The sequence below is a fragment of the Rhipicephalus microplus genome, chromosome X (genome assembly GCF_043290135.1).
Source record: "Rhipicephalus microplus isolate Deutch F79 chromosome X, USDA_Rmic, whole genome shotgun sequence".
NCBI classification, from domain to species: Eukaryota; Metazoa; Arthropoda; class Arachnida; order Ixodida; family Ixodidae; genus Rhipicephalus; species Rhipicephalus microplus.
Genome location: NC_134710.1, coordinates 229,083,629 through 229,144,576, shown reverse-complemented (window position 1 = coordinate 229,144,576; position 60,948 = coordinate 229,083,629). Strand labels below are relative to the sequence as shown.

At 44.8% G+C, this 60,948-nt stretch overlaps 1 protein-coding gene across 2 annotated transcripts; it reads right to left on the bottom strand.

The window, feature by feature from the left end:
* Positions 1 to 1,001: 1,001 nt before the first annotated feature.
* On the bottom strand, positions 1,002 to 50,054 carry LOC119187861 (histidine ammonia-lyase). Of its 2 annotated transcripts, XM_075878747.1 has the most exons (18): positions 49,903 to 50,054; positions 39,911 to 40,214; positions 37,832 to 37,898; positions 32,883 to 32,910; positions 32,584 to 32,658; positions 32,388 to 32,460; positions 31,744 to 31,810; positions 31,613 to 31,650; positions 28,443 to 28,568; positions 17,345 to 17,484; positions 14,197 to 14,244; positions 14,040 to 14,091; positions 13,270 to 13,365; positions 12,883 to 12,978; positions 12,053 to 12,192; positions 10,889 to 11,364; positions 3,794 to 4,007; positions 1,002 to 2,992 (listed from the first exon to the last, which is right to left on the bottom strand). In XM_075878747.1, the coding sequence occupies exons 2-17, from the start codon at positions 40,149 to 40,151 to the stop codon at positions 3,797 to 3,799; spliced, it is 1,974 nt and encodes a 657-aa protein (XP_075734862.1). In that variant the 5' UTR covers positions 40,152 to 40,214; positions 49,903 to 50,054; the 3' UTR covers positions 1,002 to 2,992; positions 3,794 to 3,796. The 2 variants fall into 2 exon arrangements, with proteins under 2 accessions (XP_075734862.1, XP_037291857.1); XM_037435960.2 differs by lacking the exon at positions 1,002 to 2,992 and having other exon boundaries at positions 3,690 to 4,007.
* Positions 50,055 to 60,948: the final 10,894 nt, after the last annotated feature.

Below are 60,948 nucleotides of genomic sequence, written 5' to 3'. Positions count from 1 at the left end.
TCCTACGACAGTTAGGAACGCAGGCTGTAGCACAAGTCAATACAATATATACTGTACGGACATATTCTACTGAATAGTCACGAAAATAAAAGAACATGTGTACCAATACGTGGAAAAGCGAAAATAAACACGTTATATCTGCAAAGAAACAACAAAAAAATTTACATAATACACTGATAGGTCATTTTGGCCGATTCAACAACTAAAATTTGCAATTAAGACACGGATATTAAAAAGACGTACACACAGCAGCTGTGTCAGACAAACTCAATATTGTATGAAATGAGCAATGTTTTAAATTATTCACTCGACGATTCCATAACTTCGTCGTGAAATTCATTTATTCTGTTGAGTAGTGAAGGTGCTTGGTAGCTTAAACTGCTTGTCATAATTTTTCTTATTTTTGGTGCTTTCATTTTAGCATTATACTTGAGACTTGAACAGTGCTTGTTCAGAACATCAGCCATGGTTTCAGGAATCACGCTGCATATGCATCTCTTTTTGTTTGTTTTTCGTACCACCACGGTTTCATTGCTTTAAGCTCTCAAATAGTGGAATCATCTGGCATATTTCTTATTTTCTGGCAGTTGCTTTCTCGCCGTGAAAACACATGTAATACTCAAAAGCTTTACGAAGGCAACGGATGATCACGGATATACCTAAAAGCAGTCAAGTGGCCGTACTGTTTAGCGCATGAACTCCAGATTTGCGTATAATGTGCTACACCAGTAGACAGTAGCAATGATCAAGGAACATTAAGCACCCAAGCTCTCAGTATATTAGCTCCTGGCCAATGCTGCTTTCAAACATCTTTCAGTCAGAAGAAATTCAACTCTCAGTCAAGTGAACATAACAGTGACAAAACGATCTTCCGTAGATCCCTCTCATGCACTATCTCGTATCAGCCTAGTAGACGACGCACGCACGCCTCGATCAAGTAGCCGCGAATGACACATGCTTTTGAAATGGGCTGGGTGCCTAGAACGACAAGTGCTTCACGATCTCGTTTACAACTTTTTTTTATTATACCTTAAATAGTGTGAATACAGCCGAAAAGGAAACCGTAAAGCAGTTTCAAGTGCAGCCGTGGCATTGGTTTGAGCGAGAGACGACGTGACGGTGTGTCTTGAAGCGGCGCCTTGTGGCTAAAAGCCGCACTAACACCCTTAGTCCGTGGCCTCCGCGATCGGCTGCCGGCGGCGCGCCGTTGCTCCGGCCGTCCCAATCGCCCGGAGTGAGCGTAAGTTGAAAAGGGGGCGTGGCCGCGTTTTTCGCCGCACCGCGGCGCGCGTAGCCTAAGGTCGCTAAGAAGAAAGTGAAGGAAACGGAGACTGACATGTAGAGAATGGGCATGATTAAGAAGTCCGCACTAGAGATCTACCGAACTTTTAAGCAGGAAATTGCCAAGGAAAGGATCTATGACAATACTCGGGGTAGTTCTCTACTGTTTAAGGCCAGGACGGGAGTACTGCGAACCAAGACATATCGGACCAAATATGAAGGGGTAGACACAGTATGCGTATGCAGTGCGTGTGGAGAGGAAGAAGAAACTGCCGAACACTTGATAATGTTCTGTAAATGGCTTCACCCTATAGTTCAGGATGGTGGCGCAGAGTTTTTCAAAGCACTGGGGTTTAGGGACAGGGAGGGCAAAATAGACTTCAAGCGGGTAGACCTAACTAGAAGGAGGTTATCTGATTGGTGGCTAAAGTAAAGGCACGAGTTAAAATTAAACCCTTCACTGCGAAGTACGAATCCTCAGCTTCATTATTTAAAGAAAAAAAAGATAAATGTAATGGTTAGTTCACTAAGTATTACGGCTAGGTGGCGTTAGCCGCCGCCCGATCTAAAGGGTACAGCCACATCCATCCATCCATTCATCCATCCATCCATCCATCCATCCATCCATCCATCCATCCATCCAGTTTTCTCTGGCTTTCCCTGGCGCGGGCGGGCGCAGAGGACGAAAACTCAGCCTTCGCAGCCTGTGTGAGACGTTTAATAAAAAAATTACAACCGCTCATCAATGCAGTAGATAGAAGTAGTTACGGGTGCCATTTAGCCGTTTAATTTTTGACGTAGACTAGGGCCGCTGTGAAGCGTAAGTGAATTCATTGCACATCAGTAGTTTTCATTTTTGTGGTGGTGGTGGTGGTAAAAACATTTTATTGAGCAGCCAAGGGGGCTGGAAAGGGACGTGGTCAGCCTCCTACGTCCAGGAGGCCGCGATCCTGCGCCGAATGCAGGGCTCGTTGCATCAGGGCGATTTGATGCTTTGCCGCCGAGCTGGTCAGCGCAGACTCTCACTGCTCAAGGTCACGCATTTTTAACGAAAGATAAGCCGTCTTGTTTTATTTCTGGAAAGCTTGTATTTGTTATTTTAGTACGTGAAAGAGCGCGTGATACAAAGAAAGAGCGCAGTGCCACTTTTTTTTGTGTACCAAAGATATCAATTTTTTTTGTTCGCATTCATTTAAGAGAAAAATTGTTAAGTGAAGTGTAATCTTTCACGGCGCGCAGGTGTTTTACAAAGCGTTGTCACAATCTAGTGTTGGGTAAGACAAACTTCCTGCAATGCTTACCGTTGAAGTTGCCTGGCTGGAACTGGGTCAATTTTTATTTTGAGGTTTAACGCGTCGACGCTGCATAGGCGATGAGGCACAGCGTAGTAGAGGGCTCCGGATTAATTGTGACCACCTGGTTATGGGCGCCGGCAGGATTTTACCTTGAGAGGGCAAATCTATTGTTGCGCGAAGGAAAAGGGAGAGGGCATGGGGGTAAAGTGTTAAAATGGTTTGGTGGGGGGAGGGGGGGAGCAAGTGCCTTTTTTTGCTCCCCCTCCCCTCGGCGCCCGGCAGCCGATCGTGGAGGCCACGCTTGGTCGCTTCCCATTGAATTCCGCTCCTTCGCCCAGGCACTGAAAAAATGACGCCTGCTGGTACAGCTCTTTTCCTCCGTGTGACCCCTCCCTGCGTAGCTTCCATCTCGCTCGCTGAGACAAAAGAAAAGAATAAGTACTTAAAGCGTGCAACAAATGCTTGTAACGGCGCTCGCACTTGCAGGATTCGAACATTTTTCACGACGATCTATTTGTGAGGCAGTAAACTCCAATACATTGTTCTATTATTGCTCAGGAAAGTGTTGCATGGCCCCTTTTATGCAGCCTAACAAAAATATTGAGTGGAGATCAACTACTACAATTTTATGGATGCTGCTATGCAATCAAACGACGTTTTATTCTGCGTTTGTATTGTCAAATACGGGCTTCGCTCATATCTTCTTTGAAGCTAGGCGCACAGTAAAGTATCAGGAAGCCAAAATCCTGAGTGCAGTACTAATTCGATGCGCTGCATGCGTAGCTCAGTGCGATCCCAGCCTTTTGCCCTCTAACATGTTAGCAGTTAGGGCCGTTCCACGCGCTTCCCGCACAGCCGCAACGCACGTGCCGGGACCCCTGCCGCACGCAAGCGGGGGACAAATAAGCCAATTGGCGGCGCTCTTTCACCCTCCGCAGCGTCGCCAATTGGCTTATTTGTCATCCGCTTGCGTGCGGTAGGGGTCCCGGCACGTGCGTTGCACCTGTGCGGGAAGCGCGTGGAACGGCCCTTAACGAATGACCATTCATAGTGGTGTATTGTGTCGGTAACCCTGTTGCTGTGCTCATATTTCTCTTCATAACCACTTCCGCATAAGATCACTCCCTCATTTTAATACGCACACAACCATATTTTGCGACTGTAACTGAAAGCAACATGGTTTTCTAATTAGCATTTCATGAGCCAGAATAGCCTGCCATTCAGTAGTCGTTGTTGTCCACCCTGCGTTTCTTGCTCGAGCTTGCCACACTGATTTCAGATGTCGTCGGGGAAGGCATTCGTGTCTCCTCCTCCTGCACTGTGAAGTAGTGGTCCATGTGTGGCTTGACAATGTCCCAAACACGCGACTGTTTCAGCAGGTCCGTGGCCGCGTCTATGTCGGGCGCCATCACTCGGTCCTTGTCCCAGGGTCTTGAAACAGAGAAGCCCAACTATGTAACCATTCTGGAACAAGTACTACAACTGTCTAAGGCAAACAATGATGACTGCCACATTAGAAAAGCATTTATATAGTTGTCCGAGTTCGCATTCCAGAAATACTACATCGTATAGGACACTCACACTGAATTGGGCACTCACTTGTATAGGTAGGTAAGTAAAAACTTCATTTTTTCTTTGTAAAGGAAAGGGGCATTGGGACAGAGATGAGGAGAGGTTGCTACGCTCGGTAGTCCTCCGCAACTCTCACTGCCCAAACCAGGATGGCCTCCTGGACGTCGGGTGCCAAGCTGCGCAAGGCAGCCTCCCACTGCTCCGCATTACTAGCTATTTTTCGTAGGGACGGTGGAGGGGGGTGCTTAGGGCACCCCCACATGATATGATTAAGATTTGCTTTCCGTGCGGAGCAATATTTACAAGAGGAGAACGGCAGGGGCGTAGCCGAAAATTTTTTTCCGGGGGGATTCATGCAGACACGACGGGGGGGGGGGGGGGGGGCAGACATCAGCTTTTCTCTGTGACGTCACTATCGGTAAAAGTAAAAGTCCTCTAAGAATGATTGATTGCTATGTGGGGTCTAACGTCCCAAAACCACCATATGATTATGAAAGATGCCGTAGTGGAGGGATCCAAAAATTTAGACCACCTGGGGTTCTTTAACGTGCACCAAAATTTTATCACACGGTTCTACAGCATTTTCGCCTCCATCGAAAATGCAGCCGCTGCAGCCGGCATTCGATCCCGAGATCTGCGGGTTATAGCAGCCGAGTACCTCAGCCACTAGACTATACAGCGGCGGGGCAGTGGTTTAAGAAGTACAGTAAATACAGTAATACAGTAAACGACAGGTACAGTGACCGTTTGTAGCAACGGCCTCTTGTTGCACCATTGAATGGACTAGTCTTCGAAAACGCATCATTGCGATGACCCACTCGATCGAAGAAGACATCGTTAATCATTAATCTCTCTTAAGCGTAGATCGCATAGTGCTCATCGGGCCGAAGTGCGTTTCACAAGTCAAGGAGGGTTCCACTTACAACGAGGAATGAGAGGTATACGCAGCATGTTTTTGTAATTAATAATTACATTTTGGTTTTGCTTACTTTGCTGAGTGAATTTCTTACTGTCGATGTATGTGTCTTCATGCCTATGAGAATGGTTATTATATTATTCTCTATATATGTCAAGCCACCCTGACGCAGTGGTAGCTTTTAGTCAACAAGCATGCTTGCGATACGCAATAAGTAATTTTCTTTGTAAGATATGCTGCACGTTGGCAACATTATTTTGCACACGTTATTTCTGGGGCGGACTTTCAGTTGCACTGTGACTATTGATAGCAATGAAGTACTCCAATCGTAGAGGTTTTATCGTGCAATTTGTGAGGGCAAGGTAATTATTGATGAGAAATGTTCACCTGGCCTCAATCAAAAGTCCACGTGCGACCGGACTATACCTACTCACATAAAACTTTGGCGCTGCGCATATGCGCTAAATTACATACATACGCGCAAAAAACGCGGTATGTTCTCGTTTTTTCTTTTGTAGCTCTCTTCACTCGGCTCCCTGAAACGATAGTGTTGCGGCAAGATGACTTCCGTTGTTTCCAAGCGTGCAGCCGACTTTTCTCTTTACCAGAACAGATTCAGAACTGTACAGAATATTTCACCACGCAGCATATGTGCATTCATGTTTCCAGCACTTACACCAGCGTGAACAGGAGCAACCCCGAAGCACTCATAATCTTCAGTGATCGGTTCACCAGTGATGAAGGAATGAACTCTGGAGTTGCTGAGCATAATGCACCATAATCCATTTCTCAGAACGTGTGAATTCCGACTAGAACTGCCAGCACATGCAACACGAGTTTACTTACGCTCTACTGTGCACCGTCCATGCCTGTTGGTTGTCTGTTTCGGGCACTCTGATGCAAGTCGCTGGAATTTCACTACTGCCATCACCTCCTTCGCGTTCATTCCCGTTTGTGGTATTTCATCACGTGACAGAAACCACCAGCCTTCCGTATGCGCGCAATCACAAACGTGAGTCATCTCGCGCACAGAGTAAGATACTGGGTGAGTGCGACCTTACCAGCACCTGAAGGAAAGCGGAGGAAATGTATACTCGCCAATCTTTCCACCAGGCGAGAAACGTGCGCTAGTGTTTAAACCGGAACGTCACTAGTGAAGTCACCCCCTTGAAATACGCTGCCGACACGTATTGCTTGGTAGTTCGTGTCCTAGGTTGATCAGCGCCCTTCTATGAGACTCGATGGTCATGCCGAAACACCGTACGGTATAATGCTTGATGGTTATTACCCGAAAAGCAAAGCTGCTCCCAGTGCGCACTTGACCCCTGGCGAAAATGAGAATGCCGCTTGTCACAGGCAAGCAGCTTCATCGAAGTAACGTGCCAGTCGCCGGCGTGGAAGAACACTTTAGGCTTTCAATACTTCTGGACTTTTCTAGATTATTTAATAGATCACTTCAACGAGTGCTTTAAAATGCATTGGCACACCTTGAAGATGCTTTCTTCAATTTCGCCACAGAACATTCCCGAATCTGCCACTCTTCCCACTACCGAGAAGTGTACTGACGTGTATACTCGAACATTATCTCAACTTCAGCATTGCAAGGGGAGTTAGCAGTATAGGCTGCGAAATAGAAGCGAAAGAAGCGAGAAATGCTGAGCATGTCTGCGATGCAAGCGGTTGCCAATTGCCCAGAGGTATTCTTTCCAAACGTGCACCACCTTCTAAATACTCCGGCAACTTTGCCGGTGAGCACAGCTGAAGCATAATGCTTTTTCTCATCTCTGAGACGCCAAAAGTTGCACCTGAAAGCTACAACATACGAAAGATTGTTTGGCATCGCTCTCTGAACATCCACCGTGAAATACAAGTCCGTCCAAAAGACATTCTCTCTGTGCTTTGACGGGAACGTAGTCGGCTTCATCTGAATGTGTGTTTAATATCAACCATAAGCGCCTGCTCAAACAAGTACGAGAGTTAGCTAAAGTTATTTTTAGATTGAAATGTTCTGAACTACAATAAAAACATACTTAATAATCATCACTTGATAGGGTTTAACATCTGATGGGTGACTTCAATGCCAAGGTACGGAAGGAGCAGGCTGGAGACCAGGCAGTTGAAGATTATGGGATCGGTACTAAAAACGCCAGAGAGAGCTATTAGTATAATTGGCAGAACGCAATAATTCACAAATCATGAATACCTTCTACAGAAAACGAGGGAACCGTAAGTGTACATGGAGAAGCCTCAATGGCGAAAGCGAGAACGAAATAAACTTTATACTGAGTGCACACCCAGGCATCGTGCAGGATGTGGAAGTGCTTGGCAAGGTACGATGCAGTGACCAGAAAATGATGGTATGGTCTTGAATTCGCCTAGACGTGGAGAAGGAACGACAGAAACTGATACGCAAGAAGCCAATAGATGAGCTAGCACTGAGGGGGAAAGTACAGGAATTCAGTCTCACTTCAGAACAGGTACTCGGCTCTTAGCGAGAAAATCAGCCTCAGCGTTGACGCAATGAATGATAATCTGACTAGTATCATTACGGAGTGGGCAGTGGAAGTTGGAGGTACGGTACGACAGGACACTGGCAAGCTGTCTCAGGAGACGAAGAACCTCATTAAAAAGCGTCAAAGCATGAAGCCTCAAATACAACACACAAAATAGAATTAGCAGAACTTTCGAAGTTGATTAATAGGCGTAAGGCTCCCTATGTATAACATGGTATACATATAGTAGGTATAACATCAAGAAAATTGAACACGCTCTGAAGAACGGAGGAAGCGTCAAAGCAGTAAAGAGTAAACTTGGGATAAGCAAAAACCAGATGTTATGCACTAAGAAGCGAGGAAGGCAAAGTAACTGCCAATATGGATAGGATAGTTAAAATAACGGAGGAGTGTTACAGAGATCTGTATAGTAGCCGGGACAACCGTGACCTTGTTATAAGAACTAGCATGCGCAGATGGCATCCCACCAGTAATGATAGAAGAAGTCAGAAAAGCCTTGGAGGGAATGCAAAGAGGCAAAGATGCTGGTGAGGATTAGATAACATCAGATCTGCTAAAATACGGAGTACAGATTGTGTTAGAAGAACTAGCCACCCTGTTTACGAAGTGTCTCCTGAGGGGAAGAGTACCAGAATCTTGCAAGAATGCTAACATCATCTTGATACATAAGACGGGAGATGACAAGGACTTGAAGAATTACAGGCCGATCAGCTTGCTCTCCGTCGTATACAAGCTACTTAGAAAGGTAATTGCTCATAGAATTAAGACAACATTCGAATTCAATCAAACAATGGAACAAGAAGAATTTCGGGCAGTCTATACTCAACAATAGAGCTCATTCATACTATGGATCAGGTAATATACAAATGCTCAGAACACAGCCACCCACTATACATAGCTTTCATAGATTACGAGAAGGCGTTTGATTTAGGGGAAATATCAGCAGTCATGCGACCACTGCTGAATCGGGGCGTCGACTAAGCATATATAAACATCCTGAAAGAAATATACAGGGGATCAACTGCCACCATAGTGCTTCATAAAGAACGCGACAAAATATTAATCAAGAAGGGTGTAAGGCAGGGCGATACAATCTCCCCACTGCTATTTACCGTGTGCTTACAGGAGGTTTTCAGAGGCCTAGAATGAGAAGAATTAGTGAAGAAAGTTAATGGAGAGTACCTTAGTAACCTGCGCTTCGCCGATGAAATTGCATTTCTGGAAACTCAGGGGACGAAATACAACTCAGTATCACGGAGTTAGGCAAGAATAGCAGAAAGGTAGGTCTTAAAATTAATCTGCATAAAGCGAAAGTAATGTACAACAACCTCGGAAGAGAACAGCGCTTCGAAATAGGTAATATAGTGCACTTGAATTTGTAAAAGACTATGTCTACTTAGGACAGGTAATAACCGCGGAACCAAGCCACGAGACTGAAGTAACTAGAAGAATAAGAATAGGGGGGAGCACATTCGGCAAGCACTCTCAAATTATGACAGGTAGATTGCCACTATCCCTCAAGAGGAAGGTATATAACAGCTGTATCTTGCCGGTACTTACCGACGGAGCAGAAACCAGGAAACTTACAAAGAGGGTTCAGCTTAAATTGAGGACGACGCAGCGAGCAATGGAAAGAAAAATGGTAGGTGTAACCTTAAGAGACAAGAAGAGAGCAGAGTGGATTAGGGGAAAAACGGAGGTTAAGGATATCATAGTTGAAATAAAGAAGAGGAAATGGACATGGGCCGGGCATGTAGCGCGTAGACAGGATAACCGCTGGTCATTAAGGGTAACTAACTGGATTCCCAGAGAAGGGAAGCGGGTTAGGGGGAGACAGAAGGTTAGGTGGGCAGATGAGATTAAGAAGTTTGCGGGTATAAATTGGCAGCAGCAAGCACGGAACCAAGCTGACTGGCGGAACATGGGAGAGGCCTTTGTCCTGCAGTAGATGGAGTCAGGCTGCTGCTGCTGCTGCTGCTGCTGCTGCTGCTCCTGCTGCTGCTGATGATGATGATGATGATGATGATGATGTTTTGTGGCGCAAGGGCCATTTGATGGCCAAAGAGCGCCAGTTCGCGTTTCGATGGCGGTGAAACTCTAGTGGTCCATGTACTGTACGACATCAGTGCACGTTAATAACACCAGAAAATTTCCGGAGACCTTCTCTACGGCGTGCCTCATAATTGTATCCTGGCTTGGGTATGTAAGCCCAGAGAAATTTATTATTATTATTATTATTATTATTATTATTATTATTATTATTATTATTATTATTATTATTATTATTATTATTATTATTATTATTATTATTATTATTATTATTATTATTATTATTATTATACTCCTACTACGACTACTACTTTGCGTTAGTACAAACTGTGGAAGAGTATTGTTCATCACTCTCCACGGTAGTCCAGAGCTTATAGCAACCGACACTACTGATCCGGAGGTTACGGGATCGAATCCTCGCCGCGGCCGACCGAATTTCCACGGAGACCCTGTGCTAGAGGTCCGTGTATTAGATTTAGGTGCATACAACGAACCTTTAACTACAAATACACGTATTGTTTACAATATCCGACAAAAAAAGCACGTAGAATTTGAGCGGAAATCGCGACTGTTTTTCACTGGGGATTGGCAGGCGCGCTGCGGTTTTGTGGGCGGAGGCAAAATGTTTTCCTTAGGTTGCAGCTGAGTATAGCGGAGGTTTGGAGACAAGATCCATCAAACATCTAAAATACACCTTGTTCTATTTATCTTCTTACGGGTTGCAGTGAGACTAAAAAATTATTTTGGCAGTGCACATCGAAAAAATTAGCTCCCATCCTTAATACGCTCCAAGTAAACATGCTTTTCAAATTCGCCAGTTACAATATATGGACTAGTACGTGCAGTAAATTAACTTGCGGGAAGTTAATTACTGATGCGTTGGTATCAGTAGCAATGTCCAGATTTTTTGGGCAAATTCTTTTTTTTTTCCGTGACCTTTGGACATTTGTGGTGTACAAAAGAAGGGCAGTTACAATGCTTGTACGCTTCCCCCCCCCCCCCGCCGCGCCTTTTTTAAATTCCTGCAACCGCTGAAAAATGGGACGCATTGTTCTTTTGTGAATCAAAATCCCCCTAACTGAAATGAAAATGTCTTTGATTTTCCGGATCTCTCAATGCCGGAAGGGCACTCTTTAGGACGTATCTTCGCTGTAGAGTTGTTAGTGTACAGCAAGATCCTCTCTACGTAATTCAAGTTAAGGTGGCAAATATTCTTTTTGCAACAGTATTTGTAGCAATTCACGCTTTGAGCAGCTACTCACTTAACAAACATACGGACTAGCTTGTAGACGGCCTCCAGGGGGGCAGTGGTCTTAAGTGGCCGCAGGAACTCGATGGCCTGGCACGCGCACAGCAGCTCGATGGCGATGATGCGTTCCACGTTCTGTACCACCTGGAGTGCCTTGCGCGCCGCAAAACCGCCCATGGACACATGGTCTTCGGTGCCAGCACTCGTAGGCACAGAGTCCACTGAGGCAGGGTGGCTAAGCGCCTTGTTCTCAGAGACTAGCGCGGCCGCCGTGCAGTGAGCGATCATGAAGCCCGAGTTGAGGCCACCGTCCGCGACCAGGAAGGCCGGCAGCTCGCTGTAGGCTGGGTTGATGAGCCTCTCGGTGCGCCGCTCGCTCATGCTACCCAACTCGTGCACGCCGATGGCCAGATAGTCCAGCGCCTTGGCCGGGTACTCGCCGTGAAAGTTGCCGCCAGAGATGATCTCTCCTCGTTCGCAGAACACCAGCTGACAGCGGCAGTTCAGGGTCGATCTTCCGCGATTGCTTTGTCGTAACCGCCCCAGCCAAGATTTTACTGCTCATTCGCAGTACTGTACTCTATGCACACGTGCAGTTGACCATTCACTGTGCTAGTGCCAGCAAAGCAGGCCGCATGCAGTCGCCTGCTGAGCATTTTTGTGCGTCGCGCATGGCCTTCATCAACTTTGCCCCACAACACCTTCGCATACGGTTGGATAAGCATGTCTCGGTATTGTGTACATCTGATACGGTACGAGTGCATGAGGCCCTTGCTCTTGAGGAGTCAGTAGTAGAGGTTGGACCTTTCGGCATAATGCTTCCCCGAGAATGCTCTCCTCTCCGCTCTCCTTCTCTCCACCATTCCGATGTCGTCGTCGACGGGAGAAGGGCGAGGGGAGCGGAGACCTTTCTTCGAGCCAGATATTTTAGCTGCCCTGAATAGCCGCTGCATTTTGTTCTAGACATGTAGTACAATTCTGGAGTAAATCTTGCGCTCTCTCCCCAACTTCGATCACAACAATGACATTTATGCTTCACTCTCAATGCACAGTTTACCCGTCTTGACTCTCCTTACCTGCCCATTTGCCCGGAGGCAAACGGAAAGGCTACGCCACGGATCTAGACCCAGTTTACCCGCTGTCATGTAAACATATCTTCGCGGCCTCAAAAGGATACGGGGTTGTCCGTGGCGCTGTTCATTTCAGTAGTGATGATGCCGCGGACAAAGTCGATAGTGTCATGGACAATGCCATGTACCTGCGGGCAACAACGCAGCGTGTAGGCATCCTGCACACGATGACAGAACCGGTGGCTTTCTGCAAAGCAAACACAGGCCAGTGTTCTAAACCCGTCCAGGCGTATGATGCAATCTATACAACGTGTCGTGTCAATAAGTCGGAGTTGTGGGAAAGAGGTGGTGGGAAAGAGAAGAAAGAACAAAATGCACTAATGAAAAGTAGAAAGGGGACAAGATAGGCGTGCCAAGACGGCAAAAACTTTTAAAGCGATATATTGTGCTCCTCTATAACCCATGTACTCTCTGTATTGCCTCCTTGCGGTTGCTGTTTCCCCTTGTTGACAACTGGGGTCACTGGGTATGTGCTTAATCTTGGCCAGATGGTTGGTGTGTACCACTGCTTGTGTACGAAGTGTAATAAAATATAAGACCACATTTTTATTACGGCGTAACGGTAATGTGACTTATCGGGAAGTGGAGTGCTAGCCAGTTGTGCAGCTCTCTCGAGTGCCCTTATAGGTAAAAGATAACACTATTTATGTATGTGCAGAAAATAACGAAGAGGAGAGGAAGGTGCTACTGCTTACTCCCTAGTTATCTTGCCCCATTATCCCTTGATTAGTGTTGCATGGGTATATGGCAAGACGATTGGCATCGAAGGAGTATTTAGCACTTTTTTAGCAAAAACTATCACACATCAACGGCTTTCGATAGCATGCTGAAATGTTCAAGCAAAGTGTTTTGGCCAATATTATTGTGATATTCTCACCAGCAATTTCAGAGGGAAATGTGTCGGAGTGGAGAAGGGCGCGCAGCCTCTTGGCGACGAGGCCTTGGCCCCAGTGTGGCCGAATCTTCTGAATGTCTGCAATGAAAAGAACGCAGTAAAAGTAGACCTGAATTGACAGTATACAATCTGAAGATATAATTTGAGTGCACAGAGGGTAAATTTGGCGCCTTAGCGTTATTAGCAAACAGTGTGGCCTCATAGCTTTTTGACGGTATACTTAGCGTCAGCGATTGCTAGATGCAATATTAAATATTCGTATAATATTCATTCCGTTACGAACCACATCACTACTCGCAGGTGTACTTTCTTGCAGATTAGTGAGCATGATGGGCTGATGCAGTTATTTCGAGTCAATGCAAAACTTACCGCTTTCAAACGCGCGGGTTGTTCCTTTGAGGACTTCCAATGTCAACGCCGCCACCACATCCGCTTGCTGGCTCAGTATGGTGGCGCGCTGCACGGCTGAAACCACAAAAGCGTCAGAATTATGCATTCGCATTACGCGCGCTTATGACTGCGATATATTGTAGACCAAGCACAGTTTTTATGCTCGCAGGCAGAAACTTTGAGCGTAGTTGTATCCCTGCATATTGTATTGTGATAAGATGAATACGTGCCACTGGAAATACTGCAAGATGCGCGGAAGAGGCAGCTGCAGGCATGCAGGAGCGCAGGCAGGATTTTACATCGGGGGGGGGGGGGGTAATTTTGGTAGCGGTTTGAAATGAAAAAGATTATAGACGCTAGAGCGCTGTATATGCTTGCGGGCAACTTTTTTTTCACAATGAAGGGGAAGCTATGGGGCCGGAGCTACCCCTAATGTACTCTTATGCAAAGTAGTCCCCTTTGGCGCTCGTTTCGTTCCGCTCTCGCTTGTGGGTGGTAATTCGCGAAATGACAACGTGCAATTTAAAGAAAAAAGGTAAAATAAAAGATCTAACTGGTCTGTGTTGCGGCCTGTCTCAAAGAGCTCGCCGTCCGAAATTGAGCTTTTTTTCTGCCCCGTAGAAAACACCGACGCGATTATGGGACTACATTCATCAGTGGTAGCACTCGCACAATCCAGCTGTGTCGTCTTTGCTTCATTGCCAACGAAAGTTGTCCTCGAGTATTGCTATAAACATCTGTGGTCTTACCTTCAGCACCAATAGATGTGATTAGTTGAGTGCCATTCAGAAGACAAAGACCCTGCGCAACAATGTTCATGTATTTAGCTCCTATAACGTTCACACCGTGTTGTTGTTATCACCACCACTACGCAATTCTAAGCACCATAAATATAGTCATACGTACTTCCTTCGGCTTGAGTGTAATCGGCTTCAGCTTGTGCGATTCTAGCACCTGCAAAAAGAACGGTGTTATCGATTAATACTTATACTACAGACAATACAAAACCTTAAAGCTCTCGTATTTCATCAAAGAACATTGTCCTATTACTGCATCTCGTATTACTACTGTGACTGGGAAGCAAGATTGGCCGCAACAACACTTCAGGTCAATTTCATCTAGTGAAGCAACTGATAATTGACGAAACCTGTGGTGTATTTATACTTCGAAGTATTTTTGTTGTGGTCTTTTTTTGGATATGCCGTACACGATGAGAATTCGTCTATTAACATTGCACTCCTCTGTCTTTCATCATTTCTGTATGTTGCATAGCATTACAGCTGTTCTTTTTACTCAGTCAAATAAGTTCCGAGTTGGATAAAGGGACAGTGGCCCCCGTTGTGCCCTGCCTATGTAGCTGTCAAAAGTGGGGAGCAATATACGCACCACTTTCGCCCACCTGCCCTTATCACTGCGGATGAGTCTACTGGTTAGCACACCTATGAATAAATTTAATACACGTTGAGAGGTAAATATAAATAAGATGTAAAAGTGAGAGATTCATATGGAGTTTGCTCCCTCGTAGATTTCATTGACTCAAAGCTATGAATAAACGCTGAGTTAAAATAATCTAGTTTATGGAGGAATTAAGTAATGTAGATATCGAAGTATCTTCATATACGAATGGCATATATTGTATTGGATACATTTATTCCGTTAGTATCTTGTCTGTATTTTTCATGTTAATCGTGCTGGAATTTTTTATCGTATATTGATAAAATCGCAAAGTATTTTTGCCCTGACCTGGTGACTATCAGGAGTTGGAATAGGAATGTGCCTTGAAGACCAAGCGTGTGTGTGGCATGCCCGTAACCAGAATTTTTTCCGGTGGGGAAGAGGGAAAGGGGGAGCGCTTGTTGAATACCTTGAAAAAACACCTACTTTCATCATATGTTCTCGGTAATACACCCCCTCTATACGAATATGGGGGGTTGAGCCCCCCCCCCCCCCTCGGCAATGGGCCTGGTGCGTGAGAAACAGTGGTCTGAAACTGTGCATCTGCACATGTTACCCTCCAACTCTTGCCTCAACATGTCAACACCTATTTTAATGTACACAACTGACTTCACTAGCTCTTATGATTCATACATTTATATCTCTTATTGCTCATACATTTATATGTTATGCAAAATACTTTTGGTTTATGTATGGGCATCTACGCCAACGCATCGCATTTTATTGCGAGGTTATTCTGACTGTATGCGTGTCGCCCTTTCGCCAAAAGTAGTTTTTGCGCTAACGAAACCTGTTGACCATCACTATCATCCCTAATATAATGCAACGTCAGTTTACGCAAAAAAACACCGTATGTTCGAAATTCTCGGAGCCCTTCACTACGGCGTACCTCGTAATCGTATCGTGGTTTTGGTACGTAAAATGCTGATATTGTTGTGATAGCAATTATATGGGCACACTCTGCTGGATTTTGCCGCTGGTGTCGATGTCATACACCGTATATGTATATGTATCTATATATATGAAAACGCAACAAAGAAAAAAATTCAGAAAAAAGACTCCAATGCACGGAATCGAACGTGGGACTTCTGCGTCTTGAATGCGAGGCGTTAACCACGGAGCCACCGAACGGTGCTTGTTCAACGTTGAAATGGCAAGCTATTTATATCTACCACTTACTGCTGTTGGCGGTCATCTCAGGGGAAAACTATCGTGTTTTCAGCCTTATCAGCAAGATGGCGCAATGAGCGCGCGGCGGCTCTCATATCTCTCTCTCTCTCTCTCTCTCTCCCTGAAGCTTACTTTGGCCCGTGGAGACGAGGCGAGTGAACGATCTGTCGAGCGCCCTTATCTCCCAGTGGAGAGGATCATACGCTTGGCTGGCGTTGGTCTTGACTGGAACGATTCTGTTGTAGTTACGGGGCGCACAAAGGTCACTGCAATCGTTGCGCAGCCTCCGTTTGCGAAAAGAGCCACTCTTTTCAGACACAGCGAAGTGACAACTGAGACGCTTATTCGCGTTCATCGGTGTACCTGTGAGTACGTTTCGTGCTTAATTTGTGCGTGAGAAACGCGGGGCACGTTTTGATGCCGCCATTCTGCGCGTGACCTTCCAATTTGTTGCTGTCGCGTTCATTGCTTCGCCTTTGCGGCAAAGCTGTAACTTTTTTTTATTTTTATCAATATATTCTCACGCACGCTTCTCTTTGTAAAATCATGGGAACGGGGGGGGGGGGGGGGTCCACCACTCGGCGTAGACCATGCCGGAATGTCCGGGAACTTTCCCGGTCGTTTTGGACCTTTAATAAGAGAACGCGCTCAACACCACTGATCAAGCTTATACTGAAACTAACGCGGGTACCAACGATAACGTTAGTAAATTCGATTCTGTGAGTATTAAAGTTGACGTGATTCACCAACGATCAGATTACTCGACGACCGACGATTGTGCTCGGTACTGTCGTTGCGTTGTGAACGTTACTTCTTTTTTCCGGGCACAGGATTGCTCAGTAGCGTGTTTCTACTGTACCTGCCCGAGTTGTCGTTCTGCGCCGTCACAACCGCGTGACATCGAATTCGCAATGCCAAATTAGCTGCAGTATATATATATATATATATATATATATATATATATATATATATATATATATATATATATATATATATATATATATATATATATATATATATATATATATATATATATATATATATATATATATATATATATATATTTATATATATATATATATATATATATATATATATATATATAGGGAGAGAGAGAGAGAGAGAGAGAGAGAGATGCATCATCAGTGGTGTAATAGGCGGTAAACTTTCCGTTCATTTTTTCGTTTTTAATTTTGGGCTCAAAAAAGCAAATAAAGATCTACAAATAGCTGCCCCAGCCTCCCAAGTGCACGCGCGTGCCTGTGTGTGCGTGTGTGGGTGAGAGAGAGAGAGAGAAAACAATAGAACCAAGGCACTTGCCGCCCTCTCAAGAACATATTTCCGCCACTGCTCAGTCGACGCTTGGAGTGCTGTAAGAACGGACATCGAAAGCGCGCATAATCGAAGAGCGTGAGGATTTCCTACTCACGTATTGTGCGTCGCCCCAGCCTGTCTCGGGGCTCCACATCTTTCCCTCGCCGATCAAGCCGAGTGCCAGGTGAGCCAAGGGCGCTAGGTCACCGCTGGCGCCAACAGTGCCTTGCTCAGGCACCCACGAAAGACAGGAGGCTGCATCGCAGGTGAACACAACAAATACATTCGCTTCATGCATGCGCGCATCATCGGAGTTTCATTATAAACACGCTGCGGTATAATGCAACCTCATTGTAGCATATACCTTGGTAAGTCGGTGTGACAGACCATGTGCTTTACGAAAAAGCGCTCGCAAAACAAGAATTGGCCCTGAACCATTATTAATATGGCTGCAGTATTCTAAGTCTACGCATAATGCATACGACAGCATTTATACGACCTGTATATAGGTTGCCGTATAGTACTTGCTAGCGCATAAGATTTTTTTTTCTGCGCCATACAGAAGTAATGTAAAAAGCTGCGTAGTCATTCCTGTAAGTCGTTGAATGCATTACTCACGTTGCTGTTCTGGTGTTGTGGTGCTCATGTTACGTATGACTTGCCAGCAAGAAAACCAGACCGACTGGTACAGCTGCTTGCCGAGGTATCCCGCGCTTCTCTCTTAATGTAGGCTAACCACCTTACTAAGGGCCAAATAATGCTCAATTTTTCCCAATGCAAGTTAAACTACGAAGATATGGCTGAGATTGTATTGATGGGGGTACCACGTTACTTCACATTTGCCTGAAAAGTGTGTCAAGTGGGAATTTTCGGCTCATTGGGCAAATAAAATTGACTGACGAGGTACCACGTAATACACGGCGGGAGGGGGCAGTTAAAAATGGTGCATGAAATTGTTACCTGAGGTATACGCTTAGGGTATGGCGCCGAAAAAAAAATAGACTATTTTGGGTTTCAATGCCACCATGTTGGGCTACAAACCTTTGTGTTTCGCATCTTCAATAAATAAACGACCTGTATGATGGTAGACGCAAATTCATGAAAATGGTTGGGCTGATGCATACGACGTTTCACGGCCTTATTAATTCACGTCTCAATATACAGAAACAAAAAAAAACACTGACTTATAGCCAAAAATAGCGGCACTCATAAATCGTAAGTAAAATAGTCTGTATCGCGTGACTCGATACTTGACTATATATATATATATATATTAATATATATTATATATTATATATATATATATATATATATATATATATATATATATATATATATATATATATATATATATATATATATATATATATATATATATATATATATATATATATATATTATTGATAATTCACAACATTTTTTAGCTGTCATAGTGGTAACGTGACAGCGCATTTTTGCTGCACAAAAGTTATCAAAAGCATGCAGGTTGTCTTGAGGTGCGTCCAGGGGCTTTGAAACACTTTTTCAAGTAACCATGGAATAAATTCATTGGGAGAGCTTGTCGCCTCACGAATTCAACGCCGCAAAACTTTTAAGAATCCGTCCCGTGCGAGTGGAGTTACAAAGGTGTGTCGCATGCTGCAATTGCATTCTCTCTTCTCTCAGCCCGACGAAAGCGCTGGAAGCTAAGCAGGGAGGCATGGCAGGGCCACAGAAAAACGTCATGTGCGTCTTGCGACCTTGATCACTGTTTTATATTTTTTTTCTCCGAATGAGCGGCTTTCTCAGTGTGACTGCGCGCCACGGATGGATGGATGGATATGGCTGCACCCTTTAGATCGGGCGGTGGCTAGCGCCACCAAGCCGTAATACTTAATGAACCCAAAACTATATCTATTTTTTTTCTTAAAAAGTGAGTTTGAGGATTCGAACTTTGCTGTGAAGAGTTTAATTTTCACTCGTGCCTTGACTTTAGCCACCAATCAGATAACCTCCTTCTAGTTAAGTCTACTTGCTTAAAGTCTATTTTGCCCTCCCGGTCCCTAAACCCCAGTGCTTTCAAAAACTCTGCGCCATCATCCTGAACTATAGGGTGAAGCCCTTTACAGAACATTATCAAGTGTTCGGCAGTTTCTTCTTCCTTTCCCCACGCACTGCATACTGTGTCTACCCCTTCGTATTTGGCCCGATATGTCTTGGTTCGCAGTACTCCCGTCCTTGCCTCAAACAGTAGAGAACTACCCCGAGTATTATCATAGATCCTTTCCTTGGCAATTTCCTGCTTAAAAGTTTGATAGATCTCTAGTGCGGACTTCTTAATCATGCCCATTTTCCACATGTCAGTCTCCGTTTCCTTCACTTTCTTCTTAACCGATAGTTCTTTTCGGTTTGGCCACCTGCTGTTTTCTAAGTATTTACCAGTCAACTTTCTGGTTCGCTTCCTCCATATTGTATCGACATTCTTCAAGTACAAGTAGCTGAAAACCTTCCTAGCCCAACGCTCTTCCCCCATTTCTCTCAATCGCTTCTCAAATTTTATCTTGCTGCTAGCTTCCCTGCCCTCAAATGATGTCCATCTCATATCACCTTGTGCTCTCTGATTTGGTGTATTCCCGTGAGCTCCTAAAGCAAGCCTACCTATTCCATGTTGCTTAATTTCTAATCTTGCTTGAACTTCTGATCTCATGCACAAGACCGCATTGCCGAACGCGTGGAAGTGTATAGCGGCCTCCTGCGGCGATCTCTGTAACGAGCGAGCGCGCCATGTTCAAAACAGCCAATGGCTGATAGATGGGTTATTGACGTGTAATTTTTGGACATATAACGTGATTTGTCGAAAGAAGAGAAAGCAGCTTTTAGCTTACTTTGATACTTTATTGTGAATTCCAGCCCGCGTGCTGTGATATATTATTCGGTTCGCGTGTTGTCGGGAGCCTCTACTACCGATCAGCAGCGTTGTCTGACCATGTTAAAAAAGTGTTGCAGGGCCTTTTTAAACTCATAGGAGCGTCTTGACAATATCTGGCTGGACTGAACTCGTGATCGCCAATGGTTTTGTAGCCACTATTCTATGGGACAAGCAGATAAGTTTCTTACTGTCGGTTTCAGCGTGAGAACAAAAGTAAGCTGTGCCCACAGTGGTCACTGTCCCACCCAGGCAGAATTTGCATACCTGTTTCGTGTTTAGAAAAAAAAATATTTTATCATGGGGCGCTACTGACCCATGGAACCAGTGTCTATGCAACAAGCACAATTACAAACAAATGACTAAGCACAACACACATTACACCTTTAAAAAAAATATCCAAGTCTATAAGGTGCCCCTAACACATGTTACAGATGACTAACACAAATACATAAACCACGAAGTGCACAATGTACATGGTGTACAGAATTCACAAGATTTGGTGAAAATATTAGCAAATATGTACAAATGGCATCAAGATGCATGTAATTTACATAATTTACAGTGTTAGAATGGAGTGCACATGTACAAGAACCCACACGCATACAGGGCATACACAAACATTTAGAAATAATAAACACATACAGATTGCATGCACTAATCAGACACTGACAGATGTACTGGCTATAGGAACCAGGCCAGGTGGAAAACTAACCGAACACGTCCCTGCATCAACTACCGACAGCAAGTGGCATGACCATTTTCATAGAAGTTCTTCCTCCCCAAGGAAGAAGAATTTCTTCGACAGAACCAATAGAAGTTTGTAGTATAAGAGCTCCAGAATCAAAAAGAGATCACGAGGACGATGACCTCCTGCAACAACTTCGCACCTATTATGCCACAAACAAAAAGCTCCCGCAACTATTAGAAGGCGGGCAAAGCGACAACGTGAGGAGCGGCCAGGTGTTCCAAAGCGATTAACACCTACGTCAAGTAAACCTGTGTTACCGGCTTTCCACAACACCTTTGCAATGACACATTGCTGTGGTACGTGCTGGTTAGACTGATGTGACGGACAGTTAGGACAAGTGGAAGATGGAACTATGCTCCACTTCTCCAGTCTGTCCTGTGTTGGGAGTACTCTCCATCCGAGTTGCTACATAAAGTCACAGAGGTGACCAGGCAAAAAAGATGCCGTTATTGCGCTCCACGAGACATGTCTCGATCGTGCTGGAGGGAGTGGAAGAACCAGAGGGAACAGAAGAGCCGCAGTTGTATCTAAAATACGCCTTTCTACAAATTCCACATCGGGATCAACCTGTTGCGCGTAGCGATAAAATGCTACTGCCGTGGAGTAAAATGCAGGCACGGTAACTGCTTGCGGTGCAGAATTAAGCCGTGGATCCGGTATAGTGAATAGCATACCTTGGTGCCTAAAAAATAGCAGGCAAGATCATCCGCGGGACACTGATCACCGTGTAACAAGCGAAGTAAGAATCGCAGGGCAAGCAGCCGGCAGCGAGCAGGGGATGGGAATGCGAATCCACCACAGTTGCGTGGTTGCCTAAGTGCTGCTCGGCAAACCAGCTATTTACCACCTGTCAAGAAAAATGAGCCGAGGAGTGACTGCTACTACCTAGTTATTCGTAACGGTGGCTGTGCGGCATGAGATATGTACCATGCACGGCCGCAAAACGCAGCCTGTGCTAAATACCTTCTTTCCGGCATTGGTAAGTCGTACTCTTGTGCTTCCCGGACGCGTCGTTTTACGTCCTGGAACACCGAAACCCACATGGAGGCTGATATGCCGTAGCAAGTATAATCAAGCCCCCGAATGCGAATGGAGTCGTTTTTTTAAGACTGAAAAGAGGAAGTTGGGCAGGCGTCTGGAGAACCAATGAATAAATATTGACATTTTCAAAATTTTAACGCAGCAAGGCACTGGTAAGCCTCGAACGTATGGATCAGCAAGCAGCGAACGTAGGAAAGGCTCGAGGCTGAGTAACAAAAAATACAGGGAATAGGGGACAACCCCGACGAACACCACGAGTAACAGGAAATGGAGCAACCTCTAAACGTTCTAGAAACAACGTGCTGGGTATATTTCCGTGTGCGTGTCTCAGAAGCTCAATGAAGTTTTGCGAGAAGCGAAATGGTTCCTCGTAGCTTCATATCTGGCGTAATGGCCATTACGCCAAATATGAATGTACGAAGCGATCGAATGCCTTTTCTTGATCAAGTGAAACCAAGAGTCTCCGAGCTCATCTCGCAAACGAGTACCCAATTATATGACGCGTAACAAGGGAGAGACTGTGAATTTCTCTTCCAGAAATAGAGCACACCTGATGATGACCTATAGGCATCAGACTTCTCAAACGCCGAGTGATAACTGCTGCGAAAGTTTTGTAATCGACGTTGAGGAGCGTAACTGGTCTCCACTACTCCGATAACAATTTGACTATCGCGAATGCTATCAGGGAATTCAAAGTTTTCAAAGCAGCGGTAAATAACAGAGGTGAAAATGGCACCATTGTCATCCCAAACGGTCAACCCGTCCGGCTTCATAGAAGATAGTGCCTCTTTCACTTCGTTAGTTGACAAACTTGCGCAAAGTTATGCAGCTACCTCTGGTGAAACTTCAGGCAGCTCACTCAACATTGTGAATGTCTCGGTGGTACCACGATACGATAATATTGTCGTACGAGCCATGTTGGCAAAGTGAGCTATGAAAACTGATTGATCACGCGCAGGTGGCGACGCAGTTGGAAGGGCTCTGGCGGCCTGAACTCCTGATGGACTCGACTGGTTGATAATCGAGCTTTTTGCAAAGTGAAAAACCTCAGGGTGAGCACATGGATTACGCCTGCAACGCCCAGTAGTTGCCGACAACGACGACGCTGCAATAAGGCGTTGAAAACGATCCCACTCTCGCTGCCATGCGCGCATCAAGGGAGTTAGTCGATCAACGCGGAGAGCAATGCGTAGCTTTGTAGCAGTATGTTATGAAGAACTTCATTATTATGAAGAACTTTATATTCCGGTAGTTATTTGGACCTATATACGGTGTCTAAGAGTACGCCCTGCTACTGAGCAGTGTAACCGCCACTGTGTCTTGAGCGTGCCCCACGCCTCCAGACCGGATACGAAGACGAAGGCGCGCAAGATTATAGATAAACTGGAGCGCGAACGCACGTCGTGCAGAATGCAGCTGTCAAAACGCCAAGGTCTCACTGGCGATGAAAAGAAAAAAAAGTAAAGCCCCTTGATCAAGAACTTTATGAAAAACAAGTCTCGAGCGCCACTGGTCGATGGTCAGATATATAAATAGGGGATGATGGTAACGTTACTACATCGGAACGCGACACGTAGGAAGCTAGCACGCATGATACATAAAGACAATCCAACCGACTTGACGATGAGCTACGCCGCCAAGTCCAGGCATATTGCGATCCATGCACTAATCTTTACGCATCTATCAAAGAGAAATGTTGGATTAGATGACACAGCTCCCGTGCGTTCCAGTCAGACCGACCCCATCCTGGATCTTGCACGTCAGCTCACGTGCATAGTACACGTACAATTAAAATCTTCAGCGAGTATGACATGCCAACCACCAAGAAAATACACGTCCAGGTCACGGTTAAAGTTGTTAGACAATTCTTCTTGAGCTGGACCATAGATACACTAAACGCGGAGTTTGACGGACAATGGGACGCAGTAAAAAGCCCATACCCGTCCTATCCGGTTATAGAAAACGTGATGACTGCGCAAAAGAGCACGGTTAAATTTATTAATTCCAACTCCACTGAAGCGAAACGTCACGAAAGAAAAGTAACAGTCTAAATTAAATGCACGTTTGAATGCACCAACGTGGCCAATGGTAAAAAAAAAGTTTGTTTTTTGTAAACACGGAATATCACAATGTTCCGCGCGTGCTATGCTGCTAACTTCGTCTTGCTTTACTGAGTTACGGAAACATTGATCATTTCAAGAAGTGATTTTCAAGGTGTCAGCCATGTTGATATGTTTGTGAGTGACTGACGTGGTCGTGTGTTCATTCGGCACTCCGGGGATCTGTCCGGAGGACATGTAGTGCACACATTACACAACACGTTTCGATCCTTTAGAAGAGGGTCAGGGTTTTTTAGGCTGCTGGGACTCGGAGAGGCTATCCTGGGTGCCGTCCGAGCAGGTGCCAGCCTTGTGAGCATGCTTGACATCTCGCGGGATTTGCATTTTCACATCACACGCGTCTAGTCCAAGAGAGAGCCAGATGCTACTGTCGACTCCGAGGCTGAACCTGCTCTCTGATGAATCAGATAGTAGTAAGGTTGCAGAGTCAATGTTGAAGCCGCCTCTAACGACCTTGATCACATATTTATTGTCGAGACGCATCAGTAAAGAGCTCCCATGGCGTCTTCTTACTTGTTCAAAGAAGTCAAGAGCCTGGCTTTCGGAAAGAACCAATGGTCTTTCCTCATTCGGCTTCGATTCTGCTCCTCACGAAACACCTGCGCCCATACACCTCGTAACGTCGGAGTGTATGGAGCACTCAGCCGCTGAAATTAGGGATGTGTCTGGCGCGTCGGTGCCTACAAGCGTTTCTTTCTCGGATTGGGGTGACGTCAAACATGGCTAGGCATGTTTACCTCCAATAGACACGAGGTCAACCGTGCATGGTGTTTTCTTATCGGCGAGACTGGCAAACATTGCGTGCTCAGATTGGCCAAGCTGCACATTTATTCTTCCTTTCTTCGTTTAAAGTAGCTGTAGGAATCAAATTCTGATGTACTTCTTGTACAGCTCCGGGTTCTCGTTCATCTGTTGCCATAGATGACACGGACGACAAAGTAGAAAAGGTCCCCGAAGCAGCATCTGAATAAGAATGACGCACAGAAAAGATGGCGGTAGAGTGGCCGTCTCCACGTCGGCAGGGGCGGTCGAAACCTTCGTTTTCGTGCCCACGCACACAGCGACCACAGAATAGTGCTGTGCACTGTGCTCGATGAGGACCATTGGAGTCACACCGACGACAAACACGTTGTAGACCGCGGTAGTAAAAGATGACTGGATGACCGGAAACTCGAAGATAGTTGGGGTAGGGATTTGTGGGACTCATTTCAATCCGGACATAACGTACGTGTGTCTGTGAGGACTCTGCGTCGAGCGCTCATGAAGCCAGCGTTCACAGACAATACCTTGCCGTATGGAGACGAAGCCTGGGCGGCGAGTACTTCGTTGGGGACGAAGGACGGTAAGAATAGGCAAGCAACGTTAGTTACCAGCTGGCCGACAGGAACGACGGGAATACGCTCGCCACTGATGGTCAGGTAGCCAGCGTCGACGATGAAAGTCATGAGAGTCATGGAAGCCGTGCTCTTGACGGTGACTGAGAATCTCATGCATCTCATGTGCTGAACGCAGTGTACCTCTGAGAGGCCAACTATTGAGGTCGTCGCGTCGACTACGCTCTCCGGACTTTTTCCCGCAGAAACAAGAACGTTGAAGGCCTGCGCATTCGAAAGTTTCCACGACGTTTAAGGTGCCATGGCTAGATAAGGTGGACGTACCTGACCTGGAACACGCAGGGACGTCAACGGGATCGCACGGTCTTCGTCTTCTTCTGTCCGTTATGGGCGACGACTCGTACTGAATCGCAGTTGGTTATTTACGCGATGATGCCAACCAAAGACAACGTTTTATCTCTATATTGACCCTCGAAAGTTCCATAGGCTACTAGAAAAATCTCTAGATTATCTTTTTAATGTCATTATTTAGGCTAATTGACTTTTAACTAAGTATTAAAACTGTGGGCTCTGTGGCCAAGTTCTTCTGGATCTTGCTAACACTAAAATAAACATACCAGCTACTCTTTAAAGTCTTCTTTCTATATGTTCTCTGGTGTAACATAGTTTGCAGTGACTTCGCAGAGGCCTCCCTTTTAGGCTACCAGCTCGTTGAGGTGCAGTATATAGAACTTGCGTAGCAAGAAACGGTAACATCAGATTAGTTCCGGTGCCCTTCGCGTTTCCTTGTGCTCCCCCGCGACGCAGATGGCGAGCAGATGATCGCGGCGACCGAACTAATCTGTGCCCTCCCTTGCCCTGGCACACATGATTGCCGCCATCTTAGGCTACCCAACGCACAGAAGCTGTCTGTGACGTTAGGGGAAAACCATGTGTGGAGTGTTCGTAGATGGCACCAGGTGCGCCCAGAGACATAGTTTTCTGTCAAGTTCACTTCGCACTCGCACTGAAGATGTCGATGCTCGTGATCATCCGAGTCACCTGCAAGTCTGTAGCACATTTCTCATACTTGCAGCTTCTGAGGTGCTAGTTCACGCTTAATTTTACATATTTGTAATTACTACAGTAGTTACAAATACAACAGTAGCTATGGTTCCAATATTTTAAGTCAATCTACGTGATCCCTTTTTTACTAGCTGATAGATGCGCCTTTCCTCTGCACTTTCAATCAACTCTCCAAAAGTGGCAAAATACTTTCGTCACTTTTGCGCTCTCATGTAAAGGGCACAACGGCGAAACTGAAAACACCAGAACAAGTCTTCTTGTCGCTTTTCGACCCGCTGTTTCCAAATTATTGAACCCGTACTTGTTACTCAAGCTTCGCTCCTATAATTTTGCTTTGTTCCTCAATAAGTCTTCTAATTAAGTTATTTCACATGGAGGCATTGCTTGTCGAAGGCATGCAATGAGCGTAAACTTGGCGTTTTTTTTGTTTGTACACTACAAGAAAAATTTATCCTGTTTCACAGAGTAGCAATCCCTCAAGGCACTGATGATGCGCGCGTGCATGCTTAACTCCTGTGACAACAGTTTCATTTCCCACAGTATACAGAATACAATTATCTCGCTTTACACACAACTGCTATCCCTTTCACTTGGCCCAGTAGAACATCAAGACTGTCCTAAATAGAAAAAACACAAAATAGCCAAAATTATCGTTATTTACAGCTGTGGCTGCCGCATCATAGCCTAAGTTGCTTTTGCACCAATTAACCCAACTAACCAACCAACGTTATTTACAGCCTTTTCAGTTGAAAGGGCGTGATTACTAAGTAATGCCTTTAATAGTGGCCGAGTAATGTCACATTTCCAGAGTTTTACAAAAATCCCTAGAATCAACAAAAAAGAAGCAAATTCCTGGAAGAGGTAGAACATGTCTAGATTTAGGGTTGGCATAACTGTAATTTACGGTACGTCCGGTATATTTCTAGGATTTCAGGCATATCACCTGTGCGTACAAGTTAGTGTTTATTACGCTAGTTTTTTCGTATAAAACTCCAAACAACAACGTACCCGAGCCCTGCGGCAATGCACTCAATAGAACTCGAACAGTTATCAAGCCTAGATTGCCCCTTGCGTGGCGGTTATGCGGACTTCGAGCATGGCCTGTAGGGCTGTGCCTTTGCAGGTCCCCCTTTCAACAAGAAGAAATTAACAAGCTGATTAAGGCCCAGGACCTCACCACTCAAATCCTGGTCGTCCAGAGGGCCCGCGCGATAGTGGTCAGGTTTAACCTGACCGTCCACGAGTGGACCTAGCCAGGTGACGCTGAGTTAACTCGCGTCTATTGTGGACCTATAAAGTTACTTCACTCACTTACTGCCTGGAAATTTTTATCAAAAATTCCAACTTAATTGTTCAGTGAAACGTAACGATTTGACAAGGAGCGATCAACTTTCAATTCATAGTAGTTGTAGTATTTGCATCTGCAGCGAGAATGTGCTTATGGTTAGAACGAAAATCGCCTAGCATTGCTCTGAAGCACAGATGAATTACAGGTGTGCTGCAGTACTGGGGGTAGAGCGTGTATTTATTTTTAGGTTCTAACTGACTATAGATGCATGTCTAAGTTTAAACAAGCCATTGTGATGAACAGAAAAAACAAAACAAACAAAAAGATTTGTAGCACGCCCGATTCTGGTACAGTCAACCCCATTATCTATAAATATTGCTTCATCTTTCTTATAATATTTGGGAAAAAATGATGGAATTTAAGAAGTCATGTGTTGCATTCCCAGGATATTACCATCATATATAAGGAAAAGTTCGCGTAATTTAGAATATGGTGCTCTTAGGGGGAACGGTTGCCAACCCACACATGTTGGCATCAATTGTTTCCGCGTTCGTGATGACCAATAGGCTCAGCTGGTTCAAACATCGCGCTCTTTTCATCAACAGCTAGCACGAATATTATGACACATGAGTCCAAGAACCCGACTTAGTATGGCCGACGACTGACTCATGCAGTACAGAAGTAGCGAAAATAACGAATATGCACTCACCATTAAAGGCGTCCACAAGTTGCTGCAGACATTCCAAGGATACGCCACTGTATCCCTTGGAGAGGACGTTGATGCGAAGGGCGAGCAGCATACGCGTCTTCTCCGGAGACAAAGGGTTGCCCACCCCTGGTCATGGAAAAGATGCATTCGTGTTGTCGCTACGACTGGACGCACTATAGAGTGGTGCCACGCGCTGAACGATACGGCATTACAATACGTTTGCAACAATTCGTAGGGAAAGCTCCTTTTAGATCATGTGAACGCGCGGATATACTCACACCTATATCAGTGTAGGAGGAAAACGTTTTTAGTTTCAAGAAAAAACTGCAACCGCGATATTCTACTGAATCACTTTTCATTACACGACATAGCGGCACACATCATCGCTGCACTTTTGCAATTACCAGTTTCGTACGGTTGCTGGTTGTGATCAGAAAAAAAAAAAGAATCAAGAAAACCTGCTAGCACAAACGTATAGCATCATAGAAACAGCATGCAGGATTTCGTGCCTGTAGTGCGCATTTCGTTTAGGCAAGGATGGCTGCTAACGAGGCGAGCAGCAAGGCACTCGTGTATGCCGAGAACTTCGTTACGAGGCTTCTTCACGTGTTTAAAACCAATACGACTGCCACTTTAGTAAGCACTGGTTTATGTGTGTCCAATTTATGCTAGGCGGGACCTCTACTTTTTTGCAGGTGCACTGCCGCTTTTGGCATGTTTAGTACAGGCGGAAGCATAAAAATGTTGCATAACCATACTACACCCACCGTTATGATTTCGTGAGCCCTCAGTGAATGTTCGCAAGGTTACCATGTACTTTCATCTATTATTATTATATTATTATTATTATTATTATTATTATTATTATATTATTATTATTATTATTATTATTATTATTATTATTATTATTATTATTATTATTATTATTATTATTATTATTATTGCCAAGCTTATGAAGCAAGTAGATATGCACCATAATGCACACAGGAGCCATCAGCGAAAAGGGGTCGAGTAGCCAACAGGGGAGTGTGGGAAGGGGGTGCGGTGACACTTCGCATGTTCCTAATTGAATACCTTACGCGCGCATTGTTGAAATGTCCACCGACTTTTAAACAGTAAACTCAGTTTTACTTCGCCGAAAGGGCCGATGCGTTTGCAATGCGGTTTGCACTACAGTCCATTGTCATTTAGGGATGGTGAAATGGGAGGAGAGCGGAAAAGACGTGGACTATGAGGTTCAAACAATGTATGCAGGAATCTTGTAGTACGCGCTGTTTGTTAGCTCCCCGTCGTAGTTTTTTTTTTGTCTAGTTTTATGGGCAGTCTAAAAAAGAGACAGAACTGAGGACCGCGAAACCTTATGCTAAATCAGCCACATGGTGAAAAAACAAAGCACGGCAGGGGCTAAGAAATACATTTTCATCTTCACATGTGGACTCTTTCGGGCCAGAAGCCTTTCATAATTTGCGTGTGTGCGTGTGTGTGTGTGTGTGTGTGTGTGTGTGTGTGTGTGTGTGTGTGTGTGTGTGCGTGTGCGTGTGTGTGTGTGCGTGTGTGCGTGTGTGTGTGCGCGTGTGTGTGTGTGTGTGTGTGCGTGTGTGTGTGTGTGTGTGTGTGTGTGTGTGTGTGTGTGTGTGTGTGTGTGTGTGTGTGTGTGTGTTTTGTCCATTTCAAATGTTAGTCTAATGGCTGCCTGCACTTTCTCGTTAGCCACACGGTAAGTTTGTTTTGCAGGCACAACGACATTTAAAAATTGGGGGAATCATAAGCTTTGCTTTTAAGAGTTGAACTATAGATAGTGATATTCTGTTTCAAGTGCATACTTCATACACTTAGTGCATGAAACCTTTTCGAACATGCACCCACTACGTGGCCTTAAGGAAACAGGCGCAGTAGCGTGTGTGCTATTTGTAGTGGGTTACTGGCTTTAAACGATGAAGTCATTATGATAATCACATGTTATGCCGTCTGATGGCAATGTACGCTTGCACCACGCATTATTACTGCAATATTTTTGGCTGAATTGCGAAGCCTGTAAACAGGACTGGTGTGTTTGTAAAACATGAAAGTTAGTTTCACTGTATTAACAAGCAGGGGAAGTTATTTTCACTTCATTTAAAAACAAACGCGTGGCTGTGTGGTATACCATCCGCTTGCCACTGAAACGACCGTGGTTCGATCCCCTGTCTGACCCAGGAACTGTTTATTCTTTATTTCTATGCATCGTTGTTGATTTTTCGTTGACGCACAAGATGATGATGTTTTTTTTTTCACAATCAACGACGCCAACGCCGACACCAGAATATCTGCGAAACGAGCTTTTTAACGCTATCGTATTAAAATGATGGCCATTGTTTGTAGTGGGTTGACCTTTTGGCAAATGTTCAGAGGATTAAAAGTAATCAGGACCAATGCAAGCACTTATTTTATATCTTGTATGTAGTGGTATTTTACTGCGTATTCTCGCCGTGATTCCTCATATACCCCTCCGTTTTTCTTCCCCCTGAGTATAGAGTAGCCAGCTCGACTACATTATACCTCAGGATGACTTCTATGCACTTTCGCGTTTCTCTATAGATATGCCAGTCAATAGCTTCCAATGCCAATCAATGGCTGTGGCAGACACAGTCCGCGTTTTCAACCCTTCACATTGGTTGGTGGTTGCGCTCAGATACAAGCCTTTGTTTGATGTAAGCATCTAGCGGGCTTGGATGCACAGTATCGGACAAAAGCTTCACGAATAGCCGAGGCTTGGCTTGCATGCCTTTGAAATTTCAGCGTGCATTCAATGGTGTCAGGCGCGAATCCGCGAATATGCTTCTCCACGGTAGAAAAAAATTTAAAAAAACGTGGAAGGAGATAGAAATTTTATTCAATTGAACGCTTCTTTGTTATGGTCATTCAGTTTTTTTTAATTAAGTCCTGTTTTGCAGCCATGAACATGACTACGCGTGGTCAAGCCCCTGATTATTCACAGCTAAACTTTATCTGCATAAGGCAAGTCAAAAGAAAGGTGAAATTAAGTAGCACTGCAAAAGAAAAATATTAAGAAGTGTCTAATAACAGAGTTGGTGGAAGCTGCTCTAAACATGTTTTAATAAACATGTCAGTATGCGTATATTGAATGCACAACAGTGAGAACTATATGAAAGTGAAAAGCATGATCGTACCTGCTGCATGTGACCGAACTAAGTTTTCTTGCAGCTCCCTAGGGCAGACGAAACAAAATACTTGTAAGAATTTTCGCATTGCGTCTTAAAATTCAAGTTCCAAAGAGAAAGAAGCCTTGTCGCCTACTTACTTGAGGCTGTCGTCAGGGATAACTACTCGGGCAAATTTTCCAAAGCCCGTGTTTATTCCGTATGCAACTGAAAAAAAAACAGTGATAGTGTACAGACTTCGCATACTTCCTGACTCCGTTGTGTAGAAAAAAAATTCGTCGAATGCCGTTTTCCTTGAGCGTAATATGGTATTTGATTTAGAACAGTATTGCATTTTATTAGGTGCTGCGGGGTATTCTTGCATGACTGTGCGCTCTGAATCTTTCACGGAGTGAGGCCGAAAAAGAAATTGCGTGAACTCGAGTGGTTTGAAGACATTCTTCGCAAAGGCTCGACCTCCATGCACTCTTCTGTGACAACGCATATGTATTTCTGCTGCACCAGCTACGTTTAGACAATGCAGTCATAGGGTATAATAAAGGATAATGCTCTCTTACTTTACTCTGCGTACACTGCTTTGCAACGGTGACTGAACACATATTCCTTTGGCAAGTACCCAAGACATTTGTATTCCACAACAATTACCATGAGTTGATTAAAAGCTACTTATACGAGACAGGCAATCCGTTAACACTCAAAATCTGATCCGAAATTTATTTAGCACGAATCGCCACTTTTCTCTTGTTTTTTTTTTTTTGTTGTTTAGCTGCAGCCATCAGCTTACCTTTATTTTCTTTGAGAATTGCCTCCAGCATTTCTCTGGCCATTCTGACTCTTTCGATGGAGTCGCTGCTCAGCTGCGAATACAAAAAAAAACAGCAATGAATGACAACTGATATCTATAATACGACACTCAACTGTCCCAACCTCCTGCGATGCAAGAAGTGCACAACTGAAAATAAGCATAATTATATACGCACCTGAATCTTGTAATTTCCCTTGCCAAGTTCAAGAAGGACTCCGGGAGTGAGGTTGTTTCCATCTATAGTGATCATCTGAAAAAGTATACGCGAGAGGAAATGGGCGCATCAGAAAAGTTGATAACGGGCCCACGCAGACTGAATGGTACCAAAATATGCATAGAATAACCCATGTGAAACGCCACTTCCTCCGTTAAAGGACCCCACTTGAAATAAAGCACTTCGCTCGTTTTGCTCATTCACATCTGGTTGATTAATTGAGCAAATCGTCAGATACGCATAAAAAATGACTCACATACCTGTGTTGGTGGCTTGAACTTGCCAGGGCTGTGGTTTTGAATGTGAAGGAAATTTAGCAGCCGTCTTCTGATATCCTTTCAATGCTGACTGAGTTGCTTTCTCAGCCAATGTTTAAAATCGCAGGAATACTACATTACCATCTGAATATATCTTTTGTTTGAAATGTTTCAGTACTGCGCCGTTTAAAAATCTTTTTGGGCCATCAATGAGCTTGCACCCTCTTCCCCTCCGTCACGTTTATCGTTAGTCTGAAAAAAAAAGTAAAAAAATACCGGCGCTGTGTCCAGTGCTGCCTCCGCTCTCGTATCGCATTTGCACGTGGCGGCCGCCTATTCGTCGAAAGTTTTCTTTTTCTCTTTTTTTTATCAGTATCATCCCTTCCATAGCTTATCGTTCATCGTAGTCGCTGATAGTCTGTTCAAGCGACCTTCGTGCGTTAGCTGCAGTTTCTCGTAATTTCTTGAATTTACATTTTAGGGCACTAAAAACGGCGTGCGTTATCAGCAATCACGTGGTATTTTTTTTTTTAATTTCGCGCACTTTACACGAAGCGTGAAAAAAAAAGAATAGGACAAATTAAGCAGTTCGGTCATCTTACCGCAGATTGAAAATTTTATTATTTCTGATTAGGCGCAACAAGCTTAGCATTGATTTTTTTTCTTTATGGAGTCTTTATTTAAAAAGTTCATTAACTGCCGTCTTGGTGGATTAAAAAATATTTTGACGGGCTCTATGTGGCTCAGAACAATACTGCGCTAATTGGAGACGTGTAGCGCTCATGTTTAACTTTTTATTGATTGTTTTTTATGCCGAAGCACCCTGTACATGCATTCCGAAATTAACGAATTAATGTCAAAACAGTCTTCTCGGTGACGCCCAGCGACAACTGCCACTATTTCAGCTGCTCACAGAAGCAAGCATGAGTAAGCTTGACACAGGTTGCCTTTCAACAAGAAACAGAGTGATTTGCATATATAGGTGCCATATCTTGATGACACTTGTCCTTTCAAATAACGGCCACCTCGCCCGGGGAAACAAGCAACGCACACGTCGACAGGTTGTATTTAGTCGATATGTTGGGTTTAACGTCCCAAAACCATCATATGATTATGAGAGACGTCGTAGTGGAGGGCTCCGGAAATTTCGACCACCTAGGGTTCTTTGACGTGCACCCAAATCTGAGCACACAGGCCTATGCAGAATTTTCGCCTCCATCCAAAATACAGCCGCCGCAGCCGGGATTCGATTCCGCGACCTACGGGTGAGCGGCTGAGTACCTTAGCCGCTAGACCACCGCGGCGGAGCACAGGTAGTATTTATATGATGGTTGTGTTTAGGAGTAGAAATATGTTGGCTGTTTTGCCAGATAATTTCCACACTGGTATACGATGGCAGAGTCTCACGTGATAGCGCAGCAAGAACTGCCCACACAACTTTTTATAATGGCGGTATACTGCCATGTATTTCTCGGCGCGAGCGTATATTACTACTTGCGTGTAAATTACCGAATACAATTGAGCTTTACGCCTGCCAAAGCCACGATTTTATGAGTCGTGCTGTAGTGGGGTATACGATGTAGTAATGTTAATCTGCCGGAGTTCTTTAACGTGCAAATAAATTGAAGTATAGGCGAGCGTTCTTGCATTTAAGTACCATCGCAATGTGATCATCCCAGCAGGAAATCGAACGTGTGATCTTGAGCTCAGCAATGCACCGCAGTGTGGTTTCGTTAACGTATAGGTGCATTCGCTCACTGTTTGTCAGTCAGTCAGATATTAATGGTGCACTGAATTTCTGTAGTATAAAAAATAATGATAGATATTCTATCTAGATTGTCCTTGTTTAACAAGATATGTTGCTGCAGCGCAAGGTATACTGCAGCGCAAGTATTTCACGAACAAAAAGAGAGACTAGCGTACTAATGTATACTGACGCTTGTTCTGTCTTTTCTCTTGTCCCATGAAAATTTAGAGCTGCTTTACAGTACACTTCACTAGAATTCCTTGTTTTAAATGGTTGTCGCTCATTTTTTATTTATTATGGTCGAACCGTGATCTCGCCAGCACTTTGTTGCTTCGTTTGAAGGCGAATTCTCACGACACTCGACAGTATATATCGCTGACATGGGAATTTAACGCAAACGTGCGAACACTTCAGGTTTTTTACTAAAGTTGTATACGTTCGTCAGTTTTCTAAGAACACTTTTTATATTCCCTTTATCGATTTCTCTGAATCATTGCAAGGGATGTCATGGCCCATCAATAAGTTAATTGAGAGATCTCATGTCTTTCGTGTAGTAGGCTGTGATTTTTATTTTACAGTATACATAACGGTCTCACAGATTTCACAATTGCAGAAAAATGTGACGCTGACAAGCAGCCAACTATGAGATGATTGTGTTGCGCTGAATCTCTGGCCTTTTTTTAATATTTCCCGTCACTTTTAATGTCAGTCAAATGCTCGGCTTCTCGACAATGCTTCATGACCATACATTCTGAAAGTGGAAATATTTCAAATATCTAATATACAGTCCCTGATATTCTATCTGTATACATTCCGAAAATTCACTGTTCGAAGTTGTCAAATGTTTGTTTCTTCCAAATAATGCCAGGCGTAGCAGCAGCTATTCAATTCCCGAAGGAGGCATATCGATGGATGCGAGGACTGTTTCGAATGAGTCGTCTTCAGGAGAGCTCCTTTTGTTGCTCAGGGGCAAGTGTTTCTCTTATTCAGGGTTTTGCGAGCCAACACCATAATATGAGTGTGCGGCATAGAGTACTGCTTTGCTGCGTATTAGTTTTGACCACGTGGACCTCCTTAACGTCCACTTAAGTGCACGGATGTTTTTTTTTTTTTTCATTTCGCCCCCCAGTAATATGCGACTTTTGGCAATCGAGCCTGCATTCTCGAGGCAACGAAGGAGTTTCATAGGGAACGCTGGGGCATGCACCTTTCACTTAGAAATTTGCAGCCACTCGATAGAATGGCTTATTGCTGTGATTTAACATTTCACCAATTTCGTTATTCTAACATATCTTGAAAATGTGCGGTACAGTAGCACACGTGTGTCCTCCAAAGAATTTGACACTGTATGTTCATCGTTAGCATGTTTCAGTAATGTATCATTGGTACGTTGGTTCGGTTAATTTAAGGCAGTCGTTTATTATGTGATAGTTTCTCAGTTGGGCGTATAACCGTGAGTGGTGTTGTATGTACAGTCTGTTTCACACTTGGGGGAAGTCTCGGATTGCAAAACACGTGGTGCGGCCAACGCTGTACTCGCGTGCCACTGTAGCAGATTACATGGTTTCACACTATGGCCTTTCAAGTGTCTGCGCAAGCGCGAGCTATAGCTGGCACTTGACTACAGCGCCGGCCGCACCGCGATTTATGCGTGCCAAGATTTACCCTAAGTGTGAAACAGATTGTAAATACATGTCTCGACTTATATAAGCTTGCGTATCATATCAAACTTACGTACTCTGCGTTTAATATCGCTTCGGAAATTGGAAAATTATCGCTTTTCATTTATTATTTGACGCCCCGCTGCGGTCGTTTAGGGGCTAACGTACTCGGCTGCTGACCCACAGGTCGCGGCATTGAATTCCGACTGCGGCGGCTGCATTTTTGATGGAGGAGAAAATCCTGTTGGCCCGTGTGCTCAGATTTGGGTGCACGTTAAAGAATCTCAGGCGCTAGAAATTTTCAGGGCCCTTCACTACGGCGTTCCTCATAGTAATATGGTAGTTTTGTGACGTTAAACGCCACATATCATCATCATCATTTTTTAAGTATTTTTATAATACTTTCATGTTATACCACTCGAAAACTTCAATATTTGTACAATATTTGTGCTTGCTGAACCATGTTCTTCCAAGCCTCATTAGAGGGTCTCCCAAAAGTTAGCGCAGAGCTATGCATTGATGTTGTGGCTGTCGCGTCTCCTGGAAATCATCCAACTAAGTGCTCCGGCAAGACCGAGATTAGGTTTTTCAGTAGTAACTAAAAGAAGGAATTTCGTTATTTTTTACAGGATATATATATGTGGATAACAGAAGAAAAGAAGAGAGAAGTGCCGACCCGTAAGTGTCTATCCTTACGAGGACACCTCAACAGGTCAGCACAGGGATGAAGAATAAAAGGACTGTACGTTGCTCTCAAGTTACTGTGATGGCTACTAAGGACACCTAAATGAGCCATATATACTGACTCTAGTTTACTCTACGTAGCCCTGCCACTTGGAGAATCTGCGTGAAGACTATTCAAGGTTCATGTTCATTGCGTGTGCATACAAAAGTGTTTGGTACAACCATTCCCAGGATTTCGGGACAGAGGTGTGCATCGCGCCTATTCTCGGTGGCGACCACTGGCGTCGCCGTATTTAAATGGCAAATAACCGAAACAAATCATATATAGAGACAGCTTTATTTTAAGTAAAATTTACTCACAGCAGTGGTGTATAGTCTAGAGACCCTCTAGAACTATTCTGGTACAATTCCATCACCCAGCCACAGAACGCGTAGAATCCTAGGACATCTGAATATATTTTGCCACAATGCCCATGAGTTACGGCGGAACGCGGGTGCACTGCTCAGTGATAGCTGGACATGCATGCACCTTTTCCCGAAATACTGGCCCTCGTCTATATCTTCGATTCAAGTATAATTTTTAAAAAACTTAGCTCGGTGCAACTTCTCTAAATGGTGATATAACCAATTGATTCACCACGTGAAGAAGCAGAGATCTGTTCGATATATCGCTGCTCTGCATTCGTTGGGTTCGTTTGACATTCAAGCGTTTCTCGCTTGTTTCCGGATTCAATGTGGATTGAAGTTTATCACTAAAGCAAAAATACACTGGCTGTGAGATTGCGCCCTGGAAAGTGTCATGAATACGTACGACCACACCATTACCTGTTTTAGCGTATGTCAAACAATGAAAAGGATACACTTGCTCCGGGACGTAAGTTATTTCCGCAGGGCCCGTAACTGGTGAAGGTCGGTCCGTCTCTAGAACTGCGTTAAAAATATTAATGAAGTGAAACACTACCTTGCAACGTTAAATATGCACCGCGTCTTCTTGAAAGCGCTCGGTGTTATGGCAAGATGCTACAAGTGAACGAAAGAAGCTGACGCAACTAGATCGCTTCTATGGCACGTCTACTTAAACTATTTTGTACGATGTTGTCCGAAAGAAAATACATATAGGCACTCCACACAAAGAAGTAAACGTCTCTTAAACACATGCAGCTTTAATAATACACAAAACAGTGTAAACGCAGATAATATCCTTGAGCAGACAAGTATAGCGCAAATCTTGCTTTTTAGCATACACAGGCATCTACTTACAAGAAATTCGAAATAGTTGCAAGAAAGCATTGCACTACATTGTCAAAAAGCTCAAATTACTCGCTTCTGCGCTTGAGCATTTCGAAACGAAAAGTACGGAAAGCAAAAAAAAAAAACGAGGGTCAGCTGGTTCTTCAAAAATGAGGGTCGGCTGGTTCTTCAGTTAACTTAAAACTCCACCGAGTGCTTCTATTTTAATATTTTTTCTGATCCCTCATTGCCTCTCATGGTCATATTCCACCATTACTTTGTCTCTTGCTAACGGAAGGTGTGTCAGGTATCATGCAATAATAATCACTTCACGTCTTCGGTGCTTGGTACAGGGGTACTAACATCCATAATAAAAAAAAAATATTTTTATGTGAATATGTCTTTTTTTCCGAAGTGTTGGCACGTTATTACCTCGAGTACTGTCATATAATGTCAACTTTTCGGTGTTGCCAGAGGTTCTCTTTGTGAGGGTGCTGACACCCCCAGTAGAGTTGTTTGCGCCGCGTGGCGCACGTGTCTCGCGCAGAAGCCGTATTTTCGGATCACAGCTATTGAGCGGCAGGTGGCGTTATGTTCGTGAGCGTTGATCACCACTATCATCATCATCATGGTACAGCGCCAACGGCGGCAAGCCTTGCTGGTGGCGTGCAAGAAATAGGCTGGTCTCTTTTTGCGTGGGGTGGTAGCGCGGATGGTTGCCTCCAGTCTGCCGTGGACGGCACCACGGGCCGTCTGCGGTGGGTCCACGTGGTGAGTCAGGCGTTAGCGACACCGCCTTGTTTGTCATGTTGTTTAATATTGTGTAAGGATGTGTTAGCATGTTGATCACGATTGATATTATTATAATTTGGCGGACGATATCGTCGTTCTAAATTAGTTAAATAAATGTGTGAATCGTCTGGTTTGTTCCGGCCGTGTCTACTGTGTCCTTTCACTCCAAGAGCGCGGCGCTCGCCCGCCATTTCGAGACCCCACACCGTGTACTGGTCACTTTCATTAGAGCGCGTTTGCTGTCTTCCAAGCAGTCATGGCTCTCGTAACTCACAAGGTAGCAGCCACTTCAGAACCATGCGTTATTAAAGAAATAAGAAAAGTGGGGAGAGAGGTGTAAGAAAAGGGGCTATTTTGGGTGCGTGCAGGTGCCTCACGCATTAAGTGTACAAGCCACTCAGCATTTACCAAGTGAACAATTATTGTCTGTCGCACTACAGACCTTTTACCTCACCTTGAATTGTTCAACAGCACACATCCGTGAACGCATACATGCTGACGACACGAACGCCCACTCTTCTATTATTTACCCTTCACTGAACTGCTGAGTCGTGTCTAATGATGCAGCTAGCTCTTATTTGAGAGCTTTCTGTGCGCAGCCGCTGCGCGAGAGCCATATGTGCGTTGATAAAAATGATCATCCTGAGGCTAGTTGGCCTGTCATTGGGACAAAATTACTTCTGCTTCCGATCGAACCAGCAATAATCGGAAAAGTGACCATTGGTTTCTCTTTCACTTCTTAGGCTGAATAAAGCCGTAAAAATGTGATGCAGTGCTTATTTGTAAGTGTGAAGTGTAACACCCCGGTGGCAGATCTTTAATGACACCCTTGGTTCGCCGATCTTCTTGTGTAACATGCATGTACCTGCCACTCCATCGACTATTTCTCGGTCAAAAAAAAAAAAAAGACTGCTCACCGACAGAGAGGAACTCATTGTCGTCAAGGACATTCTTGATGACGTCGTCTCCGTCGATAATAGCGCCGCCGCGTGTCTTGCGAACCTGGTAGACCTTTTCGGTGCGGCCGTCCATGAAGGATGATGGCTTGAGCTTCAAGTAGCGACGCAGTGCCTCCTCGCCCAGCCAGCGCACAGTCTGACGGCCGTCGCGGCATGGCACGGCGAGCCACTCGCCGCGTACTCGCACCGACACCTTCATCCGTTCTTGTCACCTGAGCCGAACCGGATCCCTCAGCGCCTTTCCGATCGGCTTCGGCTGCACCTGCATGCATGCACATCCACGCTCCTGCTGCACATATTGCGATGGGTACGAGCGTTTGGCGTCGACGCTCGCGCATATTCTGGGAGCGAAAATTCCCTCCCAGAATATTTTTTTTCTTCCATAACCGCGGAGCCGAACCACGAGATTGAAGTAACTAGAAGAATAAGAATGGGGTGGAGCACATTCGGCAAGCACTCTCAAATTATGACAGGCAGATTGCCACTATCCCTCAAGAGGAAGGTATATAACAGCTGTATCTTGCCGGTACTTAGCTACGGAGCAGAAACCTGGAAACTTACAAACAGGGTTCAGCTTAAATTGAGGACGACGCAGCGAGCAATGGAAAGAAAAATGGTAGGTGTAACCTTAAGAGACAAGAAGAGAGCAGAGTGGATTAGGGGACAAACGGGGGTTAAGGATATCATAGTTGAAATCAAGAAGAGGAAATGGACATGGGCCGGGCATGTAGTGCGTAGACAGGAAGTCCGCTGGCCACTAAGGGTAACTAACTGTATTCCCAGATAATGCAAGCGGGTTAGAGGGAGACAGAAGATTAGGTGGGCAGATGAGATTAAGCAGTGTGCGGGTGTAAAAAGGCAGCAGCAAGCACAGGACCAAGTTGACTGGCGGAACATGGGAGCAGTTTTCGTCCTGCACTGGACGTATAGTCAGGCTGATGATGATGGTGCTAATGACTTCTTCATCCTCCTCGCCTTAACCTCTAGGTGTAAAACCAGTACATATGCTTCCTCAAGACAGTCTTATAAGGTGTATCGACCACAATAACATTGCCCAAATATTGATAAAGAACTAACTGGCAATAATGCAAATGGAGGTGTAGGGGGAGGTTATTTGTGGTAATTATGGTACAAATGTGACGAATGTAAAGTGGACAAAACGGTAACTTGCCTTGGTAGGTAACACAAGGACACGGCAGACATGGACAAGCCCAGCAGCATGTTTTATTGAACCAGATTGCTTGCTGCTGGCAGGCACCGAACATGTGACCTTCGAATAACGCGTTCGACACTCTACCAACGAAACTACGACAGTGTTCACCCCCCCCCCCCCCCAATTCCGTTAATTTTATGGGCTGACGCATGTCATCCGTGACGTCATACAAATTGATCTGCCACTTTCGTGACCATTTTGCCTCGGCGTTACGTTCGGCAGGCTCACACTGGAGCGGCGATCTCCTGCCTGGTAAGTGGTAAAATAGGCTTAGGCTAAGTCAAAATAAAAATGACGGGTGATGCTCAGCTGCGCAAGCACAGCAGCCAATCTACACCTGCTTTTTCTTTTTCTTTTCTGCGCGTTATGCAATGTAGTAAAATGCTTTTAAGTAGATCTAAACATTTTTGTAGGGGATTATTTCACCAAAGTATCTATCGTTACAAGCAATAAACTTGTTAACAAAACAACTAATATAATATAATTAAATAAATAATTACTCATTATTTTAGAATCTCTGACACACCAATTATTCATTTGATTCGGAGTCTGACTCAGTCAAGAGCCCCTGACTTTTCTTCAGTCAAATAGCGCTCGCGCGTGGCACGCTGACTCGTCATGGCTGCGCAGCTGAGGCGCTGGCAAAAAGACACGAGCCGGCGCTTATGTGCAAGCAGGTGCTCCCTCTGCTGGGTAAATTTTCAATACAAGTGCAAGGGAGTTTAATAACGGGTTAATAGTTTAATATTTGTGTACATATTTTTTCAATAGACGGTAGGACTCACCCGAATTATTTTTTTTCCTTGCTTTTACAAGAGCAGTCTCGCAAATATCAGAGTGGTTTGAAGAGGCAAAACAAAGTCGGTATTGGCAGAGCTTTGCGATTGTATCGTCACCCGAGATGTCTCGCAAATGGCAATGGATGGGTTAAGCCGAAATGGGCTCTGAATCATTCGTAATTACTTACCAACAACAACCACCACGTTATTTATCGGCGTAAAAATGGCTAGAAACTGAGCTTTCGTTCATCACAAGTGAGTTTTAACGCAATAGCATCAAAAAGCTGGTTTAGCAGAAGTTTTAGTGTCCGCGTCGTTGGTTGGGAGCGGAAAATGGGCGCGGTCTGTTATCGAAAATTATAGATGCAAAAAAATTAAAATGAGAAACTTTCGTTCAAGTGCCCCCCAGGCCTTGTGCGTGGCATGTAGGGGTTGTACTACAGAGCCAGTCTAAAATATCCGTGACGAGCGCCATGGGATGCGAGGAGCCGTCTCAGTGAGTGTAATCTTGCGTGGAAGAAGCGTAGATTAGTGCCGGGTGTCAGGGCTTCTACAATTTGAGTGGTTCCCATTACAAAGCATGCGCCGACATAATTGTCATCTCGAAAAGTTAATTCAAGCGCGAAAACTTGACACGATCACTCACACACGCACACACCCATGCATCAAACACACAGCGCTCACTTCCAACTGATTTATTCATAGCTCGAAGGCTTGAGTATATACAGGACACATTGTGCGCACACACACCAAAGAAGGCCAACAGCATACATTATCAAAACGTACAGTTAATCAATGTCATCGCCTTAGAGCGATGACATTGATTAACTGTACGTTTTGATAATGTATGCTGTTGGCCTTCTTTTAGGGCGATGACATTGATTAACTGTACGTTTTGATAATGTATGCTGTTGGCCTTCTTTGGTGTGTGTGCGCACAATGTGTCCTGTATATATTCAAGCCTTCGAGCTATGAATAAATCAGTTGGAAGTGAGCGCTGTGTGTTTTATGCATGGGTGTGTGCGTGTGTGAGTGATCGTGTCAAGTTTTCGCGCTCTAATTAACTTTTCGAAATGATCTACCAACTAGCCCAACAACAAGTCCTCTTATAATTGTCATCAGCCGCAAGACCATCTACAATTCGAGCAGCTGGAATTGTAGGATAGTTATAAACAGCCAATGTTCATTGCTCAGACATTTCTTTCCTTGCGGCATGGTTGAGTTATTCACTGAGAAGCGAAGCGAGCCTATATTGATCGTTAAAACGATGTGAACAGGGTCCGATTACGCTGTCGCGTTCTTCTATTGAGGCAATCGAAACTCGAGCGTCCTCCTACTTTTATGCGAGCATGCGAACTCGTGGCTGAAGCTACTCATCGTCAACACGTAGCTTCAACGGTGTGTTCGAAATTTGTGACACTGCGCACGCATTGAGAGAAGGTTACTGTGGATGAAACCTCGGTTGCTAAAAAAAAACACACACACACAACCATAACGTCCACGCAACTCGGAAGACACGCGTGCAGCCCATGCCTCTATAGTCGGAAGAAAGCTCCTTAGCATCGCATCTGCTGTGGTCTAGTCCCAGCTCACTAACGCACAACTGTGGATGGTGGTGAAGTATTTCTGAAGGTACGCGGGAAAAATAAAAGTAGTACTTGTTGCAGCTTTGACCCTATTCGATAGCGACTGGTCGCGCACGCGTTTATAAGTAAAAAAAAAGTTACACCATCTCCTGCTAAAGGGAACCGTGTGTAGATGCGAACCAGCGCGTGCTAACGCTTTCACTGGTGGTGGCTGCGACGCAGGGGCTCATCGTGGCGTTGCGTAGGAGAGAAACCTGTGGAGGCGCAAAGCACGCAGTGATGCACCGGTGTTTTCTACTGAACACGCCAATCACTGCTAATGGGCAATGAGAGACCGAGGATTCGGATTGGACACAGAGAACCGCAGTCCGCTTTTGGTTATTGCGCATGCTGCGTATTTTTATTGTTTAAGAACGTACAGGAGAAATCTGCCACCGGCACTGGAGGTCAACATGGAGTGATTGATTGATATGTGGGATTTAACGTCTCAAAACCACCATATGATTATGAGAGACGCCGTAGTGAAGGGCTCCGGAAATTTCGACCACCTGGGGTTCTTCAACGTGCACCCAAATCTGAGCACACGGGCGTACATTTCCGCCTCCATCGGAAATGCAGCCGCCGCAGCAGGGATTCGATTCTACGACCCGCGGGCTAGCAGCCGAGTACTTTAGCCACTATACCACCGCGGTGGGGCAACATGAGGTGGCCAGTGAACGGTTGTGCAGCACGAGCAATCGGTGTCTTCAATCAAGAGACTCGCAAGCAGACGATGCCTGCGTCGGTGTTGTGAGGCGAGAGATGGGGGGAGCGTAGGAGAAGAGAGCGGAAGGGGCCACACGTGCGCAAAGGGGTGTAAACGTCGCGGGGAGGGATGCCTCGAGGAGAGAGAGAGCGAGAGGGGGGTGCGAGCGTAGACTAACGGCAACGTTTTAAGATACAATATTTAAAAACGTTGACTAGCAGACGCTAAATGGAGAGGCGAGCGAGTTGGTACTGATTTATTAATGCGCAATTGTAGCGCAAAAAAAAAAAAACAGACGATGACATGAAAGTGAACACCACAAGTGCCTGTGGTGTTCACTTTCTTGTCCTCGTCTTATTTTGCGCTACATCTACGCTGTAATGTAGCAGACGCTGCCTGCGTCGGCGTTTCATCACGTTCTTTGGTCATTGTCGGGTGTCTATACAGAGCATGCACCGTATAGACGCTGAGATAGAGCCGCATAGGTACTGCGTGAGCTATGGTACTTGGTTTAGGAGAACGGAAGCCTCGGGATGGAAATACTATCATCCTGTCGGTGTCACTGCAGTGTATCATTCCTTGAGAGGCATTTTTCCCGGTGTTCTGCACAGAATCCCGATAAGAAGCAGTATTGAAGACAAAGCGCACAAGTGCACACACAGCATGCAGCCAAGAGTGCCACGGGGCACTAGTTTGTATTTCTATGCAGTTTTTACTCTAAATTTTGGGCTAAAGAAAGAAAAAGAAATGTTTTTTTTAATCGACACAAGGCTCAAACTCTGTACTTGCTCTGTATAACATCACACGAGAAGCTGTACACAGTAGTACTTTCATTTCCAGCGGTTCAATTTCGCTCGTTTTTTTAAAAATTCTTCAATTTTCTCGCTTACCATGCGCTTGCTGCGTCGTAAACATAATCAATTTTCCTCGCGGTAATGCTACACCTGCTAGACAGGCTGTGCATCTGGCGAACTTGATAGAGAGACAAACAGAAGAAAGGCGGGCACGTTAACCAGGGCTGAGCCCGGAAGGCTACCCTGCACTGGGGAAAAGGGAAAGAAAGTTATAGAGTAGGAGAAAAAAGCCACTGCCTGGGTGGACGCGTAACAGTTTTCCGTTTGATATCACAAACGATGAATCAGACCGGTGTCCTTGAGAAAACGCAACAGCACTTTTGTTGCCTCTCAGAACTAGGATGGGCAGCGCTATGGTCTCAATACCTTCTCAACATTAGAATCGCTTTCGTCCAGTTCATGCAGAACAGTGCGGAGGTGAAGCCTCTCGTTCGCGTATGTCGGGAACTAACCCCAAAGATGTTCAATAGTCTCATGGACGGCACACTCGTTGCACTCCACGTTATCGGCCATCTCTAAATGAGTAGGCGTAGGTGACAGCTACGCCATGAAGCAGATGATACAACACTGTACTTTTCTCTCGAGTACATACCATGGGTAGCCGCACTAATAACGCAGCTACCAGCGTGATGCTCCTCTAGTGTAGTAGGAAAGGATGCGTCGCAGCGGCCAGAGTTATGTGAAGTCACTCGTACAGAAACACGCTTTGAAGTAGACCGTATTCACTATGTAGCCACACTTAATTTTTTTGGCAAACTATAGCATTTGCAACAAAAAAATTATTCCACTGCAACCTGGTTTTGCTGTTAACCTAACGTGCTGCGCCGTGCCTGCGTGTTCCAAAAGTGTGTAGAGCGATCACGGAAGAGTTCCCTCACCTTCCACAACTTTGGCTCAAAAATTAGATGAATATGTACAGTGTGAATTTGAGTATAATGTCTGCATTCGACTGTCATCTGCATTCAGTGGCAACATTTCCCCAAATCGATACTTGCACAAAGCATTGTTTCAATGGCTGAAATACGTGGCGCAAGGTTGACAAAGAGAAAAAAAAGACGAGACAGAAAGAGCGCCAACTCACAACTAAGTTTATTTTCATGAAGCATTCGCAATATACAGGCTCTTGGATGACATGCGCAGACCATTTAATTCACCGCACGGGCAGGCATGAACATTTTTATGATGTAATAACCGATAATTGCAATCATAATATCTGGGAACCACCATCAAACAGATATGCCGAATGTAAAGACGTAGAAAAAACCAAACACACCCAAGCCTGCGCAAAAAAAAAATGCGAGGAAAAACCAGCAAAAAAGGACTGACAGACACTTCGTAGCACCCAACTAAAGTACATCTATATCTAACAGTTGGAATTCACCGTTATGCAACACAACTGAAGGCACGCTGACGCACGAGTCACCTTTCTTCATTATGTGAAGGCTTCGAGTAACTCCCGCGCCAGCGCATCTCGGCTCCTTCCAACTATTCGCGTGCGATCGAACTGCGGCGTGCAGCCACACGAAGCACAGTGAAAGGGCAAATGAGACCCTGTTCCATTCCTAATTGATAAGGCATGCTCCCTTAGACGGTCATTTGTACAGCGCCCTGTCTGGCCTATATAGACCTTGCCACAGCTCAGGGGAATTTCATGAACAGTGTCCACAGCACAACGCAGGAACAGCTTTACGTGCTTCTTATCGCACACCACCTTGGCACCTCTTGAAGAAATGAGGGCACAGAGCCTTGAAAGCTTATTTGGAGCAGAGAAAGCCGCTGGCACATGGTGCCGATTTGCAACCTTTTTCAGGTTGTGGGAGATTTTGTGCATGTATGGTACAACATGCGGTCTTTTCCTCTGTCCTTGCAATGGCTCTGGCCTCCTGCGTTCCCCCTTCAGCCTCTGCAGCAATGTTTCAGACACACTGACTAAGACCGAATAAGGAAACCCGGCTGCAGTGAGCCGCGATACCTGAATGGAAAAACTATCAAACACTTTGTGCTGACATGACTTGGACAGCGCAGAACGAAAACACATAGCAGCTATAGACCTCTTCACCACCTTAGAATGTGCAGAATCATAAGAAAGAAGTCCTTTTCTCGTTTTAGGGCTGAACTTACAGCAGACATGACCCTCGCCTACAGCCTTCAGTTGTGTTGCATAACAGTGAATTCCAACTGTTGGATCTAGATGTACTTTAGTTGGGTGCTACGAAGTGTCTGTCAGTCCTTTTTTGCTGGTTTTTCCTCGCATTTTTTTTTTTGTTCAGGCTTGTGTGTGTTTGGTTTTTTCTACGTCTTTACATTAGGCATAACTGTTTGATGGTGGTTCTCAGATATCATGATTGCAATTATCGGTTATTACATCAGAAAAATGTTCATGCCTGCCCGTGCGGTGAATTAAATGGTCTGCTTATGTCATCCAAGAGCATATATATTGCGAATGCTTCATGAAAATAAACTTAGTTGTGAGTTGGCACTCTTTCTGTCTCGTCTTTTTTTTTTCTCTTTGTCAACCTTGCGCCACGTATTTCAGCCTAATATGTACCAACTAGCCCAACATAACGTACTGTTAAATACCATTGTTTCAATGCTTTGCCGAGTTGCACATATATACATATGCAATATATACCACTGTTTGTAGGTTCTGATAAGCTGTCAAATGGCTTCAGTGCCATATGTATAGAGGATTGTTCACAAGAGAACGCCAGAATTAAGTCGGTAAACTAACATTACATATAAGTCTACCATGATTCGATATCTGCCAGCGGGTACAGACTATGTTTCTTAGCACATTCTTTCGGTCATCAGTGAGTGAATGCTCGCGGGTGCAAGAAATTACCGACTCTGCTTTTGATACGCTATTTCGCTTCCTGTGGCAACGCATTGTGCGAATATATGGCATGAGGCCCAAGCTGTCGCATATAAAGGTGCTCCGCGGGAGCTGTGAATATGCACTGTATTAACTTTTTTATTCAACTTTCTTTGGAGTGGCACGGAAGCCTATGTGTCTACATACATGTATAAACACTTTTGTCTACGATATAGTCTTAACGCCGTGGAGTTGTTACTACAATATGGAAAAAAAAACACCCATACTCACGGCATAATATTGGCAGCTCAACATCTTTGAAGCTGTTATTGCAAGTTTTCTTTAGCTTAAACATATTTTAACGCGAAAGCGCTTCATGGTTTTCTTGGAAAAAGGGTGCACCCCGCTTGCGTCACCGCAGCGGCACTCGATGAGGCCTTCACTACACCGCAGCAACCGTGCACGTGCAGCCGCGGCATAGGAGATGGTTATCCCCGTAGCACAATATGAAGTTTTGTATCGAAGGGAAGAACAGTGCATAGGAAATAGACAGCGCAACTTTGTGGGAATCACATCTAATTTTTTGACATGAATATTTATTGAGCCGAGACACTTGAGTAAGCGGACATAGCTGATTAACTAAATATAACTAATAACCGTTACATCTGACCAATTTATGGTGCCTATAGCTATTGTAGCTGTTCATTACTTTTAGATTTGCTATTTCTGTTTTGTTTTATGCAAACGTGTTTAGCATTATTCGTAGCTTCATTTTGTTTCATTGTACATATTTTGTTTTCATTTAGCACTGTTCTGCTGCAAATATCTTTAATATAATCCATACTTACGAAGATTGCTAGTGTTGCTTCTAACATTGTGTATTAGCATGATGTGTCTATGACAGGAGGTCCCAATGTAGTCTTCGGCTTAGGAATCTTCCTATGCGTACTAACCCCGTATAATATTCCTGTATTTTTGTCAATAAATTTTTCATTGTGATTCAATTATAAAAAGCCTGTTTCTTCATTCATGCTTAATGGTACAACGGTCTTTTATCGTACATTTATCGAACTATACCGGAACTGATGTCATCCTAAGAATTTATTATGAGTGGATATGTCTTGCGAATGTACCGGCTTCAACTCGTGAGTTGCAATATCTGCTCTATAGTAACAACTGTTTGAAGTGGTGTCAATCCATGGTATTTCGATTTCCGTGCAAATAACGTCCCTTTTTTAGAGTAAATAAACTTGTGGTACAAAGGGTTGCATGATGCAAGAAACTTTCAAGACTTCTGGTAGCACTGACAAAAAACACCGAATATAAACGGGATGACTTGTATAGACTACATTGCGAGTGGGTTTCAAGTGCTGCCATGTTGGACTGTTAACATTTGTGTTTCGCATCTTGCACGACTAAGTGAACTGTGTTGGGGTAGACGCACACGCATAAGAACAATTGCGTTGGTGCCTATAATTTATAATTTTTCATGTAATCATTAATTTACATCGCCATATACAAAAACAAGAAAACGTCATATTAACAGCTTAAGATAGCGGCGCCTATATACCTTAGGTAAAAGTATATAGATCACGTGGTGGGAGGGGGGGGGGACACCGTCGTGAGTGCGCTTTTCTTACACACTATTCTGACTACGTATAAGAGCACGAAAGGCAATGTTCGTTACAGTGTCATCTGAACTCGCACTACGGAAGTCACATACATCAACATTTTTACGCATTTGCAAATGTGTTCATGTGCAGAGAACGTAACGCAAATGACAGTAAGTTGTCGCACACTGAGTTGTCGAATATAGGAACAACACATTTCCTTGAATTAGTTGTCTTTCGACACCTGAATGTGCTGCGACCTTACTGTAACCTCGGACAAAATGCCATTTCTCCAATGACTGCAGCGCGTGTTCGCGTGCAGCCAAGATGGGTGCCAGTTGGTCTACTCACCTTTGCCGGAGCAGATCTTGTGAAGCGCGCGCGCAGCAGAGCACACTCCGTCCGCGTGGAACAGCCCTGTGACGGAAGGCAGCGCGGCACAGCGAGACAACCGATTCGCGCGGACCGAGAGTGGGCCAATGGGAGTTCCGGCCATGGTCAAGGTGCCGCCCATTCGTCCGATAAAGCGACGAAGGCGCGACTCCGCACGCGTCTGCACGGCGGGTCACGCGGGCTTATTTGCAAGTAAAGGTGTTTAGCTGCCGTGAAGACGTCACGGCTGCCGTGGCGGGTAACCTCCCGACTCGAGGTCCTCGCGTGGTCGTCTGTGTTTATCGCTTGAGTATTCTCGAGAGGCTCTTTTATTACCCCAACATCGGCCTTTGGTCATTTTCGTATGTATGTCGACCACTCAAGATTTTAAATGCGAAGCATTTTTAGTGAACTTAAGAGACTTTCAGCGTATCTATCTATCTATCTATCTATCTATCTATCTATCTATCTATCTATCTATCTATCTATCTATCTATCTATCTATCTATCTATCTATCTATCTATCTATCTATCTATCTATCTATCTATCTATCTATCTATCTATCTATTTATCTATCGCTCTATCTATCTATCGCTCTATCTATCTATCTATCTATCTATCTATCTATCTATCTATCTATCTATCTATCTATCTATCTAGTTGCCTACAACTTTATGCTCTCCTGGCCGTTTCGATAATGGTATCGGTACCAAAATTGGTATGCCATAGCATGACTGTATGACGAGCATAAGTGAATAGCCATAACATCAAAATCGTCACAAGTATGTCATGAATGTCATCATTTATACTTCATGGTCTTGCTGCTCTTGCAGTGGTTGTGTTCACATGGCGTATTGCAAAACTGGTATGGTATGACATGAATGCATGGCGAACATAATGATATGAGGATATGTGGGGTTTAACGTCCCAAAACCACCGTATGATTATGAGAGACGCCGTAGTGGTAGGCTCCGGAAATTTCAACCACCCGGGAACGTGCACCCAAATCTGAGCACACGGGCCTGCAGCATTTTCGCCTTCATCGAAAATGCTGCCGTCACAGCTGGGATTAGATACCGCGGCGTGCAAGTCAACCACCGAGTACCTTAGCCACCAGACCACCGCGGCGGGGTGTGGCGTACATAAGTGTCGGGTCCTAAAGTGGAAATAGTGACATGCATGTCATGTAAGTCATGACTACACGCCACGCTCATGGTGCGCTTGTGGTCGTTTCGCTAGCTTCACATATACCAAATTTGTTATTACGGGACGTCAATGGATGACGATAGTATATGACTGGTGCAAATATGATAATCATGAGATGTGTATCATGTATGAAGATGACTACATTCCACGCTCATTATACGCTTGCGGTATACAAAATTCGGCGTTACGTGACGTGAATAGACGACGAAGGTATATGACTGGTGCAAACATGATAATAATTACATGCGTGTCATGTAATAGCATGACTACGTGCCAGGCTCATGGTGCGCTCGCGGCCGTTTTGCTAGCTTCACATATACCAAATCTCATATTACGTGACGTGAATGGATGACGAAGATACATGTACATGAGTGGTGCAAACATAATAATCATGACATGCGTGTCATGTAAGAACATGACTACATGCCATGCTCATGAAGCGCTCGCGGTAGTTTCGCTAGCTTCACATACACCAAATTTGGTATTATACGTGACATGAGTGGACAAATGACAACTCCAAACATGATAATCTAGATATGCATGTCATGTAAAACATGACTACATGCTACGCTCATAGTGCGCTTACGGGCGTTTCGCTAGCTCCACATATATCAAATTTGGTATCACGTGACGTGAATAGACGACGAACACTTCCAAACATGCTAATCATGACAAGCGTGTAAAGCAAAACATGACGACATGTTACGCTCATAGTGCGCGAACTGTCGTTTCACTAGCTTTACATGTACCAAATTTGGCATTATGTGACGTGAATGGATGACGAAGGTATAATGACTGGTGCAAACATGATAATCATGACATGCGTGTCATGTAAGAACACGACTACATGTCACGCTCATGATGAGCTCGCGGACGTTTCCCTAGCTTCGCAAATACTAAATTCGGCATTACGTGACGTGAATGAACGACAAAGGAAAGTGTATACATCCAAACATGATCATCGTAAGCGAGCCATGCAAAACATGGCCACATTCCACACTCACAGCGCGATCACGACCGTTTCGCTAGCATCACTTATTCCAAATTTGATAGTAGGGGACGTGAAAAAACGATGAACACAAATACCATGCGCAAACATGATAATCATAACATGGAAGTCATGGGTGGCTTAATTTACATGCCTACCATAGCTGGGGCTTGTATTGCAACCATTAGTGGTGCCATCGTTACGGGACTATGAACAACATACTTGCATCTTATCCAGATACCTAAGTTCGTATAACATTTCCACTTCGGTTTAATATGTACTACTGTCATGCGCCTCGTAACATTGTGTGGATTCTAAAGTGACTTATCAACCTTCCTCATTCGTGCTTCGCATGTCGTCGATTCCCACTGTACTTGGGATCTGATGATTGATTTGTGGGGTTTAACGTCCCAAAACCACCATATGATTATGAGAGACGCCGTAGTGGAGGGCTCCGGAAATTTTGAGCACCTGGGGTTCTTTAACGTGCACCCAAATCTGAGTACACGGGCCTACAACATTTACTTGGGATCTGCCAGATTTTTTTTTTTTCATGCTCCTAAGTAATTTCATTATATTTAATGTATAATGTCCTTCAGCGAAGTCAAAATAGAAGCATAGTTTCTCTTGCAAATTGCATGTAGCCGAATCAGGAACACCGTATGCATGCCACCAACACGCTCGAGCTCGACCGGCGAAGCTAAATGGTTAGAGCGATGAAACGTACAGTTACGACTACAATCCACGCCTCTATGCTAACTTTTGCACTTCACCGGTACCATCCGAACTGCGTTTTTGGGCGACGAATTTTCGCAATTTCAATAGAGAAGCATACGGGAGTGAGTCTCTTCGATAGCCTTGTTTCGATCGCGTAGATAGAACGTGCAACATCCGATAGCAGTGAATTGGGCACGGTTAGAGTCTGAGCATGGCTGTGACACAAGCGCTACTTAAAGTCAAATGCTTGTGTTTCGTTGAAGAAGTAACTCCATGTTGCGGACTGCGCAAAGAATGACGATGGCCTAATGTGTTTGCAAATCATCGCCACGTTAAAAATTCGGTACGGTTCAGCTGCGTTGGCATGCTATTCGCTAGTGGCCTACTACTACGACAAATCCGTCAAGCAGGCTCGGTACCAATTACCTCGGACAGCCATTCACTTCATTCGTCAATTCTAGTTCATGCTGTTTTCTGTAGCATGTACAGGACAACGTTGGCGCAGGCTTACGCAATGCATCGTTGATGCACGTGGTAGATCAGCTGACACCACCTATCTTTGCACAGCGGCAAAAAAAATGAGGTAGCGAACACTTTAGCACTGAATGCCCATTGTTTGTAAAGGTACTATGGTGTAATATACATTCATTCGACGATCAAGAGTTCATCCGGTGAAAGCGGCACGGGGCGTAGGTCCGTGCGTCCTATTTTTTTCCTATTCGAGTTCATAGGTTGACCCTCTTCCCACAGCCATTTTAGATTGCATGGCACGCCACCTATAGCCCGTGGGAATTGCGAACAGCTTGGAACCAGGGCTGCAGGCAAAGATACTTTGAAATCGTATCGCAATATGACACAAAATACTCCGACGAAAAGTATCGGTTATAGAGATATAAGATACTGCCGCACGAATTGTATCCGATACGATACTTGTCAATCGTATCTTGAGATACATCAATGCATTTGCAAATTGTTTGCTATAGACCCTCACAATTCAGTGGGTAACGCGTGGGCACGAAAGTAACCACTTGGAAATCTCTAAAATGTGCCCAATTTTCTTTTAATGAAATGTTTGTTGGTATCTCGAAAAGTTTTGTCCTAAGGTAAATTAGTTTACTTCCGAAAAACGTATTAGGATTTGATTTAGCTGCTTAACAGGACCGCTTTGTAGACATTTCTTTGATAGCGGTTCTTGCTTGTCATTTCTGAAATTGGTTGGCTTCGCTACAGAACTTGTCGATCAACTAGTTGATTGCCATATAGTCATACGAGCTTCAATAAGAAGCCTTCGCATTGTGGTGCGAATGCCGGTGTGCAGTTTTCAGCTTGTCCTTAAACGACCGTTTTGCAATACCGAATTACCGGTGCACAGCAGCAACAACGCCGGTAGTGACATTTTTTGTGGAACGTTGTGCATATGGCTGCCCTACATAGAGCGCATAAAGCTGCTATTACTTTTATTATTCTTCTTATCTGCCAGTGTAAACCATTCGTTATCTATATAGATACTGACGTGCAATGTTCTTGAGCGATTAGGACATGTGCACCTCAGAAACGTCCCTGACATATTGTATTCTCACGTGGTATAGTGACTACAAAGAAAGTGGCAGCCACTCTGCTAGAAATGAAACTCACTAGTGAGGTAATTTCTGCCCAGAAAACTGATTGATTGATATGTGGGGTTTAACGTCTCAAAACCACTATATGATTATGAGAGACGCCGTAGTGGAGGGCTCCGGAAATTTAGACCACCTGGGGTTCTTTAACGTGCACCCAAATCTGAGCACACGGGCCTACAACATTTCCGCCTCCATCGGAAATGCAGCCGCCGCAGCCGGGATTCGAACCCGCGCCCCCAGAAAACTGAGTAATTCAGTTTACAAGTAACGCACGCTGTACTCTAATAGCGCTAATTAGTGTCATCGGCCTATGGTAATCTGATCATCGGCATAACGCGTCATGTATTTTTACAGCAGTGATCGCACATTCCAGCTTTATCGCTAGTGCACGCGTAAGCTCGCGAACTAATAAGAGTACGTGTACTGCGTATAATACAAATATTAATTGTTCACTTTTTCGTCATAACACTACGATACGATTATGAGGACCGAAAAAGTGCAGGGCTTCGGAAATATTTACCATTTGGAGCTCTTTAACGTGCGATCGAACCTATGTATATGTACATCTATAGCATTTCATTTCCGTCGACATGCGGCCGCTGCAGCAGGATTTGCGCGTAATCTTAGCAGCACAATCTGAGTCGAAGTTTACGAAACAGTGCGGGTGGTTTGCGCCGAGTGGTCATACGTTTTTGGTGACTTGGACCCAATCACACCTAATGAAAACAGTGATAATACTAAATAAGAGTGTGGCAGCACATTTGCACAAAACAATCGCAACTAAAATAGAAAAGACGTTGTTTCAAGCAGTCGTGGTAAATAGGTTCAGATGCACAATACAGGTGGCACACCTAATAGTCATGACAGTTAAGCATGATGTCTTCTTACCTGTTAAAGTGAAACAATAAAAATACAGTGCCTAATGAAAATTGTCTGAAATGGCTCGTTGGGAGGTTCACAACAAAAACGGAACATTTTACACAGTGTTTCTCGAATCTGCTTTCTAATATTGATATTTTAATGCCTTGCTCAGCCTACCATCCACAGGCAAATGGCTTGACAGAGCGGATGAACCGAACCATTACCGACATGCTGGCAATGTACGTATCTGCCGACCACCAAGATTGGCATGCAGCGTTGCCTTTTGTCACGTTCGCCTACAATACGTCGCGGTTCGAGACGGCTGGCTATTCGCCTTTCTTTCATTTGGCCGAAATGCGACGTTACCTATGGACACGATGATGCCTCCTTCGACGTACACCCACCCACTGAATACGCTCAAGAAGCTATAGCTCGCGCCTACCATGCACGTCAACTTGCGCGCATTCTCGCAAGCGGGCCCCAATTCTCGTTACGACAGCCATCACCGAAACGCCCACTTTCCTTCGGAATCTCTTGTCCTCCTGTGGTCGCCAGAACGCCGTATTGGGCTTTCTGGGAAGCTAATGTTCCGTACTCCGGACCATATCGTGTGCGCCGCCAAGTGACCGACGTCACGTATGAAATTCAACAATTCTCTTCGTCCTCGTCCACGCAACCCCGCACCGACATCGTTCACGTTGTCTGTCTGCAGTCTTATCGCTCACCGGATTCCCCCAACGCACGTTTATAAAGACCACTTTCACTACCGTCTTTCTCCGACTGCACCGAGTTGGTGCCTCCGCCGCTGGAGGGTAATGTTATGTGTCGCTCACCTAGAGGACGAAGAAGACGAGGACTATAGGTGGTGCCTGGGCTCGCCATCTTGGTTGTTTTTGCCCGCACTACTGTGGACTGTAAATATTGTAAATACGCCCGTTTTCTCCTCCCCCCCCCCCACAGTAACAGCATCTTTAAGATGGATCTGAATCATTCCCATTATTATCACTCAAATTTATCTGGTCGCTAGCAGTAAACGGCATATTTGGGGCTATGTATTCAACGCGCACCCATGTAATGACATACTTATTTGTTTCACAAATCGCCTTTGCAGAGGACTAAACTCAAGTGAATATGAACATGTAAGTAGTAGCAAAAATAAAGCCGAAATTAATTGTATAAAACAGGGAACTTACTTTGACTGTACATCACCTAATGCAAATTGCATTAACGGAACCGAAAAAAAAGCAGTTCAGAGCCCTAGTAGGTATATGGGATGCAAGGAAAGGACAACTTAGTACTTGTGCTAAGAATCATATTGAATTTCAAAATCTCTTTGAATAGAAACAGCAGGGAAAACGTCAGGCCTGCGCTGAAGGCGCTGCACAGTCACAGGGAAAGCTAGAAGAGCGGCCTTTCATAGCTTTTTCTAAACACCCATTAAGTAACTCTTGCAAGCACACTTGCTAGGTACCAACTACGGTAATAATAATAAAAAAGTTTAGGGTAGTAGGCCGGCATTCGCTATGTTATCCTTCGTCATTCTTCTGAGAAGCGTGGTATCCGCTAAACTATAGCGAGGAATTGTGTGGCAATTGTTAATGAAGTGGTTGGCGACGATGAAGAATTATGCCTGAAGTGGGTATGCGCCACAGTGAATAGGTGATCAAGAACATGCTTTTGTAGTGGGTTGTAGCATTGGACGACCCACTCGTTACACTATTCACATTGTGTGACACCTGGTTGTTCGTTTGCTGTTTTAAAACGCTTTGTTATACTCATAATAACGCGATTCCTTTCTCGACATCAAGCCTGCTTATAGGGCAAGTTTTCCCACCATTCCCACACACAGGCGTAGCTCAGTGGTAGAATACTGGGTTGGCACCCAGCGGACCCGGATTCTAGCGCCACTCTGTCCTTGATACTAAGTCTTTTTGCTAATTTTGCGAGATGTGGTTACGGGCAGCGGCGGCGGCGGACAACTACGGCGCTGCGTGAGACCCGAGTTGTGATCTCGTAACAGCTTTCGCTGTAATTAAACCGGCATAGTACGCCAAGATATCCTCTGATAGGTAAGTACTTGTTGCATTAGATACAGCATCAGTACCGGTGGTGCGGTATAGTTCCACGCAGGAGAGCAGTATCAGAGATTGTGCAGCCATCGCCACACGAATCGCGGTACGAGGCTCTTTCGTGCAAGTGGATAAGGGTAAATTTCATGGCTCTGAAACAACTAAACAGAGAAGAAATCTCGAAAAAGAAGGCATGTGGGCAAGCACAGACTTCTGTTGAGACTGCGCGTGCTCCGCCGTGTTGCTCTACTCCACCGAAAAGGACGTGCACACCTTGAAGCCTTCCCTGACTGGTGTAGTGGGCGATAACATAAAAAGATGTCGCTGCCCTTAGTTCTATTCAGGTGACTTAGTGGCACCAGCCTGACTAGCGGAGTTCAACCAGCGATTCAAGTTTCGCATGGTATAGCGTTGCGACCACAGTATCTTGTATCTTAAAATACACGATACATTATCGATTGTAACGAAAATACAGAAACAGATACTATATAGTCTTGCGAGACTTATCCTGATACAGATACAGGATACCCAAAGAGTATCTAAGATAGTATCTCAGATACATGTATCTGATACTGCCCAGTCCTGCTTAGAACATATTTTGCATGAATTTGGAAGTTTGCGTGTACGATCGAAAACCTTTCTCTATTGACATCCTCAAAAGCGACACCCTGGTGAACCCCCTATTTCCCTCACGTCACTGCGCTGCAGTCAACAATTTATGGTGACGTCATAGCCACAATTTTTTTTTGTCGCGTTTGCTCCAGTGGGTGCTCGCTAGCCCGTGGCCTAGGCACACGTGTTGGAAGTTTTCTGTTCGGTGAGACTGCTGTCCCGTTTTCCATTCGAAAGATCTAATTGATGTGAACCTAGTGGATTGATTTGATTGATATGTGAGGTTTAACGTCCCAAAACCACCATTTGAATATGAGAGACGCCGTAGTGGAGGGCTCCGGAAATTTTGACCCCCTGCGGTTCTTTATCGTGCACCCAAATCTGAGCACACGGGCCTACAACATTTCCGCCTCCATCGGAAATGCAGCCGCCGCAGCCGGGATTCGATCCCGCGACCTATGGGTCAGCAGCCGAGTACCTTAGCCACTAGCCCCCCGCGGCGGGGCTTAGTGGAAGTGTGTCACAGTTTTGTGTGCTGACGTGGTCGAACATTGCACTCGCTAGGTGGTGATAGCTGCATCCAGCGGCTTGTTTTGTATGGAGCTCTTGCAAATCGAAACTGGTACGGGTTAATAATGAGGCGCCTGTAATTAATTATCGCTCGCGCATTGCAGCAAACAATGTACCGCATTATTTTTTGACTAGCATACCCCCGTTAACACCTTGCATAAAAAAAATGCGAAGTCAATTTGTTTGTGACAGTACGACTTTAAATGCGTCCACTCAAATGACAGAAGAGAAAACGGTGCTGTGCGCGTGATTTTGTGTTGGATGACTTGCACTGTCGTCACTGTAACAGCCACGTTGGCGCACTAACATAGTCGAACGCGGACTACGTGAATTTACGCTAGTGTTATCAGTACATCGCCGATGTACAGCATTAATATACATATTAACTTCAACAACACCTGTAACAAGATAAGCGTGTTTTAATTCACAGATTTCGAATTTCTTGCATATTAGGGGACCTTACCTTTCCAGCAGCTGTATTTTGCCGGTACTTAGCTACGGAGCAGAAACCTGGAGACTTACAAAGAGGGTTCAGCTTAAATTGAGGACGACGCAGCGAGCAATGGAAAGAAAAATGGTAGGTGTAACCTTAAGAGACAAGAAGAAAGCAGAGTGGATTAGGAAACAAACGGGGGTTAAGGATATCATAGTTGAAATCAAGAAGAGGAAATGGACATGGACCGGGCATGTAGCGCGTAGACAGGATAACCGCTGGTCATTCAGGGGAACTAACTGGATTCCCAGAGAAGGCAAGTGGGTTAGGGGGAGACAGAAGGTTAGGTGGGCAGATGAGATTAATAAGTTTGCGGGTGTAACTTGGCAGCAGCAAGCACAGGGCCGGGTAAACTGGCGGAACATGGGAGAGTGTTGAATAGATTAACGAACGGACACACAGACAGATGCATGTATGGACGCATGAATGGACGCAGGGGCAGATGCGTGGATGAACGCAGGGACGGACGCACGAACAGACACACGCACGGACGGGCGGATGGACGTATAGACGGCCACACAGACGGACGCATGGACGGATGGAAACAAGAACGAATGGACGGATGAATGCTTCGCCCCACTCTCCATCATTCACTCCGTGGATATGCTGCCATTTTTTTTTTTTTTTGTGCGAAATGTCAGCGCGAAGACACCATTGGTTTCACATGCCCGGTCGTACGTCACACATGTATACGCATACTATACATAGAAGTCAATCTCAAACAGGGAAACCAACTTATGAAAAGGAAATTCACCGCAGATTAAGGTTGAGCCAGAGTGCATGTACGCAGCAGGAACTCTCAAATAATGACACTCAATTTCCCGCTGCTTGCAAAAAGAAACGCGTACATCATTAAAATGTGTGGCAGAAACTTTGAAACTTTCCGAAGTTATTAAAAAATCCCCGTAAATGTAGATATCCGCAATAGATGTTCAATGGCTATATCTAAGCTGAGTGTGCACAGAAAATGACAGTTTGTTGCAGTCAGGCCGGAACTTTTCGTGACGATGAAGGGGCGGAATTTAAATAAAGACACGTTGCAGAAAAATCTGGCTAAGAAAAACGGCCTCCCGCCTGAAACAGACCAGTTGCCCGCTTATTTCTGTGTGATGCGTGGTATTTCTTCATTCTTAAACAGCAAATTGGCGCAAAGCACTCTTTCACATGTCACACTGTCCGTAAGAAGCGCCACAGTGTCTGCCCTCATTTTTAAGTTTTATAGTGAAAGACAACGCGAAAAATTGCGCTTTTCTTTCGCACAGGGAGAAAGAAACCGGTAAGCACCAAACATTGCACGCATAGGTAAGGCGATCCGCTCGTGAAAGCGAAATAAATGGATTGCTGTTTTCAACGACAATATATACCGCAACGCGCCTTCATTCAAAATTTATGACTTCTTTGTTTGAAAGATACGGTCTGATTTTATAATATCGGCCATCTTTGCCTCACGCCAAGCGTGCTCGATTTATCTATCACCATGAAAATTTCGTGACTATAAGTCAAAATACGTCAAAGTTTTATTTTTAGAGAGCGTCCTTGCAGCCGAAGAAGATTGACCATGCCTGTGACAGTTTGTTTGCTTGCACGTGAACTGATACTTGCTCAGTGGAACGTTCTCGACCGAATTTACCAACGCTCGTCTCCACTACTTCAACCCGAATCTACAGCTCCGTGTTCCGTCAGAAATATTTTTACAGCTGAGGAGGTACTCCCATGCAGCCTGTGGCTTGGAGTGGAGTATCATATTTATTCCCCTTACCCCCTTCCCCAGCACAGGGAGGCCAACCGGTCTGGCTGTCGTTCCGGCTATTTCTTCTTCTCTTCCCTTCGTGAAGGCGAATAGTCGCCTGCTCCACCTGGGCTCTTACGGCATGGAATCAGGCAAATTT

What these genes read in the sequence shown, in the direction of transcription:
- LOC119187861 (XM_075878747.1), bottom strand. Translation starts at nt 40,151, where the DNA reads ATGAAGGTGTCGGTGCGAGTACGCGGCGAGTGGCTCGCCGTGCCATGC. An exon ending in TTACACTCAAGCCGAAGGAA is followed by an intron (nt 14,092 to 14,196) that starts GTACGTATGACT and finishes ATTGTTGCGCAG; the next exon opens with GGTCTTTGTCTTCTGAATGG. An exon ending in ATTTCCCTCTGAAATTGCTG is followed by an intron (nt 12,193 to 12,882) that starts GTGAGAATATCA and finishes TTTGCTTTGCAG; the next exon opens with AAAGCCACCGGTTCTGTCAT.